Source organism: Triturus cristatus, chromosome 7 (assembly GCF_964204655.1).
Source record: "Triturus cristatus chromosome 7, aTriCri1.1, whole genome shotgun sequence".
In the NCBI taxonomy this organism is placed as follows: domain Eukaryota; kingdom Metazoa; phylum Chordata; class Amphibia; order Caudata; family Salamandridae; genus Triturus; species Triturus cristatus.
This window is the reverse complement of record NC_140590.1, coordinates 338429924-338502012: the sequence shown is the minus strand read 5'-3', so window position 1 is coordinate 338502012 and position 72089 is coordinate 338429924.

Genomic DNA, 72089 nt, shown 5'->3' with positions numbered 1-72089 from the left:
CGAAAATGTTAAAAATTATCGCAAACACGCGGAAATATCGCGAAGATGCGGAAGTTTTTTTCCCGCATGTTCGCGAGATTTTCTGCATGGTTGCGGCTCGCCAACTTACCCATGCGGTTGCTCGCGGGCGCGGCCATCTTGTTTTCAGTTGTCTCGCGGTGCATGATCGCGAGAAGAAAGACGTGATCGCGCGACGCATTACGTCACTGCGGGCGCGAACTGTCGCGAGACAGAGCAAATGGCTAAAAACAATACAACATCTCATGGAGAACGCGACCGGATCAAGAAAACTTGTCGGCGAACGCAGGGATTCAGGTAAGGCGATCGCGCGCGCGAGAATGTATTATTTTACAGAGCGAGCAAGAACCAAATTATCGCAAAGCTGCGGAATGCGGAAATTTTGACATTTTCACGCTTTCCGCGGAACGTGAAAATATCAAATTATCGCAATTTCCACGAATGGAACGAAATTTTAGCCCAGGCCTTATCTCAACGGACACCTCTCCTTGGTAATTTTCCACCGTCTTCCACACTCCTTCCAATGTTCAGCGCGATTACCTTGATTCCCAGGCCTTCTTCAGCGAGAAAGAACACTGGCTCCCAATTATCGACATTCCTTTTACTTTGTTTCTTTTCTCCTCCATGCCCAACTCCTAAAACAAAGAGCGTTAAGTCTAACTAACAAAGGCGGCTTCTTCCACCTGTAACGGAAAACGTGAGAACAGAACAACCTTGCATATACATGAAATTCGCTGACTACCTCAAAATGTGAGAGCTTATCAGGGAAATTACATTTTCAGGCCTACACTATCCGGCCAACATAGGAATAAACGAATAGGCCTTTCATATACACAACGTGAACATTTCATTTAGGCCTTTACACATCAAATTATACACATATGTTAATGATGCTTTGCTTTGAAAACACTTACAATTATTACACATTAAGCACAACTCGTCGTCTCCATGTGCAATCTTCATCATGGTGCACGTTTAAATCGAAATGTACTACCTTACACAAGCGCTTTTATGAAGGCAAATGCAATTTACTAAAGGTTAATCTTTCCAAACATAGATGCCATTTAATTTCTCTTTGCATGGCACAAATACCTTTTCTATCGATTCAACATCGCATCATTATTACAACACGTTTTCTAATAAACACCTTAAAACAACACAGGAATATATGCGGGTGCGGACTATCCATGACTAGGATGCACCCTTACAATTTTAGAGCATCATAGCTCTCCATCACCTCTTAATAGGAGAAGCGTGATGTTTTCAAGAGCGTGCTCACTACGGCCTACAAGTGCGCCTGTGTGTTGGGGCTCTCTGGAACAATGTGTGTGGTGGACTCTCTCCCTGCGGCAAAGTCAGGGACCCAAGTCTTCAGTGGGCCAGGCCATTCAACCTAAAGCCAATGAAAACCTGTGACACATGGAGAGACTCGGGGGCCTTCACATTGTGCGCGGGTGTGGTGTTTGGGGGGGGTGGTGGTGGCAGGGCCTTCAATTGTACTTACGCCACTCTGCAACGGTGTCTGGCGCGTAATTGGTTACTTTACTATGCTATCAGGTTAAGCAGGCAGAGAGTGCTTGAAGGTAATAACCCGTCGAGTGTTGTCTGGCTGCCCCTGGTGCAGGGGGCGTCGGCTCCCGCCTCTTCCGGCTGTGCCGGAGGCTGCTGCTCGCGGGTGTCATTAGGACTGCTGCCTGCGAGCGTGCTCGAGTCACAGAGTGGAGCTCGGGGACAGAGCGGCCGCGCGCGAGGATCACAGGCGCGGCGCTTTATCAGCACTGAAGTGGCGCCGTCCTTCACCAGCCCAAGCACTCAGCGGCGGGGAGTTTAAAAGGAGGCCCCTGGCTCCTCAACCGAGATAACAAGGTACCAAATAGTCTATAACGTACCTGACTTCTCAGAAACGACAAAGAAAGGGAATCCCAGGGAGGAATATGTGAGCTAGGTCCGAAGGCACTTTAGCAGGCATCCATTTTGAACAGCATCCTTTCAAAGATGTGCCTCCAATATAGAGCAAGGCGCCCTGAGGATGTAGAATTAATTACGTAATCGGTACTGCTGTCCAAGTATCACTGGTGGCTCTCAACATCTTCACACTTTGTGCAGGCGCAACACAGGGCTGGGATTGCATGGTGAGTGTGTGTGCAAAATCTTAAAACAAAGGTTGCCAGGTATGTGCCTCCCGTTACTGCTCCAAATAACACTGACCCAATATGTTACAGATATATAAGTAATGCTACGTCAAAAACTAAAGCAACACACAAAGTCCCACCAGTTTCTAAACAACCACAAACCCTTATTTTGTTACTGTTCTCACAACTAAAAGAGCAGGTTTCACATTTAAATCTTGACCGCACCATGTGCTCTACTGACATCATCAAGGCCTCTGGGTCACTATTGTCTACTTGTGAATCGCAGGTTTGCTTTCACCTGGACACGTTTGAACAATTCTAATTCAAGGCTTTACCCAATGGTAGCATAAGAAGGTAAGAAGGACAGCCATTCGTGTAATGTGTGTCTGTGTGAGTGACAGACAAAGTACTGTACAAGTGAATGTGTGAATCAGGGAATGGGCCAAAGGGCCGTGAAAGAAAGAAGGCCGGTGTGCCCGTGAGACAGGGGCAGGGTGACTCTGTATTAGGAGGGCGTCAGAGGGAGAGTCGGCTTTGGCAAAAGGCAGGGCTGTGTGCATGTGTAAACTAAGAAGCGAGTGGATTAGGAAGTTTGGAGAAAGGTGTGAGCGTTGTGATGAGAGTGAGGAAGCGAGTGGGAAGTGAGTGTGAAGCGAGCTAGACAGAGGTGTAAGAAAGGGAGAGGGTGTCAGAAGAAAGAGAGGGATGGGGCATGCAGAAAAAATCAATAAGATGGTTAACTGCGGTGTGTGAGGTAGAGAAAGGAGATGGGGATGTTGAGAAAGGCAGGATAGGTGGAAGAAAATGAAAGAGAATAAGCAAGGATGAGTTAAAGAGGAAGGAGGTATGAGGAAGACAGGAGAGACAGAAGAGAAGGAAGGAGCGATTTTTGAGGAAGGGAATAATAGGTGAAGGACTGGGGTCATCAGCAGGCGATCGCATTTTACCAACATAAGCAGCATTTTAAGGAGCAACATAAGCAGGAAATGTGGCGCCATCACTGCAGCGGGATAAATCACAGTGCACCTTCACCTAAACTGGCCAACATGCTTGCACTTATCCTAGGGAGCGGAGAGGGAGACAGAAGTAAGAGGCAGGAGGTAATAAAAGGAGGTCGTTGAGAGAAAAAATGTGGGAAAGGAGAAGAGCACTCAAAGAAGAGAGGACATGGTTATGAGAGTAGGGTGGGAAAAAAGGATGAAGATGTGAGGTGCAGGAAAGAAGTGTGTGGAGGGGAAGCTGAGAGCAGAGGGTACAAACAGAGAAAGAAGAAACAAGGCAAAGAGCAGAGCAATTGAAATGGGAAACAAGAGGACAGACAGTGAATAAATGAGAGAGGGGAAGGAGAGAAGGGCCCCTTTCACACTATGAGAATGGATGTTCTTTGTAAAAGTATATCAAGAGGCACAGAATGTAAGATTGAGGGCTCTTACAACAAGCATTTGCAATGCAATGGTCTCGCATTTGGGAGCCTTTGAGCTATTGGCATTGTAAATGACAATGCCTTTTATTTATGTGTTTTGAAAACCAGCCGGTGGTGCATAAACATGCACTTTGTACCTACAGTTGTTGCAGGTTGGCAGTAACTGCACTTCTTTGACTGCCAGCCTTGCTTCTCGTAAGCAGGGCTATAAGTACAAAGTACATGTTTACGCACCGCATGCAGGATTTCAAAACACATAAATAAAAGATGCCAATAGCTCAAACTCTCGCAAATGCAAGACTTGTTGCATTGCAAATGCTTGTTCTATTTTATTAAAGGAGCCTGGTAAACTTGTAGTACTGCCTTCCACCAGAACACAATGAATTATCATTGAAGTATGTTCTGAAAGGTGCAAGAGGAATGTTAATGTTTGTTAGGATTTATAGACTCAGGTGAGAATATTATAGTGTGTACTGTGCAGGTCTGATTCAACTCAGAGAAAAATGCAAAAGGATAGTTTACTGCCAGAGAGCCCATCTGTTGCACGTGTCATTAATGTAGAGAACAATATGAAAACTTTGAGGAAAAAAAATGTGCGAGCAATGCCTATCTTTATAAATAATACTCATCTATTGGCTTTGCTCTGGGAGGTGCAGGTGGGGTCTGGGGGGGCCAGTGCCCAATCTGTAACTGCCTTACCCCTCTCTTGCCACACACACACCCCTTGTGCTGCACCACAGAGTGACAGCTTCGGCAGGCTAAAACATACACTGTCCTCTCAGCCTGGGTAGGGCGATGTTCTTCCTGTTTTCATTATAAATTTTATTTTCTCTTGAATTCCCTTAAGAGTATTTGTTTTTTCCAGGATGCCTTTCTGTAGTTTTTTTCATGTTAAATGTTTTTCGTATATAGTGCGTATTGTGAAAAGAGTAGTTCATAAATGTTTTTGAGAGCTTTTAATGTGCATTTCTCACTGTGCACGTCAGTGGGTCATAAAGGAGTTCAAAATAAATGCTCATCCAATCCTTGACACCTCTGCAGAGCGCATAGCGCAAGAGTCATTCGTGCCAATTGTAAATGTGATTCTATGCAAAAGGGTGTGAACTATTTATGTAGCTGTTGAAATACTGACAGCGAAAGTTAAGGAAGAGACAGTACTTAAGTTAAGGAAGAGACTCCTTACAGGTGAGTGAGTAGTTGGGCGTGGGGAAGAGCAGCAAGGACATATGTACAGGAGAAAGTAAAAAAAAAAAGGGTGCTAAAGAGGAGAGAGGTCAGGTGTGAGATATGCAGATGGAGGGATCGAGAAAGACATCTGAAGAAAAAGAGCCAAATGTCTGATCGAGAGACTGCAGAAGAAAAGGGTGTGAAGTGACTGAGACAATCTGAGGATCACTAACACATACCTGAGTAAGTTTTAATCCATAGTCTGCTTAACACGTTTAAAATACTATATGTGCTTTTGTTTGTGTGAGAAGTCATGTATGTATTACATACGTGCACCATATATTCACTATTGCCCGTTGTTAGTGACCGCGCCATTTAGCCCCTTGCTTGCCCCATAAATAAGAACCGCCTGTAAAGATGCCACTGACTGTCCAGAAACAGCTGAAATTTTCTGTGGCGCACACATTAAAAAATTACCTAGAAATGAAAAGGCTCTGCTTACTAGGCTTGACGGCATTCCATGCTCCTCTTTAAGGCAACTAATCATATGTTTCTATGCCAAACGAGGTGGTTACATTCCAAAACAGAGAAAAGTTACAACAGAAATGAGAAATCCAACATTCCGTGCAACAAGTGGAAGCATCCATTGTTACAAGACAATTTAAATGCCTTCATAAATTAAATAGAAGTTAAAGATGATTTTAAGAATAAAAGCGTACTTTAATTTGTGGGTTAGGGGATACACGAGTAGACGGCAAAGGCAGGTTCAAAGTTTAGTCCAAAAAGACTCTGACTGCTCACTGAAACCATGAATGATTCTCAGAAAATGTCAGGCAAAAGTGGGTTTAAAAATGCTTCATTTAGTTAGTTAAGTCATAACATGTAAAGCGCTCTGATACCCTCGGGTCCAGCTAGCGCTATATAAAACTCAAACCAAAAAAAAAAGCAAAATAGCGGAACTCGGAGAAAATGTAGAAAATGTATGACTGCTTTATACATTCTGCTGTAAAGGGATATTTATGGAAACGTCTGCACAGAAAAAACACATACAGAACACTTTTGTAAAAGTGCCTAGAACCCTAATAAACGTTACGTTGCAAATCTCTCACTGGCCGGAGTACAGTTGTAATTAAAATACAGAAACCTACTTTTGTGAAAAATAAAAGGACATTGTTTTATTTACTGCAACATCCACGCTCTTAACTATAATGCACACAGAAGTGCTGTGTCAGAATAAGTGAGATGAAAGAATTGTATTCCGCGGAGTGATGCCATGGGGTTATGCCACTTCTTCAGCTGGGGTCCAAAAGCTCCCAGAGCTGGTCAGTCATCGTATTCCTAGCGCAAAGAATGGCACTGTGCTGTCGGCAGTAATGCTCGGGTTTCAGACTGGCATGCTTGCAGGCAAGCAACATATGGTGCTCTAATGCTGCAGGCGCTTAACTTTCCCAACAGGAGCTCAAAGCACAGGGCTGGCTGCACTCCTAATGTTGTGCAACATTTCCGAGTCGCACCTGTAGCTGGTCAGCACGCTCTTGTTCCAGACAACGATTAGGAAAGAACTAATGCCGTAAAACGCAGCTGCAAAGAGCTTCAGAAATAAGGCTACAGTTTCAGCCGCCAAACCCTCATCCATGTATGTAGAGGAGTTGGCAAAATCTTCGCCTTTAACCAGCTCATGCTGACACCTACGAACTTCCACCATGGCCTCAGGAATGTAATGAGAGTCGCGCACGCGCAGTGATTGCTGTGGGAGGAGAGAGGGAGGGTGCCACGCAGCTCAAGCTCGGCAGACTGCAGTCTATTCCCAATCCTTGTTAACCTTAGGATGTATGTATCGGCCATGTTTGAAAAGAAATATTTTCGGCGGTTTACTTCACAGTCGGCTACATTGGGAGGTAATACCATAACCACAATGTTAACAATATATTGTGGCTTTATACAGTAATATTAAAACGTCACTTAGGAAGCGGATGATTGTGTTTCACGTCTATAAACTGCTTTTGGATTAGAACTTTTTTTCTTTGTAATTTTGAAGTATCGTCTATCTGATCACTTACTTTTTCAAAAAGGCACCTACGACTGGTTTCATCTGTTCATAATACATTTTAGTGTTTCTGTATCCTAGACTAGATGGCTGTTTTAAGAAGATCGCTTCCTGTCATGCTGCGCTTTCATGTTAATGGCGGCCACGCCCCTTTCTTTAGACGTGGCTTGACTAAAGAAAGGGGCGTGGCTGCTATTAAAGTGAAACCGCGGCATGGGGAGCTTCTAAACAAAAGAAAGACAGAGGGAAAACAAGCATTTGCAATTCAAGACAACTCGCATTCACGCGAGACCTATTGGATTTCAAACGGGAGTGCCGGTGGGCGGGTGTGATTAAGGCAGGAACAGCGGGAGTTGGGGGGGCGGGAGAGAAGGCACAGACAGAGGGAGGGCTGGCACAGGAACAAAGTAGTGCTCTGGAAACACACAGTAAAGGGGCCAATAGCCATGGAAGGAGACATGGCCGTCATAAGGAGGGACTAGCAGCCTCTAAACCAATTAGAAGGCAGCATTTAGAGAGGATAAAGCCACAAGCCAATGAAAAAGTGGATGGGGGAGTAGGCGGGGCTTCCCTCACCTATAGTGTATACTGCATGCCTCGCAAAGCGAGCAGCGCATGCGCTGCACCGCTAGGCGAGACCTAAAAATGTGCTTTTGGGTGCACAATACTAGAAGAGCTGGGGATGCTGCATGCCACGTTTGAGGCACTGTGTATCGATTTAGCAGATCTACATGTGGACATGTGGGTCCAAGCCCTGCTGATCGATGGTGCTATCATGAGTCAGGGTTGAGATAAGTTAAAAACTGGCTGTGCAGCTCACTACTTGAATCCCAGGCCAGTGGCACACTTTAGTCAATATAACTCTATTCTGAAATGCAACACGAACTGCTATCTCAGTAATGAGGCGTTTACATGCTTGACTTACACCCTGAATTCATATCCTAGTATGGATACTTGTATTGCATTTGAGTTTCTATAAAGTTCAAGAGCACACCCGGCGGCATCTTGTTGGCACTGTTGAAACATATCTCAGATCAAAGCTGCAGGTCAGATATGACCTTTTGCTGGTGGTGATGGAGACTGAAAGCTAGAAAGGGTAAGGAGGCTTTGAGGGCTTTTGTAAATTTGAACTGATTAAGCTCCTGATGCAGTGCCTTCTGGAGATGATAACGTCGCTTTGCTGAAACACAGGAGCGCAGTTTCAGGGGATGTTGAAGGTGTTACAGCCGCCTAATTAAAGCATTCTCTAATGAATAGTTGGGTGCAGGCGCTTTCAGTCAGGTATGGTGAGATGTCTGTCGAATTTCACCTTGAGATTTTTTCATAAATACACAGACAAATGTACACTCACACCCTGTCTCTAATCTCTGTTTTGAAGACCTGAAAACGTTGGTTATTTTTTATTTTTTATTAAAGTAATCCAAACAATCCCCACTCCTTTCCCTTTCCACTGCCCCTTAAGACACTCTCATGCCGGTCTTCTCATATATATAACTTATTTTAACATAAAATCTGACACTCACACCCTCCAATCTTACTGACCAAGCTACGGCCCTGCTGAAACCATAGAAAACGCCCAGACTCCATTTTCTGCTTGCAGAAACCCTACTTCCTGGTGACTACAGCCCAGGTGGTTTGTAACTCATTCACCCCATCCTGTTTGCGTTGCTTGTTCACAAAGATGGACAGACACCAAGGGCCGTATTACAGAAGTGCCCCGGGAGCGTCCACTTTGAGCTTGATATAAATTAAAGAGTGAACTGCCACAAACCGTGATCAAAATTTTCTTTCGATTTCGTGTTTTTGTAAAAAGTAGTCCCAGGTTTTGAAATAAAACTGGGGGGCAGATTTACAATAAACTAACACAGCACGGTGCAGCAAGTCATTTTGCTGCACCATGCTGCGTTAGTTTGGAAAGCACAGCGGTGCAGCATATTTACAACAATATGTTGCATCTCTGTCCTTCCCCCTGCGCTGGAGCACAAACCGCTGCCATGCGCAGACGCAGGCACCCTTGCACCATGCCGCAAGGATGCCTGCATCGTGGGGAGATTATTTTTGTTCAGGAAGGGTTCCCTTGTTCAGGAAGGGTTCCCTTCCTGCACAAAAACAATTGGAAATGCCATTTTTCAACTTATATATATGCTGCATTAGCACACATAGAAGTTGAAAAACAGCATTGTTTCAATGATTGTTTATGTACAGGAAGGGAACCCTTCCTGTGCAAAAAACAATAATTAAAGGTGATTTCCTCTTTATATGTGTGCTGCAGTGTGCTGAAGAATGCAGCACGCATAGAAACAGGAAATAGGGGAAAGGAGTTGGCCTAACGGCTAGGGCGCTCGACCTCGGGCCTGGGGAACTGGGTTCGAGTCTCAGTAATGACGCTGAACATCCTGTGATTCTGGGAAAATCACTTAATCTCCCCGTGCCTAACAAAAAAAAAATGAATGTGTGTCCTCATGTAACGTAACTGGTGCTATGTAAAACGCTCTGATACCTGATTTGATTCGGGTCAAGTTTGCGCTATAATAAAACTCTGCAAAAAATAAAAAAAACGAGGAGAAATGAATATATTTCTCCTCATTGCACCTCCTTTGCCTCCCCTGGCGTAGCATTCACACGCATTTCCAGATTAACAATTCCTCGTAAAGCTGAAAATGTGTCTCGTTCCATAGTTGTTGCGTGGGAACACCCACAGCAACACCCATGGAATGCACCTTTTCACGCAAAGAGATGCGTGTAAAGGGGGCATATTAACAAGAACAGGAAAAGCCAAGCAGGGTGGCTTTTCCTGTCCTTGTAAATATGGGGCATTGAAATGCGCGGTCAGTGCATTTCAAAAAGTGACGGAATGGCAGAGCACGGGGTTTGTAAATCTGCCCCAGAATATTTTGTACAATTATTCAAATATCTTTATTGCTTATTTAAAAAGAAATACATTTGTAATACAATTACAATACAACAGATCAGAATCAAATATATAATAAATAGTACAGAAGAATTTAAAACAGGATTTCATAACCAAGAACCATTGGCCTGGGATAAAAGGGGTATCAAAAATATCTTTTTAAAAAGTGAACAAATAAATATCATGACAAAAAGTAAATATTATAAATTCCTCAAATATTAGTATAAATCCCAGAAATATGGATCACGTGAAGCAACTACATATATCACAACATAGACATATATTAGTTGTATTGCTTAATAGAGAAAATAAATAAGCAAGGGGAAACGGTGAAATGAAAAAGAAGAAAGAGTACTAGGGGAAAGGCAGAAGGATAGAGAAGAAGGGAATAAAAAAAAGGTGGGAAGGGACATCTGCTACATATGTAAGAAAATAAGTTAAGAAATGGAATCAAAAAGAATATTGAGCTACCAACCCCTGAGAGGACAAATTCATATAGTTGTCCAAAGACTGCCAAATATTTAGTAAAATTGTATGCATAGCGGCAGAGTGGTTCCAGGCCAGATCATGTGTGACGCTTTCAGACAGCTGTGACATTTCACTTAATATCAATAGACATGTTACAATTTCCAGGCCATATGGTCAGTATGAAAAGCAAAACTACAAGCCCCAGGATGCAACTTACTGTTGACTGAAAATGCACAGGTGGCTAGAGATATCACACATAACCTGAAGGCACTTGGCAGCCCTCTAAAAAGCAAAATAAATCACAGTTTGTGATTGGATGTTTGCTGATTATCTCCACCGCCACCCCACCTGTAGTTACTAGGTTGGTCTTCAGTTGCACCTGACCCTACTCTTAAATAGGATCCGAGGAGCAGGGCAGTGAATTATTTGGCAGGCAAGGGCGAGAAGATGGCATTTCAGGTTGAAGATGCGGTCACTGCACTACTAATAATCATGTATTACTGCACCTTTAAAACAAAAGGGTTACTCCTAGGAAACCTTCTTATCCAAAAAGAGCATGCGTTGGTTTAAGTCCTTTTATATGGTATTCCACCCCTCCAAATCTTCTTGGCACCAGGCAGAGATTGTCAATGCTCCTCCATAAAATTAGTGGGGGTGATCCTCCCACTCATTTCTATCCCAACTTCTTTCCTGATTTTAAAATATTCTTCCTTAAAGATCCAGGCCCATATCATGGTTTTGCATTGCCCTTGCACCACGCAAGCGAGCACAACGGCAATGCAAAACCAAGGATTACATTTACCAAACAACACAAGGCCACATTTTGTGGCCTTTGTTTCTTGGTAAATGTGGAGTGACGCAAGGCAGCGCAAATCACTGCCTTCCGTTACTCTGTCCTAGGGAGGAATTTTCATGGGTGGAGCGTGGGTGTTCCCACACATCCACCCATGGATTTTGGAGCATTCTCAGATTTACCATTAGTGGTAGACCTGGGAATGTGTCAAAATGCTTCACCTTCCCAGGGGAGGCATAACTAGCAGAAATATGCGTATTTCTCCTGGTTTTTCCTCTTTTTACGTGCGATCCATTCTGCAGCACACATAGAAAGAGGAAAATGCCTCAGAGGATTGTTTTTGTGCAAGAAGTTGCCCCTTTCTGCACACAAATAATCCTGTCTACAACCCATGTGCCACTGTCCTATGGTCCACAGGTGCCTGGGTTGGCGCTAGGCAGCAGTTTGTGCGACAGCGCAGTGAGCCAAAATGCTCCGTGTGTTAAATACAGTGCATTCCTGCCCCCTCCCTTTCACATAGGGCAGCAAGGATGCTTGCTGCATTACTTTACGTTGCATGAATATTTGATAAATACGCCCCCCAGTGTGCAAAATATTGTCCTAATGAAGATATTGTGAGTCTTAATATCAACTTTGCTTATATCATTGGTTAAGTGTTAAGGCTAGTAGGAAGCAAAGTTTAGAGCTAGAAGTAGGTTCAGGGTTAGGTTCAGAGCTAGGGTCAGGGCTAGGTTTACATTCAGGGTTACGGTAGGATTCAGGTCTAGGGATAAGGTTACGGCTAGGTTTAGAGCTAAGGCTGGAGTTACGTTCAGGGCTACGTTAGGGTTTATGGCTAGGGCTAGATTCAAATCTAGTGTTAGGGATATATAAAGGGAAATGGTAGGGTTCAGGGCTATTTTAGGGTTCACGGCAAGAGATTGGTTCATAGCTAGGGTTTATGTTAAGGGCTACTGAAGAGTTCGGGGCTAGGAATAGGTTCAGGGCTAGGTTCAAATCTAGGGTTAGGGTTTTGTAAAAGGCTATGGTAGGGTTCATGGCAAGAGATTGGTTCAGAGCTAGGGGTAGGTTCAGGGCTAGGGATAGGTTCAGGGTGGAAGCTAGGGTTAGGCGCAAGGCTAGGGTTTGGGCTAATCTTAGTTTTAGTCTTAGTATAGGGAATCTATTGTGCCATTATCTACTTATACTATACAGAGATGATATTATGCTGAAATAGCACATACCCAGTATACAATATTTTTATGATTGATGTTTATCCTTTGATGAAAAATGTACCACAATATTTTGATGCTCAATATTTTGACATACAAGAAAGGTGTTATCCACATCTTTCTCTTTTTTTACATAACCCTTGAAACAGAGCATTAGCGCATGAGACATACAGTGAGGAATGTTTCTGATATGACACTCACCCTTAACTAATCTCAAGCCAATAAATCTCAACTTGTCCCTGCAACTTAGTGACTTGAATGTTTCCGCCACCCCTGGCTGGGACGATAGGCACCCACAATTAAGCTCTCTAGTCTCTTACCTGGTTCATACCCAGCAGAACTCTTACTTGCACCAGTATGTCTGAACCCACTCTCAAGCGACTGAATGGAGGTAGTTGGACGCAGTTGATGAAACATGAATAGACAAATTTAGGAACTAAATTATACAACAGCTGTACTCATGTTAATCATCATGCCACAGAATGTGAATCAATGGCACATTGGTGTGCCACATTTATGGAGATCAGCAGAGAGCTTTGCCTCTGTTTCTATGATGGAGGACTGACTGCCATTGGCGGAGATCTATGTTCCCTCATGTGCATCAGCAACATTGGTGAATGCACTGGAAACACAGATGAATGCTATGCAGGTGACCTGTTTGTTTGGCCCGCTGAGTGTTTGTTGTTTGATATTCTGAAACTAACTCACAGAGTGGGAGTTTTATTAAGAAAAACAAAAAAGACATGCAGCGTTTTGCCTTTCTAAGTTTGCAATGCTTTTGTTCAAAATAAAGCACGGTAGGGTCCTCCTGCAGAGTCTGGTCCAGCACTCCCCTGCATCTCTTTGTGGAGGCAATTCCCGCCGCCACAATAATTCACCATCTGTTAAAAATAAAACACAGCCTGTCGGGAAGCCTGAAGTCCAACTAGCTTTTAAAGTAAAATAGCAGGCAGTAAAGCAAAATCAAAATAACAATTATAATTTAACAGACCAAGGCTCTAACTAGAAAATGGTCAGTTGGTGCTATGAGCTAAAAATTGTGCAAAACCGACCTACTACACAAACATTTTTCTCTCAGTACAAGTCAATTTATTTGGACATGTGACAGAAACTTGCTATTGTCAGTAAAATGTATCTAATGTACAGGTGTCAGGATCTTCCCTTCAGTGAAGCACTGGATGGCCGTTAAGGGAAGATAGGATTCATATAAACAATGCTAACAGCATTATAAAAAAAAATCCCATATCTCTTGCCAAGTTGGAAAACAATAACCTTGTTTTCCAACCTGGCAAGAGATGTGGGACTTCTTGCTACTGGAACATATGTATTATTCAACTTGGAGCATTATGAGTTCAAGCCCAGTGGCGTCCACAAAAGGTTTGTGGTTAAATGGATGCTGCAAGAAGTTTCAAATGAATAGGGAATGAAATTTGTTAGATGTGACCCTTTTGCAGGTCTGTCCCCAAACATTTTGCCTTTTTCCTCTTATTTTTCTTACCCTGTTTTTGTTGCCTTGGACTCTGGGCACTTTACCACTGCTGATGAGTGATAAAGTGCATAAATTCTCTGTGTAAATTGTGATTATGATTGGTTATCCATGATTGGCATATTTTTTTTTGTCGGCAAGTCACTAGTATTGTGCACGGTGTGTTCCAGGGCCTGTAAATCAAATGCTACTAGTGGCCTTGCAGCACTGGTTGTGCTAACCACATGAGTAGCCCTGAAAATGTGTCTTAGACCTGCCACTGCAGTGTCTGCTTGCGCAGTTTTTAACTGCAATGTTGATCTGGGAAGTGCACCCACTTGCCAGGCCCAAACCTTCAATTTTTTATTTACATGTAAGGCACCTCTCAGGTAGGCCCAAGGTACCCCCATGGGTAGGGTAATGTGTGTGTGAAAGGTAGTACACACACTGGTGTGTTTTACATGTCATGATAGCGAGATACTGTGTATTACATTTTTCACTGTTGAAAGGCTGTTTGTCCCATAGACTATCATTGGAGCTGCACTGTAACATTTTACATTTGTAACTTTCAATTGGGACAAGAGAGAGAAATGGAGTTTAGGCTCTCTGAATTCAGAATTTAATAACACACATTTTAGTAAAGTTTTTTTTAATTGTGTGATTGAAAACGCCTCTTTCAGAAAGTGACCATTTTCTTGGTTAACCATTCTGTGTGCCTCTGCCTGTTTGTGTATTCACTGTTAGGTTTTGGAGTGACAGGAGCTGGGGATCTGCATTCACTCTAGACAGTCACAAGGGAGGGTTGAGGGGTGTCCTGCCATGCCTGGATGACTCATTGCTAGGCTGAATAGCCCAGGTCAGCATTTAGAGTGGTAGGAGGAGTTTCACTAGTACCTGAATAGGCTGTGTCTCGTTTGCACAATGCTGTCTCCACCCCTGTGATCAAGCTGGACCAAGAAGGACAGAACTAGTCTGAACTGAGCTCAGAGACACTGGAGCAAAGAGAACAATGAGAAAATGGGGTATAAGTATGAGACCTTAAACCCCAAGATTTTCAATTAATTCTGGAAACAAGAGGACACTGCCAAGAAGAAGAGCTGAAGAGTTGTGTGAGGAGCGCTGTCTTTTCTGTGTAAGGGGTGGGTTGACTTCAGCTGCTGTTTCTGTCTGTGGCAGAGGAAAATAACTGACTCTTTTTGCCCTGCTGTGGTATCCTGCTTGTGAAGCATCTCCAATGGCTTGTGTATGCTGGCCTCCTGTTTTGGAAGATTCCTGGTACTTTACGTAGTGGAAGTTTACTTGTGCTTTACTTATTTGAAACTTCCTGGTGCTTTACATTTTGGAAGTTTCTTTGTGCTTTACTTATTTGAAAGTTCCTGGTGCTTTACATATTGGAAGTTTCCTTGTGCTTTACTTATTCGAATCTTCCTGGTGCTTTACGTATTGGACGTTTCCTGGGTTAGATCACTGTGGAACCATTGTGGAGTGCAGAACCCGAGACACCGTGTCGTGAGGCACCCAGGTTGGAAAAGACCTTGGAAATCTAAGCATGGCCGCTTGCCAGCTGAGCGAGCGCAACAGAGTCACCCAGTGTTACATGGCAACCCGTATCAAATCCGCCAAGGTTTCGTCTGCTCCCGGCAGAGGAGTTATCATCAGCCACACCCGCCTCATGGGGCAAGAGGAGGGTGCCGGCCAATGCAATTAAAATCAACCGCTTTATGTTTGGCAGCTACAACACGGGGACATGGGAAGCTGCATTGGAGCACTTAGAGGATGCAAGGACCAAGCGAGGTCTCTTCCAATCCACCGGGATTGGTGCCCTTCCCCCAGGAGTTCGGCGGCCAGACCTGGGTGCAGTTGTGTCGTGAATTTACCTAAAGCAGGGAGGATTCCATTCGGAGGTTCCGCTGAACTCTTCCCCATGCAGAATTACTGTATTTATGCTAAGAGGCACATAGGGGCTGCTATGCCCAGCACCTGGTGCCTAAGTACCATGTAACCTGTAAAGAGAGTGCAGGGGGCGCTGACATATGATTCATGGGAGTTATTACATTCACCTGCATTTTTATGCCCTAATGTTATCATAAATGTCATTGTACTCCTTGTGAAGACCAGATAACAAGTATCATTTTCATACGTGGCATTTACATGTACAGTAATGGTGTTTATCTGATATTTTTATGACATGTGCAACATATAAATATTTACTTTATTGCACTACCTGTGAGGCTATGACAATTGACTAGTTGACAGAGTGATGTATGGTTTATGTGATTGGTGTTCAAGTGTTCTATATATAATATATGAGATATTTTGATACTACTGTGTGGAGTCTCTTCTGCGGTGCATTTGTTATGTCACTGGTATGTGCATCTGTGTTGCACAAACGCTTTAACATTGCCTCTGGGATAAGCCTGACTGCTCTGTCAAGTTACCAAGGGGGTGAGCAGGGGTTATCTTGGATGTGTAACTCCCTTACCCTGACAAGAGTGGTGGGTTCTGCCTGGCTTATGTGCATACCCTAGCTAACCAAAAACCCAATTACTTACAATATTCATACTTGATTAACAGTGGATACGTTTGTGATTAAATGTATATTTGTTAGTATTTCTCTTCATAGGTGTATATCAACATATTACAACAGATTAAACTGTGTTCTGAGTCCCCCTTCTATTCTGAAAGGAAACCTTCAGTTTCTAAAAATGTAATAGAATACAATCCCACCATCTCTATATTAATTTCATCTTGATCACATTCCTCATCACCCTAAAACGTAGGAAGTATACAAATATTGTCAATGCCTTTATTGCTTTAGGAGTGCTGTATGCACTAGACCACTCAAAAAGTAATGTGAATAATAACCACAATGGTAATAATACCAATAACAGATTCAAATATTTTAATTCCTCACAGACCAAAAACCTCCACTCGTCATGCCCAAATGCCGCAGGGACTCAGGTCAGAGCAATTTTTATTCTCGTGCAGGTTTTTTCACCCTTTTCTTAATGTTATCTATTTGCTTGTGTATGCTAAGATATGTGTTGGGAAGGTGCCTACAATCATCTAACTCATCCTACCCTTTTGCTGCTAGGAGATTATTTAAAACCATTCTTTTTTTTATTAACATGTGCACACCTAACTGTTCTGTTACAAATACTAAACCAATGGCAATACAATTAACAGTTTCCTCCAAAATGTCTGAATTTCTTCATATTTCGTCTAAAACACATTCAACCCCCCCTCCCCCCTAGCTCGATATAGGCTGCAGGACCTGATAAAAGATGAGGAATAGGGTAGGAGTGCTTGGTTGGGCCGGTGGTGGTGAATGTGTGCTGATCTATCCCCACGCCTTCCTCCTCTGTCTCTGTGAGATTTGCGTATGATATATATTTTTTTAGACTTAGGACGCCTGCCTTCAGCGGGTACCCTTGGAGCCCTCTCCCCTCCCCCTCAACCCACCTGTCCTGCACCAGAAACAAACGAGATAATATATCATGTTAATTGAAATTCGACCGACCTGGGCAAGTGCTGTATTTACACTGCACATTTTAAGATTCTTAGCTGAAACTGGTGTGTTTTTGTATTGGATGACTCCTATGTGACAAAACGTTATTAAAGACATTTTTCAAAAAACATCACAGTCACCTCAAACATGGAAATTGGAACCAAGAAAAACCTAGAGATTATTAAAACAGCCTGCCCCCCCCCCTCTTTTTTTCTAAAGGATGATCATTAAAATGTCTTCTAGCAATTTACCCTGGCTAGCAAGTTCCAGTTCAAGCGAAAGGAAGCCAGGGGTATGCTCATGATCCAAAGATGAAATACACATGACCCCCATTGGGAGTGACGTTTGAGAAACGACAGTCCATGTGGGAGGCTGTACTCAAAGGGAGGTGACTTGAAAGGAAGGTTCTCCACTTTGTTCACAAATAGATCCCTGCACAGTCATTGTGAGATGAGCCGAGTCTGGATTTTTGAATTTTTCAAAGCCTGGGAAGGAAGAAAGGGAGATTCCGGCACTCTCTGGTAAGTATGTGTCTGAGGTGAAAAAACTGCAGACAGATTTCAATACAACTATGTGACACTGTAAAGAAATGAATACTGTATCCTATATCAACAAGCATTTGCATGCAAACTGAACAAGAGGAAGAGTTATGAGTCTGCCTGTACTATTCCAAAACCTGCATGTAGGAGTTACTTTGTAGGCTGAGCAGCAGTTTAATACCAGGAGAGTTTCAGTACAATTCAGTCTTGGAATGACTCCCATTCTGCAACAAGGCAGCACTCCACCAGCAGCCACATGTTCCAGGTGGTGATGAAGATGGCAGACCAGGCCCACAGATGAACCAGGTATCCTGAAGGAGGAAGCTGACTACCATGGACAGAGCAGTAACAGTGAAAGGGTTGGGGCACCATCATGTGCTTCAAGAGTAGGCAGAGGAGGTGATAATGGAGGCTTTTCCTACCAACAGATGAGGAGGCTGTCATAGAAGCTATGTTATCAGATGCTTCAGAAACAGAGCCAGGCTCTGAAGCAGGAGCAAGAGCATGTTGTTTCAAAGAGGACCAACTCGCTTGCAATGAGAAGAGTGGCTCCAATTGCTAGGCATCACCATTTAACAGCAGTGTTTGTGATGAGCAGGATCTGTTAAGGTCCTCAAAAATGCTGTAGATCAGTCTTCCTCTGGTTTTTACAGACATGTACCAAATTGTCAGGCTAGAAGGAATTGCTGGGCTCCTTTCAACACTCAGGTAAGGTATCTAGCACCGAGTACGGAAACTGTACAGACATTGTATGAGCTTTCTGTAATATTGTAACACCACACCATCCTTTAACTGCAGATCTAGTTTTGTAGATGTCATAGGGAGGTCAGATGGGAGCATCATGGTTTGGCCAATGACTATTGCATACAGGCTTAGTTTAGTCTTCTGGGAAGAGATCGCTCTCAAAGACCAGAGGGCTAGTGGAAAGGCATCAGACTATTTTAACTGTGTCTTTGAATACATCTTAGCTGTCTTATTCTTCAAGTTTTCATTGTTCATTTCTACTTTTCTTGACAACTGTCGGAGATGTCACTCCTCAAAAACTGAGTTTTTTCTCCTTTGGCCATAGCGCAGTCAGCTGGCCCAATGATGGGTGACCAAATTATTTTGGCCCGGCTCCAGCCCCTACACCAGTAGCTAAAAATATTGGGGTTAAATTCAACGATAGGTTTTTGTTTCACCCCCACATTCTATAGGTGGTAGGAATGTGGTTTTCATTGATTTGTGAAAAAGACTTTTTATATGGTTCTGTTTGAATCCCAGCAAATCAGAGTACATGCAATTCTCGACTTGCTTTATTCCTGGGCTTACATAGCTGTTTACTGGACTCAGCTGCCGGTTGGTCAAAATTCTGCTGCCAGGTTAATCTGAGGGATACCTAGACGACACTCTGTGAAAGCCCGTCTTAAAGAACTGCATTGGCTTTCTATAAAGAAAACATGTTATTTTAACAGCATTGGTGATTGTATTCTGCTCCTTTCATAAGGTTGCTCCTAACTACCTATCTAGGAGCAGAGCATGTGTCCATGTTTACTGTCCACCCTCTTAGATCTGAAGAGCCATTACTTTTGAAGACCATGAAGTTTTGCCTCAAAATTAGAGAAGAACGCTCTTTTACCTATTTAGCCACTAAGGCTTGAATGACCTGTCTCTCTTCCTTTGCGAAATCTGTAGTGAAACTCAGTTCAGGAATCAACTAAAGACCTGGATACTTAGCTGTTGATTATCTTTCTCGGGGACTTTCTGTATTCTACAGCTGAGACGCCGAGCTGGCAGATGTGCATCTTATAAATATGATTGGAATGGATTGGGGCCCCTGGGTGATAAACACAATGAAAGTATTCATCAATTCCTAGTGCTCTACCAACTAGCTTCCCTACTAAAGATACAAAATGTGTCTCCTGATCAGTGCTAATCCTAAGGTTTAAGTCATTTAGCAACAGTGACAGCACCTGCTCGGGAATTGGAGTAGATTTCTACCCAACCTGAGAATATACACACTATGATAAGTACACACTAAGGTAATTGTATAAAATCAACCTGCAGGTGAACAAAGGGCCCCTAAGATGGCAGATGAGCAGTGGGGGACCCTTTTCCACTATTGAATGACAGGCATGTGGCATAAGATTGACAATAACCTTGGACTGTAGAAGAAAAGAAGATTGCATGGCAATGGATTGCAATGGATTGCGGTGGCACAGATTATGCTGTCACTATGAACAGGGGCTGCTCCATAATACAACCTGGCAAAGAAAGGTAGGAATTGTTTCTATTGCTGTCTTTCCACATACACTCAAGGTCTCTTTTACATTGTTTATTGATCCAGGATTGCTCTTGTACTTTCATATGCTTGCTCCTGTAATTGAGACAAATTCTTTAGCATTTTAGCCAATGCTTTTAGTAACAGAATCAGCGAAGGGGTGATTTCCACTTGAAACATCATCATGAGTGTGTTGGTGGGCTGCACATTTTACCAAATCCACCTGTTAGAACTGGGGGTCTCTAGTTAGCAGAGGTAGGTACCTTTGACCAAATAGGGACCCTTGCTTCTAGTCAGGGTAAAGGGGATACACACTTTAGATAACCCCTGCTCACCCCCTTGGTAGCAGGAGCAGACAGGCTTATCCCAAAGGCAATGTGTAACGTATTTGTACCAACACTCACAGTAACACAGTGAAAACACCACAAATGGACACCACACCAGTTTAGAAAAATTAAGTATGTTTATCAAAATTACACAAGACCAAAACAACAAAAAATCCAACATACAGTTACTTAGTAGAATGTCTTTAAAAAGGTTGTTGCAAAAATAAACTTGTAGATGATAAATTCGACACTTTAGTCTCAAAGTACATGGCAAAACAAACAAAAGAGGCGCAGAGAAGGCGATGCATCGATACTTCCTGCACTCCGGTTCCGATATGACAAGATGGCACCTCCATGCGTTGCGATGATCCGGTGCGATGTGACAAAACGACATCTCTGTTGTGATGCAACAAGTTGAAGGCAATGTGTGCACGCCCAATGGCGTGCAGCGAACTCAGTGGTTTTCTGAGCCGCGACAGGCCCTGCGACACGCTTCTCCGGTGATACGACGGCTCCCTTTGTGGCGGCGCCATGCTTCTCCGTAGATGCGACGGCGAACAGCGGCAGCGGTGACATGCTTCCTCGACGATGCGACAGCGGCTGCTGCGGCGGCATCACACTTCTCTCTCGTTGCGCTTCCAGCTATCAACAGCAAAAAGGCCACACACACAGTTACAGGCCCTCCTGGCAGACTGGAACTCCCAGCAAGGAAGTTCAGGCAAGCTGGGGCTGAAGTCCTTTTGTGCCTGGGACTTCAGAAACAGGAGGCCAGCTCTTCTCAGGCCCTTCGAGACTTTTCTTCAGATGGACACAGCACACAGCAAAGTCCTTCTTCAAGCAGGGGGCACAGCAAAGTCCCTTAATCCTCTCCTCAATAGAAACAGCAAACTGCAGGCCAACCACAGACACACAGCAAGGGCAGTACTTCACCTCAGTCTTTTCAGCTGATCTTCTTTGGCATGGGTTCTTCTTGATCACAAAGTAGTCTAGCTTTCAGAGGTTTCAGCTCTCATGTGTATACCCCAAAAGTCTTTGTTCTCTATGTATGAGGGGTCCTGGAACCATTCCAAACCAGTTCTGGGTACTCTGCCAGTGCACAACTTCTTCCTTTGTTAGTGCGGGCCAGAGTCATCATACACACCGCAGGAGGTAGAGCCAGCATTGTGGAAGGTAGGCACAGCCCTATTCGGGCCTAGGTGTTACTCCTCCCACCACTCCAAATTCAGATAGGTCTATTCTGCCCAGTCCCGACTCACCTAGCCTCCTGGAGCCACCCCAGCCCCTGTCACTCTCACACCAGACAGTAAATCCACAAACAGGCAGAGGCACACTGAAAGGTTGAACAAGAAAATAGCCACTTTCTAAAAGTGCTATTTTCAAACACAGAATTTAAAAACCATCCTTCCTAAAAGATGTGTTATTAAATTCTGAGTTCAGGGATACCAGATTCCGAATTTCGAACTTGATCCTATGGGAAGTTATGCAGGTAAACATGTTACACAGCATTCCCCATTCTGTCCTATGTTCAAAATAACCTTTCAATAGTAAAAAACGAAATTGGCAGTATTTCACTATCAGGATGTAGTGTAGTTCCTATATCCCTGATAGGCTCTGCGCATTGGAATAATATACACTATAGTTTTGACATAGGACTGAGGTCAGTATGTCTTTATCGAGTACATTAAACTTAATTACTTGTGTGTGCCAGCTAACTCAGAGGTCACTAGAAACTTCTTGAATATACCAGAAGGGATTAGTTTCTGACAACCGCATAAACATGACAACTTTGTTTCCCTTAGAGTAGGAACAATCTCAGAACCGTGGAAACAATAGATAACAGTTTCACTCAGTCAATCGCGCATGCTTCGTTTCTACAGAGTTGCACAGAAATAGAGAGACGGGCGTTTCAATAAAAAAGGGTTTATTGAACAGTCTTATTTCTCATGCAATAGATATGAACTGCTACAATCGTAAGACAGGATGCGAAGTACAATACATACAGGGTTAGCAGTAAGATAAAATAATACTGCAATAGCAGGTTTGTAGCTATGACATATATTCGTAAAATACATACATAAATAAACACAGGCTAAAATATGAATACTCATCTGATGCTTCTAAATAGTTCTACCCCAGTGTACCTAACCTAAGTGTAGTACGAGGTAAGAAGTAGGTGCTGCTTTCTAAAGCATAGTTAGTTTTAGTTTTGCCAAGAGTTTCCAAAGGTTTCTCTAAGTTCTAGTCTGCTCCATACCTTAGAATGTGTGAGGTTGGAATCTCTTTCCGGGACTCGATATCTAACACCCCACAAGGGGAATCAGAAACACTGGAGCTGGATTCTCTGCAAGGAGGATGACAGCGTCTGGTCAGTGCATCAGGCAGGAACTCGATCTCCTTCCGAACTTGTCGTGGCGAGCCGCAAGTAGGCAGTCGAACTGGACCGCTCCGGAACCATGGTTTGCCAGGGCAAGTGCAGGTATATTTATACCTTGAAGGTGTTTAGGAATGCCTGTATTGACGTAAAAGTCAGGCATCGGAACATCATGAATGAACCCCTAAGGAATAGATGTTCATGCATAATAAATGAGTTCTTGGAGAAATCAATATCCAAGCAAGGGAAGTTCCTAAAGGCTTAAGAGTCTGGTTTTCCAAGAACTCGTTGTGACGTGGATTGACGGATGTAGGTGGCCATGCCTGTATTTGGTTAGTGTGGACAATGCCTAAATAAGGGCTGAATTTTCTATGCCTAAATAAAGGCAATATGAATTGTACCTATATAAGGGCATAAATCGGGAAACCTATGTACGGAATCTAAATCTACACACAACAAGTACATGTCCTACCTTTCACATACACTGCACCCTGCCCAGGGGGTACCTTGGGCCTATCATAGGGGTATCCATAGTGTAAGAAAAGGGAAGTGTCAGGCCTGGCCAGTGGGTACACTGGCCGGGTCAACAGGGCAGTTAACAAACTGCACACAAGCACTGCCGTGGCAGGCCTGGGACCTCTTTTCAGCTCTACTCATGTGGGTGGCACAATCAGTGCTGCAAGCCCACTGGTAGCATTTGAATTATCAGCCCTGGCACACTCAGTGAACTTTACTAGGGACCTACTGGTAAAACAAATAAGCCAATCATGCATAACTAATCAAAATAACAGTTTAAACAGGGAGCACTTGCACTTTGGTACTGATCAGCAGTGGCAAAGTGCCCAAAGCATCTAAACCAGCAAAAACGAAATCCAGCACAGTGTCAAAAATACAGGAGGTACAGGCAAACAGTCAGGGGAAACTACACCAAGGATGCCAGGTACAACAGCACTTTTGCTGATAAATGTAAATCATTTAAAATGTTTTGAACATATTGCCCATGTTTATGGAGTTCCCCTGAGGTCAGGATTCCTCTGTGTATCCAAGGAAACCCAAAGCTATGCATCCCTTCAAACGCATACTTTGAGTCTCTGTACAAAGTATTAAAAAATTCTTTAGCAGGTCAAGAACCCTGAGTGAGCGCAATAAGGTTCAGCAGTTAGGCGGACTTCACTGTCAGCAGATTGCAGTTCTCAACCACTTGTCATACAGTGCAAACAGCGTAACCAGTACCAGGAGTACCTTTGAGCGACACTTGATTCTGTTCAGGCTAATCGCTCCCCCACGCCGCACAGCTAGCTCCACCTGTTAGTGCCGTGCCTCCCCACTGCTGCCACCGTGAGTCCTAGCCTCCAATGGCTGCCCTCGCTCGGCGTAATTTTGCACTGGTTTGTTCTGTATTTTGCCCGCTCTTCTCGGCTTGTATTGCCTTCCTGCTGCTTCTGCCTTTTTGCTCTTGTGCCGTCCATTGATCCCCTATGCCCGTAGCCTTTTTGGTTCCATTTTCCCACCTCTGCATCCCCTTCGGCCCGCCCCTCTCGCTCGCCCATTAGCCATCCCACCCGCCTCCCAGCTGCCCCTCCCTCCCACCTCCCCCTCTTAATGGCAGCCGCCACGCAGTGAGGAGAGGGACACTTGACTCTATTCAGGCTAGTTGCTCCCCCACGACGCACAGCTAGCTCCACCTGTTTGTGCCATGCTCCCCACTGCTGCCACCATGAGTTCTAGTCTCCTGTGGCCGCCCTCGCTAGCTTAGCGTAATTTTGCACTGGTTGTTCTGTATTTTGCCTGCTCTTCTGGGCTTGTATCGCCTTCCTGCTGCTTCTGCCTTTTTGCTTTTGTGCTGTCCATTGATCCACTATCCCCGTAGCCCCCCTGGTTCCATTTTCCCGCTGCTGCGTCCCCTGCGGCCCGCCCCCCTCGCTCACCCATTCCCCATCCCACCCGCCTCCCAGCTGCCCCTCTTAATGGCGGCCGCCGTGCGGCTGCGCTGCTGGCATGCCGAAGGCGCATCTAAGGCAAGCCTGTTTGCACCCGTCCGTGCCTGGACCGCGCCCAGCGCAAGACCCCCTGGCCCCCGCGAGCGCCACAACACCAGATGCCGCTACGACGCCAACCTCCTCCTCAGGGACCACACCAACAGAACAGGAGGAGTAATCGCCATCGTCCACAGAAACACCCTCAGAATCTCAACCAGCACCGATGATATCCTAAGCGCTTCCGAACACCTGCACTTCAAGATCCACACCAACCCCAACACCACCCTCAGAGGAACCCTCATCTACAGACCCCCCAGCTACCGGCCGCAGTTCTGCGACTCCATCGCCGACTTCGTCAGCACACACGCCCTTGCATCCATGAACTACATCCTCCTCGGAGACCTGAACTTCCCCCTCGAGAACACCAATGACAGCAACTCCACCACCCCGCTCGACAACCTCGCCAACCTCAGACTCAAACAGCTCGTCACGACTCCCACCTACTCCGCCAGACACATGCTCGACCCCATCTTCTCCGCCAGCAACCACATCACCTTCAGCAACACTACCGAACTCCACTGGACCGACCACCACTGCGTCCACTTCACCTTTGAAAAGTCTACCACGCACAACCACACACATGGGCCCACCACCGCAGCTGGAGCAAAGTCACCGAAGACCAGCTAGTCACCACCCTCGCCCGAAACCCACCAACGGACACTAACGACACTGACTCCGCCGCCCGCAACCTCAAGCAATGGATCGACGACTGCGCCAACACTCTCGACCCGATCAAGAAACCCTCGAACAGACGCATCGACAGAAAAGCCACCTGGTTCACCGCCGACCTCCAGGCATCCAAGCAGGCGTGCCATAGGCTCAAGAAGAAGTGGCACCACGAACAGACACCGGACAGCAATACAGCCTACAAGAGTGTCATCCGCAGACACCACCAACTCATCCGAACCGCCAAAAGGACCTCCTTCAAAGAGCGCATCGACAACAACGCACACAACTGCAAAGACCTCTTCAACATCGTGAAGGAACTCTCCATCCCCAGCTCCAACTCCAACGACATCCCGCCATCACAAGACCTCTGCGACTCCCTAGCCACCTTCTTCCACCGCAAGATTGCAGACATCCACGACAGCCTCAGCAACCAGGCCCCCCTGACAGACACCGACACCTCAGACTCACGGCCCCCCAGCCACATCAACCCCCTGCTTTCCTGGACCCACATCAACAATGACGACACCATCAAAATCATGAACACCATCCACCCCGGCTCACCATCTGACCCCTGCCCGCACCACATCTTCAACAAAGCAAGCTCCAACATTGCACCCCATCTCCGCAAGATCATCAACAGCTCCTTCGAGACCGCCACCTTCCCGGAGAGCTGGAAGCACGCCGAGATCAACGCCTTACTCAAGAAACCCAAGGCAGACCCCAAGGACCTCAAGAACTTCCAGCCCATCTTCTACTCCCATTCCCGGTGAAAGTCATTGAGAAGATTGTCAACAGGCAACTGACCTCCTTCCTTGAAGAGAACAACATCCTGGACCCGTCCCAATCTGGATTCCTCAGCAACCACAGCACTGAAACAGCCCTCATCACCACCATCGATGACATCAGGGCCATGCTGGACAACGGAGAACCGCGGCCCTCATCCTCCTGGACCTCTCGGCTGCCTTCGACACCGTCTGCCACCACACCCTCCGCACACACCTCTACAATGCAGGGATCCGCGACAAAGCCCTGGACTGGACCACCTCCTTCCTCACCGGCAGAACCCAGAGTGTCCGCCTCCCCACATTCCGTTCTAAAGACACCTAGATCATCTGCGGCGTACCCCAAGGATCGTCCCTCAGCCCGACACTCTTCAACGTCTACATGGCACCACTTGCCAACATCGTCCGATCGCACGACCTCAACATCATCTCATATGCCGATGACACCCAGCTGATCCTCTCCCTCACCTAGGCCCCTACCACAGCCAGATCCAACTTCCACAAAGGAATGAAGGCCATCGCCGAATGGATGATGAACAGCCACCTGAAACTGAACTCGGACAAGATGAAGGTCCTCATCATCGGACCCACCCCCTCTGCCTGGGACGACTCATGGTGGCCGGCCATACTGGGAGCTGCACCGACACCCACTGACCACGCACGCAACCTGGGGGTCATCCTGGACTCAGCATTGTCAATGAACCAGCAAGTAAACGCCGTCTCCTCCTCCTGCTTCAACACCCTCTGCATGCTCTGCAAGATCTACAGATGGATCCCCACCAATGACTACAACGCATACAGAACGCCTCTGCACGCCTCATCCTCAACATCCCCCACCACAGCCACATCACAGCCCACCTGAAAGACCTGCACTGGCTCCCCGTCAACAAGAGGATCACCCTCAAGCTCCTCACCCACGCTCACAAAGCACTCCACGACACCGGATCAGCGTACCTCAACGAACGACTCACCTTCTACACCCCGAACCGCCGGCTTCGCTCCGCTGACCTCGCCCTCGCCACCCTCCCCCGCACCCGACAAGCGACCGCCGGCGGCAGATCATTCTCCCACCTTGCCGCAAAAACCTGGAACACCCTCCCCATCCGCCTGCGAAAGACCCAGGACCTGCTGGCCTTCAGGAGACTCCGCAAGACCTGGCTGTTCGAGCAGTAGCAGCACCCCGCCCCCCCTCTCCAGCACCTTGAGACCCTCACAGGTGAGTAGTGCGCTCCACAAATGAACTGATTGATTGATTGATTGATTGATTGATTGATTTGGCATTTCTAAAACAGTAACCATCCACAAAATAAATCGGTTCACGTTCATTGAGGGGCAAGTCAGTTAAATTATTAAGTGGCTGAGTGACTTATGTAGTGGTAAGGATACAATCATGCGGTTCTCCATCTTCACTACCAGGCATTAATGAAACAGGATTCAAAGTAGTACAACACATCAGAGTAGCATAAAACGCAGGCTACAATAGTATTTCATGTAGCAACAGTCGAGCAACTTAGAGATGCTGAGTCTTTAAAGAAAGACGAAGTGCAACCACTGAGTAGGACAGGGCAACAGTTACAAGAGAAATGAACACAGTACTTTCAAAACCTTCAAAAAGAATTGTTGTAGCTGCCACAGACCATAAATAATGGCACAAGCCAAGTTGCAACTGGGTCCATCATTGGGAAGTAATAACCTATGTTTTTTTTTATACCTGTGTCTTTGTACCAAAACCTCAAAAGCAAATTCATTTTGTTTATGACAGTACAAAGTCAAATGTTTAGCATAATCAGGGAGCCCCAAAGTGAGTGCAAAGGTCAATGCTTGCTCTTTTTTTACAAATGCATTTGGGCTTCACTAGACAATTGCAAGGTTTTAGGGGTATCTTTTCTGAACAATTCTTGGAAAGGCTTGGCCATTTCAGCATAACCCAAAATCCATTGCCTACAGTACCCCTCCATTCTGAAAACAGCACATACCTAGGAAAGAGTTACAGGATGAGGCAATTTACTAATGAGTCAAATGAGGACAGATGATGCTTAGCAGCAGATATTTCATGGCCAAGAAACTGTACTTGAAACCCTTATGTCCTTTCTTAGCCAATTCGGTGAGGAGGAAGACTGAGTCCTCATTTACTGATCACCCACTAACAGAAGCCATTGGTAAATCAACAACATATTGAACCTGATGAAACTCCAGTGGGAAGACCACTGTATCCAAATCCTTATTTAAGGCTTGGAAAAAGAGGGGGACTCTGAAAATCCGTATGGGAGTCGGATCCTCAAAAGTTGGGAGCCTTAGAATCTGAACAAAAAGAGAAACAGACTCTCTTCATGTATGTCAGAGGTCTTCAATCTGTGGGGCGCGAACCACATGGGGACCCTGGAGTCATGGGAAGGGGGTCGTGCATTCCAGGCCTCACTTCTGCCTGGACTCACGAAAAAGAAAACCGTCCCCAGACAGTTCATTATGAATTAAAATACTTCAAGCTACAATGCCATTCAGGGAGTGTTCTCTTGTGCTGTGAAACTGGAGCTGATCAGACAGCTAAACAAGGTTTCCTTCCAGGATGCCTGCTTGCCTCAAAGGAATGGAAATATGCGCTACGAGTTAATCTGAAAATGTAAAGGGCAATTTGCAGCTGTAAAGGATGCTTGGGAGCCGGCACTGGCCTTTATTGATCGAATCACTGGAAGCTTTGTGATGAGCAGTGAAGTACGTGCTTCTATTTGTAAGTATTTGTCCATAGCACTTACTATCCCGGAGGAGGTGTTGAAGGCCAGTAAGGAGCAAAGAAAAGGGGAAGTTGGGGTAGGGATGGCAAGCTGGAAACGAAATTGTGGTAAAATGTGTTGGAAAAATAGGAGTGTTTTATATCCAAAGAAGTGCCCAAACACCTGGTAATATGCATTACAGATTGCTGCTGTAAACCGTCAATTAACTGGCAGGCACATTGCAAATTCCTATTCTGACTTTCCTGTATCTGACTTTTTATCAACAGATCAGTAGCCCTAATGCATTTCATGAGAGCTGACAAAAAGTTAAAATGTTCGGGGACTTCAGTTTCATATTCAAATTAATTTTCACAAAAAGTACCCCATGTACTGAAAGACCTTACTAGAAAAGGTGTTTCTGAAGGACAACTGAGCTGTGAAGTACTTGCTTTTAATTGTAATTGTATTTACATAGCACTTACTATCCCTGAGGAGGTGTTGAAGGGACAAATATTGCTTTGCGTATGGTCTGGGTATTACTAAAATCTATATTTTGGAAGCACCATTTTATCATAAAACTGTTTGCACATTTCCCAGCAGTCTATCTTATACTGTGTGTAATGCTAGTATAATAATGATTTACATATACACAGTGCTTTCTGTCACAGGCTGTGACCTAATAGCACTAAAAACACACAAATCATTATTCTACACTACACCAACCAAGATTTATTTCTGTGGCTCTCTAGTTACACACAGACCGATGAAGGTGGACTAACTACTAGAGGTTTAATAATGTACTATAATGCATTGCCTACTGAGTAGCACTTTTTTATTTATTTTTTATTTATGCTGACCCTTAATTTATATGTAGCTACCTGACGGTGAAGGAACTAAAACATTTACAGAAAATTTTGTTTTCAGTCAAACCTTTGACCCACCCAAGCGCTCACACTCTCAAGGCCCTTCAGCCCCTCCCCAAACATGACTGAAGTCAACAACAGCAGCAAACTAATATAAACAGAGTCAGTTGTTGCTAAAATAGAAGCGTCTGTTTTCATAATTTAAAAAATAAAACCTTTTTAGAAAAACAGTGTGAAAGAAGATAAAGGATTGCCTTCTCCCCTGAAATTAAAGAGAGCATCCTACTTGGACCTTACAATTGATCATTAATGATTGTAAATGGTATGTTTTGATTGTGATGAGTGATTTTCAGCAACCTCCAGTTCCATGTAGCTGTAAATGCCAAGTCATCAGCATCCCGAGAAATATAGTATGGTTCTCCTCGGATGCCGTGCACTCAAGTTGCAGCCCATTTATTACACACATTATACCCAGGGCCACTGGGATTATGCGATTGTGCAACCGCTGCGATTTTCACATAATTATAGGTTTGCCACATAGTCAATCATCTGCCACATAAGCTGCAGATTTTAACAAAAAAATGTGTTTATAGCTCAACTGGTTCACAAGTTACTAAAAAGCAGCGACACATGTTGCTGTGCAGTTAGAGCCCTTCGCAAAGCTGCGCTGGTCACAGTTTTATTGCTTATTGCTATATTTGGGTATTAAACTGGTATTGATGAGGTGCAATCACAGACTTGACCATCTCTTTGGGGAAAAACAAGCACACTCATAACATTAGTTCAGAAAGGTGTCATCATCCAAATAATGTTTTGCCAAAATATGTTTTATTTGTGAAAAAGTACCATTGTGAATTTTTGGCTAATTCTTTTTGGTGACTTTTTGTTTTAACTGTGTAGTAAGACTCTGATACCAAACCAGAGTCACCCCCAAATGTTTGGTTTGCTAAACACTGTTCATTATTGTTTCCCCACCATAAAAATGATTTGCCGTAGGAATTGGAGACATTTATGGTTGTCGAGGACGAGGAGTACCAGGTTATAGAAAAAGTTTTCAGGAGGGGGTCCGTACGCCTAAAAATGTTTGATAGGGGGTCTCAACATCAAAAAGTTTGAAGACCTCTGATATATGGGGATGAAAAAGAAATCAAAACAAAGAGCAACCACAGTGAATCATTAGGTGCTTGCAGTGATTGGGAACCACAGGGAAGCTTGAGATATCCGATTATTAATCACCCAAAGGTCTTGTACAAACTTGTACACTTTGGCCTTTTTTGGCCTACATCTGAGGAGGATAGGGATATTACATCTTCTGCCAATAGGCACTAGAACCTCTTGCTTGATCAAATCCACTATTACAAGGTGAATACCCACCTCTGTTTCATGTTGTAGTGGTTACTGAGTTATTCTAGGTAACTTTATTTGAGGGTAGACCTTCATCTTTACGGGTTCCATGGAAGAGATGACTCCCATATCATTGGCTCCTGTGGGTTATAATTTTTATGGTAGCTGTGAAAGAAATTCAGTTAACCTCTTCGATGCCGATGACGGAACGGTTCCGTCATGCACGCCGGTTGGGCTGTGCTTATGACGGAACCGTTCCGTCATGGCCCCGCCCGCGCTCAGATCTTTCAGCACTGCGCGGTAATCCGCGCAGCGCTGAAGAGGTTAAGTTGTGGGATATGATAAATGGGCCCACTTTATCGGACCGGTTCAAACTTTTTTTGCATAATAATAATATTACCATACTCTCTTGTCTCTGAGGTATTTTCAAAAACAGTCCATTTGGGATATGGCACACAGTGAAATTGATCTTTGCAGTAGGAATGTGCGAAATTTAAATTGCCCAGGTGTAATTCATGTAATTTCTGGAATTTGGCGTCACCCTTCTTACATAAAATTCCTGGATCTGTGCACTTATGTCACTGAGCATAATTATGCACTGTCCATGGTAAAAGTTTACCCCAAATGGCACAATTCTTGGTAAAAATTTACTATGAAAGCAACATTTTACATGAAGATGCATTTTCTACTAGAATGTAGTATGAAATGGCAGATTTGCATTTCGCATAATTGCATATACTTTCACATAATTTCTGTACTTTCGCATGAATACGTGCAAGTAAAGTATGCAAATCTCACAGACCTTTAGTTTGCAGTGGTTCTCTCTGCCCTGTAGGTTTGTCAGAGAAGAGGGGTTAAGCTGGAATGAATGTTTATCACCAATAGGTCCTACAGAAATGGGCATGGAGTCTTTAATAGGATTGGTAACTCGTTGATTGGAAATACCAACTCGTTCTATGGACAAGACAGAGAGAGGCAAAGAAGGGAATTCAGATGTTTTAAAGACTGAACGACTTGCACCTTTGTCAATAAGGCAAGTGGTGTGTTTACATAAGTGCCCTTTTTGATGTACAGGTATTCTTGTATTCATGTCACAGCTGGAATCTCTAGACTGTCCTAAAATTTAGGGTATGAGTTCTGAACAGTGTGGTGGGATCGAACAGTCTTAGCACATCGGATGTGGTGATCTTGCTTCCAGCGCCCCAGCTGACGGCAATGAAAACAAGAACAGCCTGGTCCAGGGCCTCTTCTCGGCCCCTCCCATTTCTCCTTCAAATCCTTCCAACTCCCTAGCCTCGTCAGCCCCTTCCTTTTGGGCACTCCAAATTCTACCTCTTTATTCACCTTCTACATATTTTGCAGTTTCAATTACATCTTTTTTGTTTCAGAATTCTCTTTCTTTTTCTTCTGTTCACCACATCTGCTAACTTCTAAGTTTGCCATCTATGACATATAGTAGTCAGTTGATTCCTAACATTCAGTTATAAATCCCTGAACAAAAGCAGCACCCACTGCCTCATTGGCCGATTCTGTTGAACAGGCTATGACGGACTACACTGCAAACACATCCATAAGCCTTTCCTTATAATCTGCTGCAGCCCCACCCTTATTCAGCTTGCCACTGGAAATCTTAGTCCAGTTAGTTTTTACTAGGCACATCTCCAGGATCACAATCAACAACTCATCCTTCACTGCATTGTTTTCAGAGTTCACTCTCGGGGGGATATGTACAAGGAAGTGGCGGAGTGTGTTGTTAGCCTCCTTGGATTTACGACATGCTTCGCCACTTCTGTATCACAAGGCTGCACCATATTTACAAGAATGTGGTGCAGCCTTGCGTTTCCCCCTGCGATGGTGCTAAGTTTAGCAAACTTAGCGCTAACGCAGGCACCCTTGCACCAGAGCGCAAGGGTGTCTGCATGCAGGGGAGGACTGTTTATGTGCAGGAAGGTGTCCCTTCCTGCACATAAACAATCCTAAAATACCATTCTGTCACTTTCATGTGTGCTGCTTCATGCAGCACACATGAAAGGAAGGGGTGTGGCGCCGCGGCCAGGGTGACTGTTTCTGGAATCTGGGGATCACAGTTCGATCCCCGTAGCCGGTGGCAGATTAGCCCAGCACCAGGTGACTCTGGGCAGTAGCTTGCTTAATCTTCCCGACAGCCCCCAGCATCTAGAGAGCCTTACGGGTGATTGTTCACGCTTTACAAATATGGAGTATTATTATTATTATAAAGTGACAAAATGGCATTTCTTTAGAGGTTTGCTTATGTACAGGTAGGGACACCTTCTGTACATAATCAAACCATGGCATTTTTCTATTTCCATGTGTGCTACATAAGGCAGCAAACATGGAAAAAGCAAAAGCAAGGAGAAATAATAAATGTCTCCTTGTTTCGCCAACTTAAGAGCAGGGTTTTCCTGGTCTTAATTTTGGTGCTGCCTCCTATGTACGCCACACTTGTACATGGGGGCAGCGTCAAATACAATGGGTGTTGTGGTGGAACGCCCACCACAACACCCACTGCATGCCCCTTTCACGCTAACCATAGCATGAAAGGGTACCTTATGTACAAGGCAGTGTTAAACCACGCTGGGGCGTGGTTTGATGCCAATCGAGATGGCCGCTTTCTAGAAGAGCTCTGTAGCAGCTTGGAGCAAGTGTCGGCTCTCTTGCTGCCCTCCGCCGCTACAACGCACAATGATGGAGTACTATAGAAGCCTTTTTCATAATTTCCTGCCCCTAGTGAGAGTCCCTTTGTCTTGGCTGGGGCTGGCACGTCTCCCCTCACTGGATTCGCATCCCTCCTTTATGTTTTTTCACAGAACGCTGCATTTCTGTGAGGGGACAGCAACAGGAGCAATTTTCAATATTTGTAATGCCTAAAACTAGTGGCACCATTTATAATATTAAGCAAATAGATATGTAACGACAGAAGATAAGGAAAATGTAATGGTTTACAAGGGGATTCCTCCAAATACCTGAATATTTAAATTGTGTGCAGGTTGAATTGATTGGCACATGACAAATACCTATACTATAGTGATTTTCCATTTGGCAGACAAAGAAAACCAGGATTGGTTGTTTGGAAGGCACCATTTTTGTTATGGGCGACATGTTTTCTCCTCATAAGTTTTAGCACCCATCACTATTATGGACACTATGGTTTCTTGTCAAAGTAGAACTGGAATATAAATGTGTTGACTTTATCTTGAGTCTACGTGTACAAACTATTTCACTGGTCTTATCATCTTTAATTCTACTGGGTTCTTTTTGATAGTTTAGCATCAGTTTATTTTGGCTGCTGAGAAAGGTACATCACTTTTGTGCTCCTACATTGAAACTGAACTTTTACTGCCTATTTTTTACCCACTTATCTCTGTACCTTTGCTATTACCAATTTGTTCTGACCTTTATGGGGGGAACAAAATCTACATGTCGTGTTACTGGTTCTTCCTTACCATCTTCATCTTTGGCAGAGCACAACCCTTATTCTGTTCTTTCAATGAATATGGATAACTCTGAGAGCAGTACACCACTCTCTAATATAGGAACATTGGTAGCCTCTTCCACTGTTCCGCTTTCTACCAATAAACTAACTCCAAAATTAACCACGTCATCTGCTTTATCTTCTGGAAAAGGTGTCAAAAAAGATCCTCCTTCGCCCACTACATCTCCTCCACCAAATGCCACAGATGTGCTACGTGAGGAAATTCGTGTTCTGTGATCCTACATGGAGGAAATGAATAAACAACTCCAGGTTTTGGATAACAAGTGGTCTACTATGGAAAATAGGGTTATGCAGATTGAACAAAAAGTTGACTTTGTTCAGGTTGTGTGGAAACAAGTTCATCTAATGAAATCCAAAATCTCAATACTCAAAAAACACGTGGAGAATCTTGAGAACTGTAACATACGGAATAACTTGCGCATTTATGGTTTGGCAGAAGGCTTGGAAGGGTCAGACACCATTTCCTTCTTTAAATCATTCCTTCCACAAGTTCTTGATATTTCCGGCTCTCCTGTCCTGAACATTCAAAGAGCTCACTATTTGGGTCTCAGCCCAACTATGATGACCTCTTCATCCAAACCTAGAGGAGTCATCTTATACTTCTTGGAATATACAGATTTATTGAAAATCTTGCAAGCAGCTAAACTCAAAGTTCGTATCTCGTGGAAAGGCTCCAATCTCTCCTTTGCTCAAGATTATGCCAAAGAAACAGCAGATCATAGGAAAAAGTTCCTAGATATGAGACAAGCACTCCGTTCTCTCAATGCCAGATTAGGTCTCTTCCATCCGTGTTTCTTCAAAGTGACATATAATAACAGAACTACGAATTATGAGGACCCTGCTTTACTGCAAAGGTACTTAGATCAATGCGAGGAAGATATGGATGTGTCCAGACTTGCTAATGTTTAATTTTGCGGTGTCCGTTGGTTTAATATGCTCGTTTTTAGAGATTGTTGTTTGTTCTTGTTTAGTTAAATGTTTCTAGATTCCCTATGTGATACTTACCTGTTATGTTTTTCTTTTTGTTAGGTGCGGATTTTCTTTCCTACATGATTCCTGTTATCTCCAGTTTGCATGGGTGATGCCCTCCCTCCCCGGTCCGCCCTGAGTTGCCTGGTTAGTTGTGCCATTTTCCTCATGTGGCTTCAACACCCTCATCTTGTTCATGTTTTTTGTAGTCGGTTAGGTTATTTTTTTTTTAAATTCATTGTATATGTTTCTTTCATGTTGTACTTGTTTCATCTCCTTTGTTCCAACCTCTCTATCTTTATCTGATACTTTCTCCCCTTCACTAATGAGTTCTCCTTTTTTCTCTTCCCTTATTCCACTTGCTCCTTATTTTCTACTTACACTTTTCTTTCTCATTCTCTCCCTTTTTATAACTACTTATTTCCATCTCTATACCACTCACTTTTGCTGGTACAGTTTTGCAAAATGTTCACAATAAACTATTACTTATACAATATTGTCAATTTTTAGCTGTTATAAGTACCACAATATAATGGTTATGTCATAACGACTGTTGTAAATATCTCTAAAGGTTGTGTCATCGAATGTTAAAGGCTTGGGTTCTCCTATAAAGCGTCAATGGGTTTATCTCATTTATCTAATTTAAAGTGCAATATAGCCTTACTACAGAACTCCATGTTCTAGATAAGGAAATTCCTAACTCAAAAGACAATGGGTTAGTCATGTTTCTGATCATGCCCCTGTTACTTTAGATTTGGAGCTTTTCGCTCCTACTCAAGGTACGAGAAGATGGAGTTTCAACAACTCCCTCCTTGTAGACTCCAATTTTACCCAACAATTCAAAGATTTCTGCCACCACTTTCTTTCATGAAAATGAAACCCCATCTATGTCTCCACAGATTGTGATTGTTTGAGACACTTTTAAGGCAGCCTCCAGGGACATTATTATTTCTTTTGTATCTTGCCGAAAGAAATCTTCTTTGCTTAAATTACAATCGTATAAAACAATTAGAACATTCCTTTTTTCTCACAAATTCTAAATCCTGTCTAGATTAACCAAATTCAAGATCCAAATTCAAATTCAATAAAATATCTACAGAAAATGCAAACTAATTTTTGCTCAAATCTTCAGCCAAATATTATGGAGGTCAAAATAAAGCTGGGAAACTTTTAGCTAACTGTCTAAAAGTTAAAAAAAAGAACATACCAAGATTACCTCTATTCTCACTTTTAATAATCACATATTTTACAAAAATGAAGATATCTTATCAGAATTCACTCAATTTGTCAAACCCTTTTCACTCCTGAATCCTCTGTACTTCAGGAAGATTTACTTCAATACTTATCTTCAATTAATCCACCTTTTTCCTCCAGTTTAGATTTTTCGGCGTTAGATAAAGACATTCGAGAGCTAGATATTCTCACCACTATTCATTCTATTAAACATGGTAAAGCCCCAGGACCTGACTGCAATATGACTGAATTTTATTCTTATTTTTCTCTAATTCTTGTTCCTAAATGATATCAACTATATCACTTCTTAATTTCTTCCAAACAATCCAGTGGCTCTTTTCAAGAGGCTTTGATATGTCTTCTTCCCAAGGATGGTAAAGATCATACTTTATGTAAAAATTACAGACCCATTTCTTTAATTAATTTAGACTACAAAAGTTTTGCAAAAATCCTCGCTTTGCGCTTAGAAACTTTTTTACTCCTACTAATTGGGCAAGAACAATGTGGTTTTATTAAAGGTAGACATCTCTCAGACAACACTAGACTTTTCTTTCATGTCCTTACCAAGGCCAAATCGTGTAAAGATTCTTTAGCAGCCATCTCTTTAGATGCTAAGAAAGCTTTCAATAGAGTCGGATGGTCACATATGTTTTCCACTTTATCCTGATTTTGGTCACAAGTTTATCAACTGTATCTCCTTACTATACTCCTCTCCTGTTTCCTCTATCTTATCTAATTGTCTTATCTTGTCATCTTTTTCTTTATTTTGGGGGGTAAGACAAGGCAGTCCTCTTTCTCCTCTTCTCTTTCTCCTTGCTCTCAAACCCTTCCTGATCTGAATTCGTTCAAATTCCCACATTACAGGCTCCCACCAATTAAAACTCTCCGTTTATGCAGATGATATTTTGCTCTTTCTATCACAACCACAGAGCTCTTTGCTGGCCTTCTTATCTGAAGTACAGTTATTTGCATCTGTGTCTGGTTACAAATCAAATGTTGACAAGTATGAAATCCTCCCATTGAACAAAATGTGTTTTTCTGTAGATTACATCTCCTCGGGTTTTCGTTGGGCCTCGGATAAAATTAAGTACTTAGGTTTATGGTTTAAATCTTCTATTAAAGACGCCATGTTAGTAAACTTGAAAGAATTACAGACGCTTTTAAGAACTACCACTTCCAGATGGAATCCCTTGTTTTTACCATGGTGGAGCCGTCTTAACATGATCAAAATGATGCTTATTTCTATAATACTTTTTTATATTTCTAATATTCCTAATTCACATTTTATAGTAATCTATTCTATTTTATTTCTGTGGAATAATAAAAAAACCTGCATGTCCCTACATAAGCTTAAACTACCTAAACATTTGGGCAGTGTTAATTATCCAGATTTGCAAAGCTACCACATCGCTTTTTCTCTTAAACAATCCTCTCTAATACTCCAGGATGATAATGATGATTCATTATTACCATTATGGATTACGATTTAAAAATCTTTTCTTCAACCTTTTTCCTTCCAAGAATTACTATCTTTTACTAATGTTCCTTTATCTCTCTCTCTCTCTCTTCCTGTTTTCAATAACTCTAGCAGAATTCTCCAACCTTTAACTTTCAAATCACCTCTCTCCTAAAGATCAATTTTTGCAATCTTCAATATGGTTTGATAAACATCTTAAATTCAGTAATAGAATTCTTTTTGGGAAAGCTTGGTGTTTTTAATAGGCCTGGGCGGTAAATTCCGTTCCGCTCGCAGAATTTGCGGAATTTTACTAATTTCGCATTCCGGGGAGAACGCGGAATTGCCAAAAACTCCGCGATCCGTGGCTTTGCCTAATTTTTTGCTTGTTCGCGCTTTCAAAATGCGTGTTTGCGAGATATTTCTCCCCGAGCATGCAAACAGCGTTCGCGGACCGGAACAAAGCATCGCGAATGGGCAGAACAAGCAATTCCGTGTGTTCGGGCAACTTTTGCGTGCTCGTGGAGATTTTTTACCGTTTCGACGAGCTTTGCATAGCGCAACTGCGCAAATGCTGCCCACCCCTAGTATTAAACAACTCCATTGGGTCCATCAACTCTATCAAAATAATACATGTATAGCTTTTATAGTTGCTCAAACACGATTTTCTTTCCCTGCCTTGTATGCATCTAAATAGCATCCTTAATTTCCTTGATCCAGTCAACTATTAAATGTTTGGAACTCATATCTACCTTTTCATCTCCACCCCATACTGTTGTTTCAGTTCTATCTCTCTCCATCCGCGTCTCAAATTTACAAACATTTGTCCTCTATTCCTATTATTCGAGATAAAACGGAAGTGGAACCCTCCTGGGAAAATGATGTTCAATCTCCCCTTGTTGTAAATTGAAACAACGATGTAATTAAGCATTCACTAAAGACATTAATTCCCTTACTTTAGATTATGTTTTCCCTGTTATGTTGACTGAAGTCCGGACTCCATTTTGTATTGTCATGCCTCCACGTGTTCCCCACGAGAAGAGTCCAACCTCTGTGTTAGTTGCTCTTGCAATCTGCCTAGTAACAGTCTATAAATAGCTCCTTTGTCCATCTGGCGCATGCCCAGACTTGACCACATCTGTTATCACTTAACCTTGCTTGACCATGTTTTCGCGGGCTCAAGGAGTGCGTTAGCTCCGCCCACATATTGATTCAGTATCGAAAATGACCATAAATGGTAATGTTCTTCGGCCTCATGTTGTATCCACCCACTTATGAGCCCCTCTATTGTGTATAAAAGGGGACCATGTACGTAGGTTCTTTGTGCTACTCTATGCAATACTGAAGAGTGTTGTGTGGATTGTAGGACCACCCTTAAGGGTTAATAAATGCTGTCTTTGTACTTTGCAGTTTCCGTGCCAACTTCCTTATAGATTCCATTACAGGAGAGCGAACCCTTGTGTCCTGCGGGCCTAGCTGGGGCCTGTATTCATCAATTGGCGCCCGTCACGTGGGGCTCATCGGCGACTCGGATGCTCGAAGGACTGGTCGCGACGAAGGTGAGGAATTGGGCCGGGGACGTGATCACTGCCAGCGGCGTCTTAGCCCTGGCATCCCAAGGTTTTTCTTCCTTCCCTTCCGAGCTGACCGTCTGGGTGGCGCCGGTCCTCGACTGAGACCTCTTCTGTCGGTCTTGCCGTGAAAGCCGTTTGGGCGATTGTGGAGCTTGGCAGTTGGAATCTGGACTCTTGATTGGTAAGAACCGGTGTACGGTACTTGCTCCGAGTTTTTGAAGCCTGATCTGGCTATTTGAGTTTGATTTGTGATGACTAGTCATATTTTGAATTTGTCTTTGTGAAAAATATATATGCGTTGCAACACATATAGGCAGGTAATGTGGAGAGATTTCTCCAGAGCTGTGTAACTTTGAACGGCGCAACGATTAAGTGCCATTTTTCTATAATATTGCATATTTTGCATTATTTCTGAGCATGCCTGCTTTCAGCGCACTCCGTAAGTGGTGTTGCTGTTTTGGGAACCGGTTGAACCTCGAGGAATCTGCTCCAGCTCCCCCAGAGGGGACACCTAATAGGGATATGTATGTGAAGCATGGTCTTTCCTCCATAATGTACAGCACAGTATGGAGGAAATATACAAAGAAGGATCCTGAGTTGCGATGGCCTTTGTATGGATCGTTTGATATACGTAAGATTGAGTATGTGGAACAGTGTATGTGTAAGCGGCGTGCTCGTCAGGATATGTTTGAGTGTGTGCGGTTGTGGGTGAAGGAGGTGCGTGAGCGAGAGAAGCGTGAGAAAGCGCTGTTTGATAAAGAACAACGGAAGAATGATCATGTGCGAGCACAGGAAGCGAAGCGACGGGAGGATAGAGAGCAGACGGACAGGCAAGAGAAGGAGCGTAGGCTACAAGTTTCGGGTCAATACGTTGTTCGGCAGCCACTTTATCCTGTCCTTAATAATCTTGATGATGATTTTTCTTTACTAGATCGCCCTCCGCCCCCTTATGTCGGCGCATCTGCTCCGAGGCCGCAAGATTCTGGCCCGGGTCCGGGTAAGGTAGATACGCGGTCCATGTTATCAGCCGACCAAATGGCTGAGCTTCGGCAAATTTCCTTCCGTGCACTTAACGGCAAGATATCCATAGAGGAATTATTTCATACTTGGGAGGCGTGGCAGGAGAGAGATAAAGTGTATTTTCTGGGTCATTTCGCGGATGAAGTGATTGATGCTTTCCGGAAACGTTCTGGTGTTTTTGAGCCCGACGAAGTATCATCGGATGCTAAAGCATTGCGTAATGGTGTTTTCTCTTTTTCTAAGGCTCCAGATACGGTTCGGCGGCTGTTCGCCTTGCGGGACGAGGTGCTGGTCTATAAAGAAAAAGCGCGCCAGCGAGCAGGGAAGGAGAAGCAGTCGGATTCGTGCACATCAGAGGGCCACTCATCCACCCCCCAGTCAGATAAGGATGACATAGTGCATGTTAAACCAATGCGAGAGGCGGCGCCTTTGTATGTTCCTCCTAAAGGAGCGGGGACTAGCTCGGACATTACCTCCGCTGATGCTAAGGGATATTTTGTGTATAATTGGGTTTATACTCCCTGGCACAGGGCTGACGTCATGGCATTAAAGAATGCGTTGCCTGATCCCCGCAAGAATCCAGCGGCCTTCTACGAAGAAGTCGAGGGGGCCTTGAATTTTTGCGTTATGACCTTAGCAGATATAGACTTGTTCTTTGGCCTTATTCTACCACCGGATATGTGGCAATCTGTCCGAAAGGTAGATGATATAGTTGCCTTTAAGGCTCGGTGGTCTGACCTTGAGGATGAGGATAGGGAACGGAAGCCCGCGCAGAAACCACCCCAGAGTATTTTAGATCTCCCTGCTGCTATTCTGACTAAGTTGAAGACAATTATCCCCCCTAAAAAGATTGACTGGAATATGTTAGCTGCATGTAAACAGAAAGTTGATGAGTCAGTTGCGGACTTCTTTACGCGCTTTGAGGAGACGTTTCATGATTTTAGTGGACAGTCGCTTACCGATGATACGGGACGCCACCTTTTTGCGGATAAATATGTAGCTAATCTGCTGCCGGCAGTTGCGGCCCGTTTAAAAGCGAGTGAAAGTTCTTGGTCCTCCGCTACACCGACGGCCCTCCTGACTATCGCCCAGTATTATGAGCGTCAGGAGCAAGAAGCAAAGGGCCAGGAGGAAAAGAAATCGAAAGATTTGAAAACAAAGGTGATGTTGGCACAAGTCTATGGCCCGCCTCGACGGGGTAGTAATAGAGGTAGGGGAGGATCTTATGGTCCTCCCTCGGGCCGGTCTGATTTGAATAGGAATCAATGTGCGTATTGTAAGCAATCGGGTCATTGGGCTAGGGACTGCCCGGTGTTGCATGTATCGCGTCAGGGGCATACCCCCGGTGGCCCGCGAGGTAGAGGGGGTTTCTCCAACTTCCGAGGGAATTCTAACGAACAGGCTCGTTCTGACTCTGCTGGGCAGCACCGAGATAGATCAAATGTTTTCGATCGCCAGCATCAGTATCAAGCGTCAGGGATTGACCGGTCGGGGTACCATGACTCTCAGCATGCATAGGAATGTGTTGGATGGGGGTTAGAATCAGTTGAGGTGCCAGTCGATCAGAAGGGCCCTTATGTATCGGCTGAGGTTCTGGGCTCTACTGATCAGTTCCTAGTGGATACTGGAGCGACACGTAGTGCGCTATCTAAGCAATTGGTTCCGGGGGCTCCCCCATCCGGCTTAATGGTCACATCGGTAGGGTTTGATGGTACGCTCTCCCGAAGCCCTCTTTCACAGCCCCTCATGTTTAAGGTTGATTCTTTTTCTGCACCCTGTCCGTTTCTGCTTGCCCCGTACACACCAGACAATATTATGGGTCTTGATATGTTAAAGCACTTTAGGGCTACTATCCGCTGCTCCCCTGCTGGTGTGCGGGTAATATTGAATGACAATTACCCACGATCTGAACGGATGTGTACAATGTCAGAGGATGCGCTGTTAGCTACCCTCCCTCGTGCTTTGTGGGCAACTTCGGATACTGATGTGGGACAAATGGTGATTCCGCCGGTCCACATTAGCGTCCAGGAGGGGGCGGTGTTACCACGCCTCCCACAGTACCGTATTTCCCAGGAGGGCGAGGAGGCTCTCATACAGATAGTGCAGGATTTGATAACGGTTGGGGTAGTCGAGGAAGTCCCCTACAACATTTGTAACAGTCCGATTCTTCCCATACTGAAAAAGGATACGGATGCCAGAGTTTATCGGTTTATCATTGATTTGAGAGAAGTAAACAAGATTGTGATACCTCAGTACCCAGTGGTTTCCGATATCACGACGTTGCTTACTTTGGTCCCGCCTACGGCGACTATGTTCTCAGTGATCGATTTGAAGAATGCCTTCTTTTCCATTCCCATTCACCCTGATAGCCGATATCTTTTTGGGTTTACATTAAATAATAGATCTTATCGTTTTTGTAGGATCCCCCAGGGCTACACAGAAAGCCCTAGCATTTACAGTCAGGCTTTGAAAAGACAATTGGATTCCTTTGTTCTGCTCGAGGGGGTCGCCCTCATTCAATATGTCGATGACATCTTGCTGGCGGCTGACACCCTGGAGTTGTGTGAAAAAAGTACGTTATCCCTACTTTCCTTTCTAGCGTCCCGCAATCATAAGGTATCTAGGAAGAAATTGCAATTCTGTAGACCAAAGGTGACTTATCTGGGTCACCTTTTGTCTAAGGAGGGACGTGCACTCACACCGGATCGTATCCAAGTAATTTTGGACACACCGAGACCGTCCACACAGAAGGATGTGCGTGCATTTTTGGGCCTTGTTTCTTTTTGTAGACAGTGGATATTGGGGTTTTCGCACACAGCTAAGCCATTGTTAGCCCTCTTGACAAAGGACACGCCTATCCCGATCCCTTGGTCAGATGAGTGTGATACTGCTTTTCAGCAACTACGACAGGCCCTTTGTTCAGCACCAGTGTTAGGGACCCCTGATTATGCAAAACCCTTTTCGTTGTATGTGCATGAGAAAGATGGATGTGCATTGTCAGTTTTAGTGCAGATGCATGGCGATAAGCAGCGCCCATGTGCATATTTTTCGGCTGTACTTGATCCTGTCGCCCGAGCATTACCAGGGTGTTTTCGCTCGGTTGCGGCGACAGCTGTGTCAATACGCCAAAGCGAGGGAATTGTGTTATCTCATAAGCTGTTGGTATTAGTCCCCCATGCTGTCGATGCCCTGCTTAATCAAACAAAGACGCAGCATTTGACCAGTGCCCGTTTAACGGGATATGAGTTGACGCTTTTGGCTCCTCATATTACGTTGAAAAGGTGCGTAACGCTAAACCCGGCAACATTGCTGCCATACCCCGAAACCCAGCCTGAGGCGCGGAAAGCGCATGATTGTATTCTCGTGACTGAGGAACAAACAAAGGGTCGTATTGATCTCCAGGATACGCCCTTTCCAGATGTAGATGGAGAATTGTGGGTGGATGGATCCTGTCTGAAGCTACCAGATGGTACGGCTTCAGCAGCGTATGCAATTACCACGTTGCAAACGATAGTGGAGACTGCACGCATACCACAGAAATCAGCTCAAGCAGCGGAACTGATAGCATTAACACGAGCATGTGAGCTCAGTACAGGATTATGTGTGAATGTTTATACAGATAGCCGCTATGCCTTCGGAGTAGCGCATGACTTCGGCCTACTCTGGAAGGAGAGAGGGTTTTTAACGTCACATGGAGTGCAGATAATGCATGGAGAGTTAGTTCATAATCTTTTAACTGCATTGACATACCCAAAGAAAATTGCCATTGTTAAGTGTAGCGCCCATAGGAAAGTGGTTGATAAAGTTGGAGAAGGGAATGCGTTAGCGGATCGAGTAGCACGGGAGACTGCGATGCAGCCCGGTACTACTGCCATGTATGTAGTGAAGTCACAGGTGGAGAGATGGCATGATGCGAAGGAGGAAGTGCGAGAAATGCAGAGGACCACTTCTGATAAAGAGCGGGAACAATGGGCTAACGAGGGAGAACTGGATGACGAGGGTTGCTGGAGAAATAAGCAGATGGATAGATGGAAATTACCCACGGCCTTTGTACAACCTATGGTTCAGATGGCACATGGGCTAGCACATGTTGGAGCTTCCGCAATTGTGAAATTGCTTACCCAAGTCTGGGAGCATCCAGAGATTGCTAGCACAGCAAAGAGGGTGGTGCAGACCTGTATGATCTGCCTGAGGTATAACCCAGGAAAAGGTACTCGAACTCCAGCAGGAGGATTTGTGACACCCACTGCACCCTTTGAGGTTCTGCAGATGGATTACATCCAGCTTGAGCGCTGTAATAATTTGAAGTATGTTCTAGTAGTGGTCTGCGCTTTTAGCAAATGGGTTGAAGCGTACCCTACGAAAGACAATACTGCAATGACTACTGCGAAGCTGCTGCTAAAGGAGTTTTTCCCCCGATATGGCGTTTGTAGACTTCTGTGGAGTGATAATGGTCCTCACTTTGTAGCGGATGTTATAAAGTACGTCTTGAAGGGTCTAGGCATCACTCAGAAGTTCCACGCCGTGTTTCACCCTCAGTCTGCAGGCCTAGTTGAGAAGTATAATGGTACACTGAAGCTTAAGATCGCCAAAATTCAAGCTTCGACGTCTTTGACTTGGCCAGACGCTCTGCCACTGGCGTTATTGTCAATTAGATCAGTACCGCACTCTCGAACTGGCCTTACGCCATATGAGATCGTCTTTGGACGCCCAATGAATATTTGGGGTCCACCAAGACCTAAGGCTGTGTATGATGTACCTTGTGTAATGATGAGCGATTATTTGGCACAGTTAACGGATAACTTGGTTTCTATCCATCAACAGGTCCGAGAGGCGCTCCCTGATCGGTCTACCGGCGAAGGACATGGTCTCCGGCCTGGTGACCATGTCATGGTGGAAGTCTTCGACAGAACGAATAGCTTGGAGCCGAGATGGGTGGGCCCTGAGCAGGTCCTCCTCGCAACGAGGACGGCTGTGCGAGTCTCCAACAGAAAGAATTGGATCCACTCCCTGCATTGTAGGAAGGTGCCGCCCGGATTGGTGGAACCCGCCGTGCTGACCGATCAACGAGAAATCTTGGCTGCAGAGACAGGCCGTGCTGCGGAGCCAAACGCCACTGAGGAGCTCTTTCCGGACCACGCGACTTCTGGAGGAAGGCGATATCATCTTCGACCAAGGAAGTGAGTTTTCCAGTACCGGGACATACTGTCAGAACGGCCCTTGGGTTAGTGAAACGGAGGGCCGATGAGGCAAGGGGGGGGATCAGCCCTGCATTAGTGTAGCGACACCCGTCTTGGCCCGCTGGTGAAGAAATCAACCGCTGCCCAAGGGGAAGAGTTCTGACAGACTTTTAGTTTCAGGAAGATATTGGGTTTTATTTTTGCTTTGATAAGGAGAAGAAGAAAATACTTTGTGCATTAGGGTTCATGTTGACAGTAGCCATTGTTGGGATAACCACATGGTTCGTGGAGGATGTAACTCCCGCTCGGAAGATTCTTGTGTTGACAACTCCGGTGCCTGAGGAGCACTATTTTTATACATTACCGTATCAAGAGTTGAAGCATCGACAATCTTACTTGAATAACACTTTCATCCAGATGCTGCATCATACCCACGTTGCTACGAATGCTACGAACTGTTGGATATGTGGGATGATGTCAGCTCATCAGAAGAAAGGAGGAACGCCATTTATACCCCTTCCTTTCTCTCATAATGGCTCTTGTAGAGCATGGTATACTTTGCTTTTCGCCACTCGGAAACCGACAGTGGGACGATTGCTCTTCAGACTCAATAAAGAATGCCACCAAGATAAAAATGGGTATCCGCAAGCGAATGGGACAATTTGGGAGTGGGAAGAGTACCGACCAGACAATGAATCCATTCCCTACATCTTCACGAACACAAGAGACACTGTGGGAAAGGACAAATTTGTGATTCAAGTAGCACAAGCTCAAGCGGACCTGTGTGTCCAGAGTGTGGGTTTTATTCCTGTTGGTGTTAGTGATTGTATTACTGTTCTGAACATTGATGGGTTGAACAATAGTACCTTTTTAGCCTCCCATAATACGTACTTTGTGTGTGGAAATAAAGGTTATTACCGTCTGCCGGCCGGGTGGTCTGGGGTATGCTATGTATCATTTCTATTACCTCCAGTATTCCTAGCACCCGCATCTTATCATAAGGATCTGAAATTATTGAATAATGTGACTGTAAATAGGTATAAACGTACTTTATCAATTGATGATATAGATCAGACTGATACCAGTCTGCAACAGTATATTGATTTTAACTTAGGACTGTTTTTCTTTGTTGGAGCCGCCCTGAACAGTAGGAAGATCCGAAGATTAACAAGAGTGGTAGAAGCTGTAACAAATCAGACTGCTGCCGCTCTTGGGAATCTTACGGAGGAATTACAGATCACTAGAATTGTTGCATTGCAGAATCGTATGGTACTAGACGTTATGCTAGCTGACAGAGGAGGAGCATGTAAAATTATTGGAAGTAGCTGTTGTGTGTTTATCCCTGATCATACGCCATCAGTTTATAATGCCATCAATAAACTGCATAAAATTGCAGCTGAGATCCATACAGAAAACGGCACTTGGTCTTTTTCTGGATGGTTTTGGGCGTTAATTACTGCCTGGGGATGGAAGGTTCTAACTGGTCTCTGTATTATTGTAGCGGTTCTGTTCTCATGCTGTATTTGTATTCAATGTGGTCCCTTGCTCTGCTCATTATGTGTATCATTCTGTATCCCTGATAAGAAAGCTATTGCTGATGTTGCTCACCAAAAACGTTTAGCTAAAGAAGTTGAAGGAATGATGACAATTGACATATATGATGATTATCCTAACAAACCGGATGTCTTCAGTAAATGCTGAAAGGGTCGTCTGTTGTAAATTGAAACAACGATGTAATTAAGCATTCACTAAAGACATTAATTCCCTTACTTTAGATTATGTTTTCCCTGTTATGTTGACTGAAGTCCGGACTCCATTTTGTATTGTCATGCCTCCACGTGTTCCCCACGAGAAGAGTCCAACCTCTGTGTTAGTTGCTCTTGCAATCTGCCTAGTAACAGTCTATAAATAGCTCCTTTGTCCATCTGGCGCATGCCCAGACTTGACCACATCTGTTATCACTTAACCTTGCTTGACCATGTTTTCGCGGGCTCAAGGAGTGCGTTAGCTCCGCCCACATATTGATTCAGTATCGAAAATGACCATAAATGGTAATGTTCTTCGGCCTCATGTTGTATCCACCCACTTATGAGCCCCTCTATTGTGTATAAAAGGGGACCATGTACGTAGGTTCTTTGTGCTACTCTATGCAATACTGAAGAGTGTTGTGTGGATTGTAGGACCACCCTTAAGGGTTAATAAATGCTGTCTTTGTACTTTGCAGTTTCCGTGCCAACTTCCTTATAGATTCCATTACAGGAGAGCGAACCCTTGTGTCCTGCGGGCCTAGCTGGGGCCTGTATTCATCACCCTCTCTATTCTTACTTTGATTAAGATTTAGATTAAAATGAGGTAATCTTCCAGAGCTGCTAATATTACGCAAACTTTATTTTATGTTTATAATGGACTTTTGCTTACCCCTGTTTCATTACATAAAATAAATCCTGCTCTCTTTCCCTCTTGTTGGTCTTGTAATACAACCCCAGCAGATTTAAAAGATATGTTATTTGTATGTCCCCATTTTCATAAGTTTTGAAACAAGTTTGGAGACAAATTAATAACATTTTTCACACACAAATACCCTTAACTTTTCTTAATATATTTTTAGGTAGTGTATCTGATGACTGGGATTCATACCCAAAACTCCTTGCAGTTGCTTTCCAACAAATTACCAGGGCATGGAAGAAGGCCACCAATATTTCTTATCAAGCTTGGTAGCATGGGGTTTATTATAATCATAGACCAGATAGAGCGAGTGTCCATCCCATTTCACTTGCAATGAAAAGAAAATTCTGGTGGTCACCCATTACTCACTTCCTAGATGTATGTGCAAATATAATTCAAACTCATAACCCCTGTGTTGAGGAATTACCTAAACCTCCTCTTTTTATATAATTGATTAAAAAAAATCAATACATATATAAGTGGTTATGTTGATTATAGAGTAAATGAATGTCATTTCCTCCCCTCTCCCCTCTTTTTTAATCTCTCCATTTTTTTCTCTCTCCCCCTTCATATTACGTTAACCGATTATACAGTTTTATTACATCTTCTATTTTTGTAATTTATTGAAATGTTTTATGTTTTATCAATAAAATTATTTTTTAACAAAAAAAAAAAGTGGCTTAACGCTGCCTTGTACATAAGGCGCAGCCCCTATCACCACCACAACGTCCGTAAAGGTGACGTTGTGGTGGTAATAGGGGCTTGTACATATGCCCCTCGGTGTCTTTTGCACCTATCTTTCTCTTTCCTTATTTGGGACTATCAGTCACAAAAACTGATGTACATCTACCCAGTTAGATCTGTACACTTCAAACACCTCCATCACCACTGCCACCATCACTGACGCCTGGAAGCACACTGAGGTCAAACCTCTCCTGAAGAAACCCTCAGTTAACACCAACAAACTCACAAACTACTGATTCATCTCACTCCGCTCCTTCCCCGCCAAAGTCCTTGGAAAGCCATCAACCGCCAGCTCACGGACTATCTCATAGGATAGCACCTGCTCTACCCATCTCAATCAGGCTTCTGGCCCAACCACAGCACTGAGTTCGCCCTAATTGCAGCAACTGATGACATCAGTCACCTCCTCGAGCTAGTCGGATCAGCCGTCCTCATCCTCCTCGACATTTCAGCAGCATTCAACACCGTCTCCCTCTACACCCTCATCACCAGACTCCACAACATAGGCATTGAGGGCAAAGCTCTTGACTGAATCGTCTCCTTCCTATCAGGCCGAACACAGAGGAACCACCTCCCACTCTTCTCCTCTGCACCCAAGAACATCATCTGCTGCGTCCCCCAGGGCTCCTCCCTCAGTCCCACCCTCCTCAAACACCTACATGACACCTCTGGCAACCATCCCCCGCACTCATGGACTCAACATCGTCTTCTATGTGGATGTCGCCCAGCTCGTCCTATCCCTCACAGAAGACACAGACACCTCAAAAGCCAACTTCCAAACCACCATGCCCAACATCGCCAACTGCCTGAAACTCAACTCCGACAAGACTGAGATCATCATCTTCTGAAACAAACTCTCACCTTGGGATGACACCTGGTGGCCTACCCTACTCTGCCACACATCTACCACACTTGCAACCTCAGAATCATCCTAGACTCCCACCTCACCATGAAGCAACAAATCAATGGCATCCCCTCTGCCTGCTTCCACACTCTGTGCATGACCCACAAGATCTTCTGATGGATCCGCATCTCTACCAGGAAGCAAGTCACCCAGGCCCTTATATCCAGCTGACTCGACTACAGCAATGCACTCTATGTCTGAAGTTCAAAACTGATCCACCTCTAAACCATCCAGAACTTGGGGGCTAGGCTCTTCCTCAGCATACCCAGAAGATCCAGCATCACCCCTCACCTTAGAGTCCTCCACTGGCTCCCAGTCCAGAAGAGATGTCTCTTCAAGGGCCTCATGCATGCCTATAAAGCTATCCATGGAACTGCACCAGCCTACATCAACAGCTGCCTGACTTTCCACCGACCAACCAGAGAACTCTGCTGCTCCATCCTTGCCTTGGCCCACATCCCCCCTGCATCCGTTGCAGCTGCTGTGGGGTTGTTCCTCTTACCTCATCGCAAAGTCCTGGAATGACCTCTCCCTCCACCGTCACGGCTCCCCATCCCTGATGGACTTCAGAAAACAGCTCAAGGCTTGACCCTTCGACCACCACCTCTCTGAATGAGGCCAGCACTTCCACCCAGCACCTGGAGACCCCCCGGAGTGACAAGTCACACTCTACAAGCCCCTTTGATTTTATTTGACTTTGAAATTCTTCTTAAAACTGATTTGGGTTTTCTTGTTTTCTCGAATGATGGGGAATTGTTTATTTATACTCATTAAGTCAGAGGCAGTCCAGGGTAGCTGAACCAGGACTCTGCTCCAGCAGCTTTTTAATTCCTCAAAGAGAGAAGAATGGAAGAAGACAGACTTTGATCATCAGCGTGAGGATGAGGAGGGCGTAGGCCATCTAGACAACTGCCCAACAGTTTGTTTCAGGTTTTAAAGTGATGGTAGGACTTCGCTCGCATCGGTACCTACCCCAGGGGCAGAACGTGTGCATGCTCTAGACCGATCAAGGTAGGGAAACCAGCCTCAAACGTAATCGCTTTACTTTCAGTCATTTGTATCACAATGCTCTCTTGGACTCGCCTCCTTGTGCTCCCTCCACCACCAGTGTCTGCAGGCGCTGCCCCTTCTCTAGGAGCAACTCCAGCTAGCCCCATCACCCTGTATGGGGAATAGGTCCAATAATTCCTCCTTCAACGTATCCTCGTTCTCTCTTTTCTCTTGTTGTTCAGTGATTTGGGGCAATAGGTAGAGAGGAGGCAGAGCAGTTAGAGCCTAAACACTCACTCTGCCCTAAAGTGGCTAATTTAGAATTCCAGCTTCTCCTGAGTATCTTTCATATTCCGGACGTGAGATTTGTGTTTGTACAATTTTTCATGCCACTGGATAAAGAGTGGTAACTATTTGGCATCTATTTTATTCTTGGTGTCTTTCAGCCTCTTCAGCAGATTAGTTAATCTTTCTATGTCAAAAGAAGCATGCTCGAGAATGGACTTTTTTCTGTCCTAATAAGTAAGTTCCACAAACTATTTTAGGTATTTGCATGTGCGCTTACCATATTGCTGGTACATAGAGTGGGTAGGAGTGGGAGCTCACCACATTTTGACAGTCTGAACTTCCTCGCTATTCCTTATAGCACAATCACATTTTGATAGAAGGAAAAAAGGTCTGAAGGCCTTGTGCTTGCAGTTCATCCTCTGGAGGGAGGTAGGAAAGGAAACCGAAAACAGAATAGGGTTCTCTTCAGTTATTACTTCTGCTAACTGATCTCATGGAGATGGGATAAGGGGTAGTATCATGCACTCACTTCCGAAGACCCCTTGCATTTGAGAAACCTTCTGGGGGGAGCTGATGAAGGTGTCAGGCCGGCTAAATCAGGGGGGTCTCATTCTTTCACACATTCAACCTTCTTGAGAATGTGCTTTGGATCCTGGCACTGCTACCCATCTTTCCCATTGTTGCACTCTTTCTAGAGACCTCTTGCTTCAGTCTATGTGTAGATAATTGGTTTACTGTTTAAGGAGGGTGAAACCCTGCTCAAGCGTTAAACACAATTCTTGGCAGGGTGAAACTCAAGCAAACCCCAAATTAACATTTGCTTAATCTTCTGATAGCTTGGCACAAGAGTGGTCAGGCTTAATTTAGAGGCAATGTATGCAGCACACAACAGTAACAAAGGCTAAAACATAACACATGAAACATCCCATTCCAATTTAGAAATATAGAGGTAAATGTAATATATTATTTGACAGAAAAATGGCAAAAATCCAATCAGTAAAACTGGGATATATGCCACTTTAAATATTTCAGGTAAGTATAGCGCCTAAATGCACAAAGCGCCACTCGTAGTTATCTGGTCATGCAAGACCGTGTGAAAGACTGCGATGGAGTGTGGGCTGGATAAAAGGGACAGGTTAGTCCCACTGAAAAAAATACCTTCTACAGTCCAGCACAAAGAGTTCTATTCATCAGGGGTCAGGCTATGAGGATCAGGAAGTGTTGTGAATGGTGTTCACTGTAGCGCGAAATGTAGGCCAGGTGTCGCAGACATTCGTCGCTGTAGTGCGAAGAGCCTGTTGGGCGTAGTGGGTGGTCATTGCTGGAGATTCACATAGGAGGCCCCTCAATGTAGTAGCATGACATGCAGATCTTCCTTTGCTGGTCACCACAGAGGTGCTTGGAATTTCTTTCCTCGATGCCCTGGCCCCATTTTGTCTGCAGGCACAATAGACTAGTGTGAAACTCTTTGTGAGTGTGCAGAGGCAGAGCCTTTGTAATGTGCAAGTGTGGTAGGTAACAGCTCCGCCCCCTCGTCAAGTCAGAGATCGCCCATTCTGCCAACACGTATTCACCAGTTACACCTAGTCATGTGACCCAGGATGCAGGTTGGCAGACACCAAATGGTTGGGACAAGAAAATGCCATCTTTCTAAAAGTGGCATTTTTAGAATTGTGACTTAAAATCTGACTTTACCATTAAATAGGGTTTTAAGCTACAATTCTTTAGCCACCACACTCTTACCTGCTCTCAATTGAAATTTATCATTTATTAAATGTAATAATTTAACACAATGTTATTCTATAGGAGATGTAAGCATCACAACAGAAATAACAAATTTAGTAGTTTTTCACTACTGGGACATGTAAAACTTAAAAGTACATGTCCAAGTACACTGTACCCTGCCCTCTGGGCTACTTAAGGCCTATCCTTACTGTAGGCCTGTACTGATAGGCCATCTTCTATAGAATTATAGTGAAGCTGATCAATAACATAGCCACCTTGACTATGCTCTATGGTGATGTTCTTTTTGTGCCCCAATGTACCAAAGTTACAGATGTTGCTTTTATAGGCCAATTTGATTTGTGTTTTAAACAGGGCTATTGGAGTTAAGCAGCTATGAAGGCAAGATTAATTTAATTATACATTACGCAAAATTCATAGGAAAGATGTTATGCTGTGTATTATGATAACTGCAATCCCCTTGATTACCCCTTCAATTCTTGGAACTCCCTTTGTGACCTCTGGCCTCAGGGATGGAAAATCAGTGCCCTCATTGTTTTCTGTCCTTTTATTTTTTCCTTAAGATATTAATAGTGAAAAACAGCCTATTATTATGTATACATGCACTTTAAAAAGGGCCTCAGGAGTTGGCAGCTTAATGAAATCATATGCTTTTAAATGTATGGTGTACATGTGCTTGAGAGTGAGAGTCTGTTTGAGGGAGAGAGTGTGTGTTTAGGCGTGAGCCTCTTGGCCTGTATGTGTGAGTGAAAGTTAGTGAGTGAGAGTCAGTGACAGGCAGTGAGTGAGAACGAATGTGATTGTGTATCAGGAGTATGAGTGGGTCAGAAAGAGTGAGTGAGAGTGACTGTAAGGGAGAAAGAGTGAGTGAGAAGGAATACATAAGAATAGCAAAGGGAGTGTAGTGAGAATGAGCGTAAGTCCAGAGTGAGTGAAAGTGAGTGACAGTGAATGCAACTGTGAGGGACAATGAGTCGACCAGAGTTGGTGAGAATATGTGGGAATGATTAAATATGAACAAGAATGAGTGCAAGTAAGTGTGAGTAAGTGAGATAGTATGAGTTAATGAGGGTAAGACTGAATCAGTGAGTATTATTGAATGGGTGAGTTAAAGTGAGTGAGAATAAGTGAATGAATAAGAATGAGGGAGTGAGAGAAAGTGTGTTCAAGTGGTTGTGAGTGAGTGAGAAGGTATGTGTGAATTGAAAGTAAGAATTAGGGAGAGTGAGCAAGTACCAATGAGTGTGAAAGTGTGAGACTAAGAGTGAATGCAAGGAAATGCCAGTGAGTGTAATTGAAAATAGTGTGAGTAAATGTAAGTGAGCCTGATTCTGAATGTGGTGTTATGCCTGTGAGTCTGCCATTGGCCCTGGCACGTTGATGGTAGTTTTTCGGCTTATAGAGGCAATTATGCCACAACCTTTCACTGGCATAATGGAACCATCTCTAAGCTTGACAGGCACCTGTTACAAAATACTAACACTAGCATACTGAATGTAATTCTTGACATAATGGGCGCTCATGGTAAAATACTCTTACTGGCATACTAGAGGAAATTGTTGGCATAAGGGTAACTAATTGAAGAATGCCAGCGCTGACATACTCAAAGAAATTCTTGGCACAGTGCTAATACTTTGGAGGTAATTCTTGGCATAAGGCAGGACAACCTTGCTATATGGTAGGGAGCAATACCGTGTTATATGGGAGGGAGCATTTATGGCAAAGTGCTAGCTCTTATATACTAGTGATTATTTTTGACATAAGGGTAACCTATGCTATTTGGATAACAATAATGTAGAAAATTCTGACACTGGCATATTATTTACAATTTTTGGCATAAGAGGACAACCATAGAACATTTGGAATCTAAAATAGGTTCAGCTCCAGGGGAGCGTCAGATTTCACTGGCTTGGAACTCTGCGCCTGACCGGGGCCAGGGGCCACAACCCCTGTGCAAATTTGTACTGTACCCTGCTTGTACTCTCATGAAGACCTTACTGCGCTCTGCCCTAAGCGACAACACAACTGTGTGATCATGCAACTGGACAACCACTCCTATACTTGCCCTTGCTGTGACTTCTCTTTCTCTCAGGTACCACATAATTATACACCCCCCACATTGGCTTTTAATAAGTTCACTTCCCACTCTGCACACAAAAAGGAAATGCCTAATAAAGAATTCTTGTTCTTTAGTATTAATTGCAGGTCTCTTCCTAAACATAAAGAAGATATTTTCGACCTACTCATAAATTCCCAGCCTGATGACATCTTTCTGACCGAAACTTGGCAGCTCTGGCCCGGACATCGCTATAGCTCTACCCCATAACTACATGATCCTTAGGATGGACCGTGTGAATAAAACGGCAGGTGGCATAGGAATTATTTTTAAAAATAAATTTGTTTGTAAATGGGAAGAGCTTCTTATTAATAATTGTGAAGCCTGCCTTTTTAAACTTTCTCTTATGTCTCAATTTACCTTTTCGGGGACGCTGGTTTATGCCCTGCCCCCCCCCCCCCCCCGGGTCCAGCTGGAGCCTGGGCAGCAGTGCTCCCAGATGTTATTGCTCACTTTTTACTTGAAGCCACCAACTTTTCAATTTTAGGAGACCTGAACTTACATCTTATGATCCCAACTGCTCTATTCGCTCCACTTTAATCTCAGACTTAGCTGCCTTGAATGTCATCTTATGTAATGTCGGCCCTACTCATAAGGCAGGACACCAACTAGACCCTATTTTTTCCAATTTGACTAATATTGCTTGTGAGCCAGCCCTCCCCTTATTATGGTCTGACCACTTTCTAGTTAGCTTTAAGCTCAGACAGGTAATGGGACATGAGCCTACGTCCTCCACCGTTGGTGCAACTGGCTTTGGAAATTGGAAAAAACGTAATGTTGATAGTCTTAATCTTCACCTTCTGCACTCTATGCCGACCATAAATTTAGCCAGCACCACAGACGCTGACGCCATCCACAGCTGGCTAACCTCGTCCATTGACACATGCTTCCCTTTATCTAAGAATAAAACCAACAGCCATCGTCCTCCTGCCCCATGGTTCTCAGACAAACTCAAATTAGAAAAAACCAAATGTAAAGTGCTAGAGAGACATTGGAGAAAACACTACGCTCCAGCTGAAAAATGGGTTTATAAACAGGCCATCAAAGGTTACCAGATATTATGCAAAACGGCGCGCGCTGAATACATAAAGAACAATATCATTCTGTCTCAAAATAACCCTAAAACGCTATTTAAGGTGGTGCAAGAATTGTCTGGCGCTACGCACCAATTGGAGCCTCCAAAGCTAGCGGAAACTCAATGTGAAGATCTAGCGGTTTTTTTTAATGATAAAATTGATAAAATTTATTCTGAATTTGATACGAATGGAGTAACGCTTCCTAAGTCTAACAACTTATTAGCAGATTCTACCTCCCCCACAGATTTATTGGACAAAGAGGACAATCCTGATAGCATACTCGACAGATGGCTACCTCTTGATACAGTGTCTTTTAATGACATCCTAATAGTATCAAATCAGGCTCCCCTAAGGATCTCTTTCTAATTTCTGTTCTAAAAAAATTGGACCCCTCTATCCTGAAACGTATTATGGAACTTTTTAATGCCTCACTTGCTGAGGCAGTAGTACCGGCTACTTGAAAACATGCTATGATCCTCCCTTTGCTAAAGAAAGCAAACGCTGATCCGGAAGTTCTCTCTAACTTCCGTCCTGTTTCCTTGCTTCCCGCATTCTCCAAACTTTTTGATAAACACATTAACCGGCAATTGACTCAATTCGTGAACTCCCAAAATATTTTGCATCCATCCCAATCCGGTTTTAGAACAGGTTTTTCCACTGAATCGACACTCTTGGGAGTCACTGAAACCATCCATCAGCGACTTGATAAGAGTAACACGGTGGCACTCATTTTACTAGATTTGAGTGCCGCTTTTGACACCATATCTCATGAGACCCTTCTTCAAGTTCTACATTCTAAGGGCATTAATGGCATGGCACTGAAATGGCTTGTGAGCTTTCTAACCAATCGTACGTTTCAGGTATTCTCTTCAGCGGCTAACTCCAGATCTCATGTCTCCCCTTATGGAGTTCCCCAGAGCTCTATTTTAAGCCCTTTGCTCTTCAACATTTACATCAGCCCTCTGGCATCCTTAGCAGAAGAAGCTGGGCTTACGATATATTCCTATGCGGACGACACCCAGCTTATCTTTTCCTTATCTACGAAAGATACCTCTAAGGTATCCTCTCTTCAATCAGGGTTACAAAACATTGCTGGATGGATGCATGCAAACAAATTGAAGCTGAATGGAGGAAAAACGGAACTCTTAATTCTTGGTGGAAACAAAGCTCTCTGGGGCCCACAACATTGGCCGCACCAAATGGGTCCCCTTCCCCAACCTTTGCAATCTGTTCACAACCTGGGCATTATTATAGATGATCAATTATCTATGCGTCAACAAGCGGTCAAGGTTGCTTCAATGTGCTTTGTAATTTTGAAATGGTTAAAAAAGATCCTATGGTTGCTGCCTCCCATGGCTCAAAAGACTTTGGTTCAAGCCCGGATCGTGTCCAGATTGGATTACAGTAATGCCTTATATTTAGGTGCCAACAAGGATATAATCCGTAGGCTGCAAGTGGTTCAAAACTCTGCAGCCAGGCACCTATGTCAGCTACCTCAAATGGCCTCCATCACCAAGACCTTTGGGACCTACACTGGCTAAAGATTGAAAATCGGGCCAAATTCAAAGCCCTCTGCTACATGCACAGAATCAATGCTGGTATTGCTCCTCACTATCTTAGCACCTTAGTTCACCAGTACATTCCCACTCGCCTTCTTAGATCTTTCAAGCAGGCTAAGTTTGTGACCCCTAGGTTCAAACTTGCTCGTATGGGTGGTCGGTCTTTTGCCCAATTGGCCCCCTCTCTATGGAATTTGCTTCCACTCTCACTTCGTTTTGAGCATAACTATGTCAAATTTCAAAAAAGCATAAAAACGTGGTTATTCAATCATTGAGCTTGACTTGCTGTTCTTTTCTTTCTAGCATGGGTCCATAGGCGCCGGGAAACCTCCGGGTAGCTGTTGCGCCATATACATTTAAATATAATAATAATAATAATAAAAATGAAAGAACTTGAATACTTTCAGAGCCTATGGGTTTTAGCTAATCTATGTAACGAATGTGCTTTAACATGCACTATTTGACCAGTTTTTATAGATTTCTCAGTGCATGAACTCGATCCTCCTGTCTCGGAAGCCTTCTAGAAAGAATAAACAGGAAAGAACAAACGGCAAACCAAGGTCAAGCACTTCCAGTCCATGTAAAGTTATAATTTCTATAGTGGTGCAAACTCTTCCCACACCCGCCGTCCAAGGGTGTTATATAGAAGCCAAAGATAGAGAAGTTGGAAGGTGCACTCGTTTCGAAGTCAATGAGGTAAGGTAAGTCGCTTATTTCTTGTAAAAGTCCTTTTATTCAACAATTTGGTTCAAAAACTGGCACACAGCCAACGTGTTTCGTTCCCATTAAATTGCCCGAGGGAACTTCGTCAGGGCTCAATGAAGATGTTAAAACCAATGTTGGTATCAAATATGAAGTGCGAAGGTACACGCTGTTTCAAAATGGACAAATCCCAATCGAGTTGTATGAGCGGACTTAGCAAATCACCATAATAAGGTGAGGCCGAATATCTATTGAATCCTAGGTCCGTAATGAATACAATGCACTTTCAGTCTGGAAGGGTCCAGTCGAAATAATCGGAAAGACTCTCTTATATTGAGTGAAAAAGAATATCTGTAACGAATAGAAGTTCAAACGGCCATTAGGGATGTAAATATTTGTGATACCATCAGGGTTAACCAAAGGGTATGGGAGTTCTTGAATAACCGTTCGTGAACCTGAGTATATACATTTGCTTATGGAAGGATTCCCTGCAGGAGTAGATTCTCATTTCGTCTACCTTCAAAATATTAGTGGAAATAGTCACTATTGGAGCTCAACTTATGGCCTAAATATACTTAATATGTGCCTATTTGTTGCATTGTAATTCTCATGAATTGGGGGTAACCATCAGGACAAATGCTGTCAATGTCTTGTACTGTTTATTAGAACATTGGAATGTTGGAAGCTCCATTGAAAACAATGGAGTAGCTCCGGGCTTATAATGGCTTGTATAAGCCTGGAGCTCCAACATTCCAATGCTTCTTTGTTCACAACTGTGGCTGTGAACAAAGGCTTCATGCATCCTGAGGGGATTTCAATCCCCTCGCGCCCCCTAAAGCCTTTGTTTAATTTGTTAGAACATTCTGCCCTCTAGAGGCAGAATGTTCTAATAGCCTTATAGCTCTTCGTAGCTGGGCTATATCGGCTATTGAAGTCCCGCTCCCTTGTTAAAGTCCCTCGCCTTCGGCTCGGGCCTTTAACGCTGGAACGGGCCTTTAATATAGCCTTGTAGCCCGCCGTAGCGGGCTATACCAGCTATTAAAGGACATGTAACACTTAAAAGTACATGTTCTACTTTTTAAAAACACTGCACTCAACCCTTGGGGCTGTTTAGGGCCTACCCTAGGGTTGATTTGTATGTATTAAAATGCAAGGTTTGGGTCTGGGAAAAGATTTATTTTGCCAGGTCGAAATGGCAGCTTAAACCTGCACACACAGGTTGCAATGGCAGGCCTGAGACATGTTTAAAGGGCTGCTTAAGTAGGTGGCACAACCAGTGATGCAGACCTACTAGTAGCATTTGATTTACAGGCCATGGGCACATGTAGTACCACTTTACTAAGGACTTACAAGTAAATTAAATAGGCCTATTGGGTGTCAGCCAAATCTACCATGCTTCAAGAAGAGAGCACAAGTACGTTAGCACTGTTTAGAAGTGGTAAAGTGCGCAGTCCTAAAACCAGCAAAAATGAGTCATGCATTTAAAGATGATTCCTTCATTAAAAAAACGTTTTTTAGATCCTCATATGGAGCAACTGCTCCCACCAAAGATACCCAACAACACCATTGGATAGCCTTCCTGCAAGAATTCAGCACAAGAACAAACAATTAATGCATCTGAAGAGCAAGCTAAATAGATTATCATCACAAAAGAGAAAACATTTCATCAAGTTCATTTAATCCATTGTGTATTGTGCTCAAGTTTCCGACTAAAATGTTTTCTTGGTGAGCTAGTTTGGTTTCAATTGAGCCACCTCCGCGGTCCTGGTTAATTACAGCCAACACTGTCCTCGAAATATCATCCATCTTTAAAATGTGCCACCAAAGATGGCCCTCGGTTGTAACATATAATCCCAGACCTATGCTGCATGATTCTATTCATTATCTCTTGGGATGTCAATCCAACATAATGCAAATTGCATGGGCAAGCAAGGCAATACATCACGTTCTTGGTATTACAGGTTGAAAACACTGCCTGTATCACCATGATACCATTTAAGCATATTTCTTTAGAGTGTTTTGTGTATCTGACAACCCTGCGGGCGCTGCATCTGTAATGTCGCTGTATCAGCAGCAGGGTACTAGGGCCAACAGGAAATGTAAATGCTCTCACTAGAAAATGAATGTATATCTTTGCCTTTTTTTAAAGTAAAAAGTGGTTGAGGTAAATTAAAGTTATTCAATAGTTTCAGGTTTTTAAAATTATTCAGAGTCAAATGTCATACGATGTCACTTCCTGCAATGTCATTTAGTTCAAAGGGTGTGTGACGATGTCACTTCTGCTACACCTCACATTTCGTTGGCTCGATGTCCATAATTTGGACTGGATCCAGGCTACTTAAGGCTTGAGAAATTAGATTCAGAAGGAATTGTTTTACTGAACTTTGGCCTAGTTCGTTCCATCCATTGCTAGAACCATTTCCCGAGCACACATTGTTTTCAGTACAAAGAGTTGCAGAGCTAAGGCCCTTTTCTCTTGTTTTTATATTTTAGCTGTAATAAATTCCTTTATTTATTTTTCATTTGGCCATCAGTACAATTCTTGCTGTCTCTTTACTGAGGTCAGCTATGTCGCTTATTAAGCTGTGTCTGAGTATGATTTTCATATAGGGGTTTGTCCTCTGTATTATTACACAGAGAGTAAGAGGGCCTCTCTGAGCCATATTTCCTTTAACTGATTATAACCTGCACACCCAGGGGCATATTGAGTAGGAGATGGCGGGGCACGGAGCTGCACCAAATTTGGCAGTACTGTGCTCAGCTATTTACAAAATGAAGGGATGCGCCGTATTTACAACACTACGGCGCACCCCTGTGTTTTCCTTAGCACTAAAAATAGCTGCCTAGCACCAACACAAGCACCCTTCTACCACAGTGCAAGGGTGCCAGTGTTGCAGGGAATGATTGTTTATGTGCAGGAAGGTGTTCCTTGGGTGCCTGCGTTGCAGGAAATGATTGTTTATGTGCAGGGAGGTGTTCCTTTCTGTACATAAACAATCAATACTAACATTTTTTTATTTCTATCTGTGCTGCACTCTGCGGCACACACAGAAGTAGCAAATCATCATTATTTAATGATTGTTTATGTGCAGGAAGAAACACCTTCTTGCGCATAAACAATAATTAATGGCGTTTTGCGCTTTCTATGTGTGCTGCAGAATTCAGTACACGTAGAAAAAGCAAAAACGAGGAGAAATACAAGTATTTTGCCTTGTTGCGCCATTCTAACACCTACTATTGCATGGCGTTAATTTTTGGCACTTCCTCAGATTTATACATCCTTGTAAATCTGGTGCAACGTCAAAAAGCAATGGCTGTTGTGGTGGCATGCCCACAGCAACACTCATTGCATGTCCCTTTCATGCAAAGTGATGCGTGTAAAGGGGCTGTATTTACAAAGTGGCTTTAAGCCACAAAAAGTGGCTTAACACCACTTTGAAAATAAGGAGAAGGGCATAGCGCCACCGGAACGTCAGTAGAAGTGATGTAATCTTGATGCTATTCCCTTGTAAATATATCCCCAGAGACTAGAACGTGTATAGGGATGTGGCTATGAAACCAGTATCTGAGTAAAATAGATATTCAAATAAATTAATACAAGGAGCTAAAAACACTGAGGACTGCTTCATCGATTATTTAAACATAATAGAATTAAACAACCCAAAGACTTTTTATGCATCTGAAACACCATAAACAGATGTGTCCATTAACTTCCTGACAAAAGTAACTCTCTTCAGACTTAACATTACAAGTGAATGCATTTCTGGCTGTTCTGCAGCCATCCTGGTGGCTGGAAGGCAACAGAAAATATATTAGTAGAGTTTGTGACTCATTGTAAATTCAAGTTGGCAGACTTTCCGATTTCACGTTGGGTCCTTGAACCATCAAGGATTCTGAAACAGCAGGTGCCTATGTTATCAAAGACAGTAGTGAATTTTGCTTTAGTTTCATCCGTCTCAATCTGAGAGGTCTATTTCCTACCCCTGGGTGGCCGTAAACAATATGAGCCGGATCAATGTGAAGGCAGCTCTTTGGAAGTAAACAGCAGATCTCAAGTATTTGTGCTCACCATCTTAAACTTCAAAATGCTTTCTGCCCTTTCTGGACCCCCAAACGCACATCACAGGAGTAAATGATTTGTTGCAATCTCCCCCCAATAATATAAACTGCCGACATGGGGTCCCAGACAGAACAGAATACTGACTGGAACAAACCTGGTTCCAAACGCCACTGTCAGGATCCGGCGGGGCTGTGGAAAGAAACACGTGTCAGTACCGTTAAGAATGCTCTGCTGGCGACCATTGAGAAAACTGGATGTTGAATTGCTTGATGATGGTGCAGAAATGTTTCTGTGCCATACCCTAAAGGCTGTGATTGGTCAAATTTAAGACACTTGGAATCACCAGGACTTTATGCGTGGGACTAGAACTTGCTGGATCCATGTTATTAGCTTCTACATCGGCTGCCATATTTGGTTTTAGAAGAATAAAATGATAATATGGCTGATGATCTTGCAATCTGCTCAAGAGAGGCGCAGGTTTGTGTGTCGGAAGATTGACTACAGAAATGTTGGTCTACAAAATTCTCGTAGCCAGAATATTGTGAAGTATATAGAGATAAGTAAAACTTTAATATTATTTACTCCCCATCTGTGTACCTTGAAGCTAGATGTATGATCAAAGTACATATTTGGTTTTAAGGATACTAAATCTAAATTTACCCATATATACTCAACTTCGCTATATTGTGGTAGTTTGTCTTCTAGTTGTGATATTTTTGTAGGGTCATATTCTGTTAGGACACAGCTTCATGCATAGGTGCACTCGAAAAAATGTACGTAACACTAGAGGAACACAGTGGGTATATACTGGCCGGCATATGCCCTCTACTCCACCGTTCCAGTTGTTTCTTTCTGTTGCTTTCTGGTTGAATTAGAAAAGGGCCTCATTCACAAACTTGTGATGCACGGCAGCACAGCAGGCCTTTCTGCTGGGCTGCCGTGCATAGCACAGCAGGCCTTTCTGCTGGGCTGCCGTGCATCAAAAGAAAAGAGCAGGAATGTGCCATTTCTACAAGATACTGTGCATTCCTGTCCTCCTCCCCTGCTCTGGCTCACACACAGCAGCCCTTCGCCAACGCAGACACCCTTGCGTCATGTTGCAAGGGTGCCTGAATTGCTGGGAGCATTGTTTTCGTGCTGGAAAAAACAAGGAGAAATAAAAGTATTTCTCCTCAATGCGCCACTCCTACACCTCCAAGGGGAGGCGCAGGATTCTGACGCATTCCCAGGTTTACGAATGGGAATGCTTCAGATTCCATGGGTGTTGCATGGGGACACCCACAGCAACACCCATGGAACGCCCCTTTCACGCAGTGTTCTGCGTGAAAGGGACATGTATTTACAAGCCTTAAAAAGCCACGTGAAGTGGCTTTGCATGAGCTTGTAAATATGCTGCAGCACACTGTGCCACCGGAGCATCAATAAAGTGACGCGCTGGTGGGAAAAAGTGCCGCCAGGACCTCGTCAATGGGGCCCAAAGTGTGGCATGTTTGAATGTTGATTGCATTCAAACAACACTGAATAACACTGGCCTGTTGGCTTGCTGTTAGGTGAGTTTAGTGAAACAGGTACACATGCTGCTGACTGATAATTAATGTTAATTGACCTTCCCCTCATTATGCACCCTCACCTTTGGGTCAGGCCCATCAGTTTGTGGGGGCGACTGTGGGCAGTTAATGCTCTCAGCGCAAAGCCTTCCGTTAATGCCCTGATCAGCGAGTGTTAATGCTTCTGCTCTGCTCAACTAAGTAGCACGAGGGCTTCGCTCTGTTCCCCATGAAGAGGGAGATAATGTGGGCCAAATATTGCACTGTGAATGCATTCATTCGAGTTATGCTGAGCTCCGCAGCTAAATTCAGCAGCAACGCTCTCTCCTTCGGCATTAACATTCACCCGCAGACGCCTCAGAGCTATCCGTCAATCCTTCACCGTCGCGCGCGCGCTCGTTAGGGGCAACGAGAGCGTTCCTTCAAACTTTAGAAGACTGCTCATAATCATAATTAGAACCCAAATTGAGTTAAGAATCGAGTGCGTTTGGAGCCATTAAATCCATCATCTGAAAGCTCTCATTAATAGCAGGAACAAAAATGCACCCGAGATTTAAATCTTATTTCCCACAAAGATCATTATTCACCCGGTTCCTCTACATTAAAAACCCACGAAATGGAAAAAATATTATGTGCCGCAGTTTATAAAGAGTTTACAATTTACCAAGCGAGGCATAACGGCAATAGCAAAGCAGCGCGAATGCGGCACACAGAGCCTGCACGCCATCACCCGCCCCCCATTGGTTAAAAAGGGGCAGCCGCACGGCTCCGGCTGCACACATTAAGTTTTCTCTTGTGTTCTTCACACATTTATTGCGCCAGGAATCTAGAACATCCTTGGTGCTAGACTGACCACATCCCTGCAGTTCATCGCCGCAGGTTCCCGTCCTGGACTGTAGTGTGGTGGCCTAACGCATGTTGTGTGTTGTCATCTTGTTTGGCTTCTTCTGAACTAGCCAGATGAACACACCTGAAGCCAATGATTTGTAGGTGAGAAGTTCAGGACAGGAGATCGTGTTCACAATGACCAGGATTGTGGTGGTCACCGTGCATGGCGTTTGCCATCTCTAGGATCTCTTAGGTCATGCAGACCTTTCGCTGCCTCACAGTCCGCATAAAGATGTAAAAATCTGGCATTTATTTAATTCGTTTTTATATTGTCTGGTCTTCACCCTAAGCAAGGGTGCTAGAACATTTCAACATGTTAGAGAATCGCAGATGGCTAATCAGTAGAGGTCTGCACAATGGAATATTGAGGCGTCTTCATGCGTGTAAATATTATTTGTTATGATGCTTTCAGATTGCAACCAGCAGTCCAGAGACACAGAGCAGCTGACCAAGTCAGACCATCCCTTTTCCAAACAGCAGCATTTCATTGAAACTAGCAAAGCTAAATTCCACCAACTGAACTCAATGATAATGTAGATGAAAAGTTCAGGACTGGGGAAAGTGTCCATACAGGCCTGGAGTGAGGGGGGCACCCTGCATGGCGGTTCACTTCTCTGGGATTTAGTAGGTCATGCAGACCTCCCACTGCGGCCACTGTCCATGTAGCCCACATTGGGTTATGAAGATGTATCTATTTGATTGGTTTGTGTATAGTGTAGTATTGAAGGTTTGACCCTAAGCAAGGGCACATGAGCACTTCACGTGCCAAAGAAACGCAATTCACAAATCAGTAGGTGTTTGCACAGTAGAATGAGCTTGTACATTACAGATGTTACATACACACACATCTAAGGTGACATTAACTTTAGGCCGGAAGGTAGATTGTACGTGATGTTTTATGTCAGGCTTGTATAAGGAAAAGGAGACGATGGTATATATGGCTGCTGGGAGGCGGTACGAATATTAGTAGTGATGCCTTAAAACACGCCTTTGAAAACAGAGGTTTTTGAGGTCGATCTTTGATCCTCCAAAAAAATCTATTTGTCCACCAAGTATTCGTGGTTATCCATATGTAAGGCCTTCTATGTAATACACATAGACTTGGTGTCTTTTTTTGGCAGTTTTATATAATGCAATCTTGGCCAAAGGGCATTACGGCACTTTACATGAGCAACAAATTACATCACACGTTTATTTTTTAGGCACAGGGAGATTCAATGATTTGCCCAGAAACACAGGATTTGAGCCCTCTTTCCCTGCTCCACATCTCCTCATCTACATGTGAGGCAGGTTGCCTTGATGCCTAGAGATGCAGCCAGCACAATGATACTAGTACTGTTGTGATGAAGGTGGGGCAGGCAGCAGAGTGGTGGACAGCTGTTAGTGCTGCAAGCCAGGCCTTGTGGCGGTCTGTGTATAGAGCACTGCTGTATGTATTTCGACCAAGACTTGACCTATGTTCTTCATGACAGATCTGGGAAGGAAATGTCTTATGCCATGATTCTAAGATGGTAATTGGCACTCTTTGCTGTTGCCTTTATGTGAGCGCCCAGTTTAAGTTTTGAATTTAAGATGAGTGACAAGGTTTTTCTGAAGTGAAGGACTATGAACCAATACCAATTTTCTTCATGTGCTCTCAGTGCAGTTTGTTTATAGTTTGCAGTTTTATTTTGGACAAAACAAGAAGGAACTCTATTTTCAGGAAGTTTAGCTTATTTTTATGTTTTTCATCCAAGTCTGTATGTCAGATACGAAAGCAATAAGGATCAGAAGGCTATTTCGGCAATCCATTCAGGCATATATGGGTTTCACCTGTGTGTTGGTAAACATATATAATGTATAATAGCAGTTCACTTAACCACGTCTTCAAAGTCCATATCTCAATATGTTCAGATAGATGACTGAGAATAATGCTATGATTAATCTTCTACTGTAGACCAATGGACTTCCCAGTTCAACTACATCAAATTGTCAAGTCCTTCTACTGCAGACCACTGTGCTGCATATATCGGGTTGTTGAGATCTTCCACTGCGAATATTACACCAGGGTGTTTATCTTTCCCATATTGATTTGCAGAGACCTTCCAGTGTGCTAGACCGGGATGTCTGGTTTACCAAAACTGGGTTGTCGGTGCCCTCTTGCTGAATTGTTGCTCTGCATATCATGAGGCTATCTATCTCGCCTTTATTAGGTTTAAATGGACACTCCATTGCAGACCACTTGAATGCCCAGTTTGTGTATATCACATTGTTGAGGTCTCCCATTGCAGACAACTGGTCTACTGAGTTTGGCCATATCATGTTGCCGAGATATTCAGTGTAGGCAACTGGCTGCCCAGCTTGCCTATGTTACACTGTTGAGATTTCTCGCTGGAGAACAAAAGACTTAATGTCTCACTTATGGACCTTTCAGTTCAGTTCACACAGTCATGCAGTCATTTGCCCCCCAAGTGATGGACCTGGAAAACACACAATGTCACTTGTGTATGCAATATCTATGTGCACCTGAGGACTATGTGCCCTAAGACCCCTCATCTAAACCGTGTGCGCTTTTACATAATGCTCTATATATAGACATTACAGTTCTATGTTTAGGCTTTATTATTTATTTATTCTATATTGTTAATGATAATTTACCTATGTTTTACATACCAGTACATATATAAAGTTCAGTTGTTTATTAGAAGTAAAGCTGTGGAAGCATAAACAGTATTTACTCGCACTAGTCTAGCTGTAACTTGTTATAGCTGTGTTTCATTGCTTGGGCATTGACCACAGGAAGTTCCAGTCCTGGTGTGGAAACACTTTTCCATCTTGGCTCTTGAATCATGATAATCCATGAAGAGCTTGTTCAGACAAAAGTATTTACACTTAGGTTACTATTTGAACACAGCTCTCTCTTGTTCTCATGATTTCAGCTGGGCACATACTTGTGTTCATTGTAAGAATTTACTACATGAGTACTACTCGAAGCTTGTGTGCAGTAGAGTGTATATTTGAATCTTGCCCTCTGTCTGTGATCTCCCTTCACTAACCTTGGCCGACTGACCCTCTGGTTCACACCATAGTAACTCTATTTTTGTCAACAAAGCCCTATCTGACTTCGATTGGTATGTGAGGTATTTATTAGAGAGAACCTGGTGTGCTGGCCAGGAACCACCTGCCCTTGCCTGAGCCGGACCTCCTTGTGATAGGCGCCAAAGGTTAGACAGAGGATTCTCCATGGAGAGGTGGGGTGGAGGACGGCCCAGCATTCAGCTCACTGAAGTGATCAGCTCATTTTTAAATTTTGAATAGTGAGTCTGATTAGGTATACGCTCTGCAGTAGGTACATTTATTACTTGAATTAATATTTGTCATCTGGACAGGTGACAACAAGATGAAACCAGTGTGCATGAAGCGCATGGTTTAAGAGCAGGATGCTCTAGAAGGGGAGGCAAGAGTTTCCTACATCCCCAGCACAGACCCCAGTGGATGAAAGTGTTGAAAGAGTTGCATTGGTTCAGCTACCTCAGGTATTCTGCAGTGCTCAGTGGGCTGCGACAAGAAGTATTACAATTGCAGAGGGGCCAGGGGACAAGCGTAAACAAACCTTCTGACCTCTCCCCCAGGAAGCTTGTTGAAAGAATTATCGGGCCCTTCCTATCCGCTTCTTTACTCACCCATCCACAGGATGGGCAGCAGCACAAAGTGACAGACTACTTAAGTGTATCCTGTTTGCAAAGGAGGGCACAATGAAGAAATTCAGGGTCAGAGAATTTAATTTGAATAAGCCCCCTCATAAGGAACACTTGTATCTTAGTATGGTAAGGGCGTGTGTCTGTGTATAGAAAATTGTATAAAGTGCTCTTATGATGATGATTTCCAGATGAAGGCATCTTTGATGTTAAGTGCTGGAATAATCTTAAAAAGAGATCGAGAAGACCTAACATATATCTAGTTCAGAACAATAGTTGGTTTTCCTGAATTGACACAAGCAATCCTAAAAACTACATAGAGGAATTTCATGCGAGGGGTTTCTCATGATACATATAAGGAATTGTGAAATCAAATTAATCAGTTGAGGGATAGCGTTAAGGCTTCTGCCTATACTGCAGCACCACCTCCTTATTTATTTTCCCAACTCACTGATGATGTTGAAGAAACAATACATAAAGAAGTAGAAGGCTATACTAGACGTTTTCAGATGTTTTGAGTTTTTTTAGACTGAGAGGAGTTTCCAGAAATGCACCACTAAGCCTCAGGACTTCCCCCACGGCAGCTGGAACAAAGTAACGGAGAACCAAATGACATCTGCCTTCAACACCACCCGGCTTGACACCACTACCAACCTAGAACAGGCCGTCCAGAATTCCTATGCCTAGATCTCCCTCTGCGCCAACAGGCTCGCCCCCATGAATTTGGACAACACCATAAGATTCACCAAACACCCAACTGGTACATACCAGAACTCCGGACCAACAACCTAGAAAGAAGATGGCACTCCAACAGGAACCCCACCGACCTCACAGCCTTCAAGTCATCCCTCAGCAGATACCACCAATGCCTCAAGGAAACTAAGAGAGGCATTCTAAAAGACCCTATTGAGGAAAGCGTCAATCACACCAAGGGACTCTTCAGCATCGTCGGAGAGTTCTCCTGTCCTTCAGCCACTGAGAACACAGTCCGTACTTGCCAAGAACTCTGTGACACCCTAGCAAACTACTTTCACAACAATGTATCCGCCAACTACTGCAACTTCAACCCACTGACATTGACAACCTCCTGACACAAACTGCCACCTCCCACAACCACCCGCTCACTGCATGGAAGCCACTCACCATGCAGAACCCCACAGCCATGATGGCCTCCATTCACTTCAGACCACCAACAGACCCCTGCCCCTATCACATCTTCAACTTTGGATACACATAAATCAGCAGTGCACTCACCACCATCCTCAACGTGTTCATCACCATGGCCACCTTCGCTGACGTATGGAAATGGACAGAGGTTACACCCCTCCTGAAGAAACCTTCTGCCGATCCCAGCAAACTCAAAAATTACAGCCCCATCCTGCTGCTTCCATACCATGCCAAAGTCCTCAGGAAAGTCATCAACCACCAGCTCACGGAACACCTAGAAAGATGCAACCTGCGCGATGCCTCCCAATCCAGATTCCGCACCAACCACAGCACGAGAACGCCCTGTTCGCCGCAACTGACTACATCAGATCCCTCCTCGACTGAGGTGAAATGGCTGTACTTATCCTCCTCGACCTCTCAGGGGCATTTGAAATTGTATCCCTCCAAACCCTCATCAGAAGACTCCACCACATCGGTGTCCAGGGAAACGTCCTTAAATGGATTGCATCCTTCCTCACAGGATGCAGCCAGAGAATCTGCCTAACACCCTTCAACTCTGAGCTCAAGACATCATCTGTGGCATCCCACAAGGTTCTTCTCTTAGTCCCACCTTGTTAAACACATACATGACATCTCTATTGGACATTGTCTAAACCCTTGGACTCACCATCATCTCCTATGCTGACGACATCCAACTCATCCTATCTCTCACAAATGACTCCGCCACCACCAGAACAAACTTTCGAAATGCTATCACAAGCTTTGCCGACTGGATGAGGACCAACTGCCTGAAGATCAACACAGGCTAGAATGAAGTGCTGACCTTCAAGAACAGCTCCCTGTGGGACAACACCTGGTGGTCCTCCGAACCTGGACCCACACCTGTCCACACTGACCACGCCCACATGCTTTGCATCATCCTGGACAACAAACTCACAATGAAACTCCAGGTTAACACAGTCTCTTCCACCTTCTTCCAAATCCTCTGCATGCTTCAGAAGATCTTCAGATGGATCACCATCAACACCGGGAAAACGGTCACACAAGCCCTAGTCACCAGCCGGATGAGCAACGGAAATGCACTCTGCACCAGTATTAACACCCAATTCCAAAAGAGACTCCAGACCATGCAGAATGCAGCTGTCAGACTCATCCTCGACCTCCGCAAATGGACCCGCATCACCCCCACCTCAGGAACCACGATTGGCTCCTGTCCAGAAGAGATGCCAGTTCAGGGTGCAAGTTCTATTGGTAAGCGCCATGACTAATTGGGGACAGTGCATGCTGTGCAGGGTGGAGGTTCTTGTTGTGTTGTAGTCCTTGTGTTGTATTTTGATGGTGTGTTGTTGAATTTTATTGGTGTGTTGTATTGTTTTGCTGTATAGTGTGCCTTGTTTTGTTATGCTTTTGTTGTTGCATTGTGATGTCTTGCATTGCATTTATGTTCTTGTGGTGCTGTTTTATTTTAGTTGTCATCTTGATTTAGTGCTCTTGTGATGGTACACCTCAGCTGCACCATGCCTGCTACAACAGGCACATTGTGAAGCATTACCACTTCCTTAAACACTGTTTCATCATACAGTGGTAAAATATGCTCCCTGCTATTTAACACTGGTAATATCTAGTAAGGTTGATGTAAAATGTTTTTGTCATTTCCTGCGTGTCGACTCGTGTTAGTAGAGAGTTCCTTGGATACTGAAAGTTTCAGTCATTTATAAAAATTACATAAAACAAGAGAATGAGGTTTGCACATGCGCCTAGCAACCTCTTGCATGCAGTGCCTGTTACCTTGACCGACAGCTCGCGCCTCTTTCCCAATGAACCCCTACAACATTAGACAAGTGCAGGCTGCTTATCTGTTGTGCTTCTATGGCACCATTTCTGGTTGCTTGTTAGACAGCTTCCCGCTGATGCCAGCATGGGAGTGATTCACAAAAGTAAACTGAGACGAAAGTCTAACTTTACGACTTTTAGTATTCACAAAGGGCACTTACTACTCAAAAATGTCCTTTGTGAATACCAAAGGTTGAACTTTACGACTTTCAATATTCACAAAGGGCATTTACTACTCGTAAATGCCCTTTATGAATACCAAAAGTTGAACTTTACGACTTTCGGTATTCACAAGTAGCATTTACGAGTAGTAAATGCCCTTTGTGAATACCGAAAGTCTTTAAGTTAGACTTTTGT